Raw genomic sequence first — 67,490 nt, 5'->3', positions numbered from 1 at the left:
CCCTGCATGAAGAGCCAGAAGTAACCCTAGAGCACAGCTAAGTGGCCTCACCCCCAATTATTTTTTTTTTAAATAAGAGTGTATAAAAGAACCATCAAGAATACAAAACTTGGGGCCTGAGCGATAGTACAGCGGGTAGGGCATTTGCCTTGCACATGGGTTCAATTCCAAACCCGGGTTCAATTCCCAGCATTCCACATGGTCCCCCAAGCACCACCAGGAGTAATTCCTGAGCACAGAGCCACAAGTAACCCCTGAGCATCACTGGGTGTGCCCCAAAAAGCAAAAAATAAAAAATAAAAGAAAGAAAAGGATACAGAGCTTTCCTCCTGAACTGTGCCCTATCAACAGAAAAAAAAAAAAACACTGGTGTTTTGAAGGTTTGAAAGAAATTTTGTTTGGAAAAAGAAATGTATTATATTTCTAAGTTTGAAACCGAGAAATGTGAGACAGGTTTGAAAGAGAAATGTCTTCTGTTCTTCTGGACCACCTCCTGGCCCCAACACAAACTAGGAAACCAGGAAGTGTGAGGGAAGTATAAATTACAGTGCCAGCATAGAACTAGACCAGTTTGGCAGGAGGATGGGAAAGGGCGCCAAAGTCCCATATATTCAAGTCTGCTTTTTTTTTTCTTTTTGGGTCACACCCAGCGAAGCACAGGGGTTACTCCTTGGCTCTGCACTCAGGAATTACTCCTGGCAGTGCTCAGGGGACCATATGGGATGCTGGGATTCAAACCCAGGTCGGCCGCGTGCAAGGCAAACGCCCTACCCGCTGTGCTATCGTTCCAGCCCCTCAAGTCTGCTTTTCAAGAAAGCTCCAACCTCTGCCAGAGTTGTCGGCTGGAACTGGTTTTGCTGGTGGCTGTTCTATGACATGACTGACATCTCCCCCAAAGACCAGTGTCTCTTCAGGGCCTTCAACCCCACTTCTCTCTGCCTGTGATAAAGGGAGTCTTTCTCTCCTTGCCTGGGGCCACCAGCAGCTCTCAAGCCTCCAGGTCCTCACACAATGTGTTTTTGTCCTCCCCATGAGAACCCCCAGGTAAGTTTGAGATGTTCAAGACTATTGTCACTGGGCCAGAGCTATAGTACAGCAGGTAGAGCATTTGCCCTGCACTCGGCCAACCCGGGTTCGATTCCCGCCATCCCATATGGTCCTTCAAGCACTGCCATGGGTAATTCCTGGGTGCAGAGCCGGAATAACCCCTAAGCATCGCTTGGTGTGACTCAAAAAGCAGAGAGAGAGAGAAAGAGAGAGAAAGACTATTGTCACAGCAAATAAAATTCCATTTGGGGAAATTTTCAAATGACCCAGACAAGTCTAGTGAAGGCTTTCAGAAACCTGACCCAGGTGTTTGAAAAGACCTGGAAAGACTTTATCTTATTTGGGGAGCAGGGGGCAGCACACCTGGAAGTGCTCAGGGCTTACTCTTTGCTCTGTTCTCAGGGATGACTCCTGGTGGTATCAGGGATCAAATGGCAGGCAAGGCAAGAACCCTGCCCACTGGACTTTCTCTCTGGCCCTCTTTAATATTTTATTTTTTTATTGATTGAACTTCTGTGGTTTACAATACTATTAATAACAGTTTCTCATGCACATAATTCCAACACCGCACCCATCACCAGTCTACCCATCTTCCTCTCTCAAAGGCCCCAACTTTGACCCATCTTTCTCCCAAACTCACCCCCCCACACACACACACACAACTCAGTTATATGGATCAGCTCTCCCATCCTGTTGCCTTTGAGCTTTCGTTGCTCTCTTGCTGTATTTTCTTCAGTCTTTTGTAACTGAGGCAGGAGGAAGAGCCTGGATCTGGGGAAAGATCAAAGAAGGGTTGGCCTGTCTCCGCCTTCAGACTTCCCTGGCCAACTTTTTCTTCCCTATGGCTCCTCAGAAGGCGAACGCCATGAGGCAACACATCAGGAAAATGAATTTGGGAAGAATTTGAGGAAGCAGATTCTCACCCCCCCCCAACCTCAGGGCCCTTCCCACGGAAGGGAAAGAATCACTGGATGTGGGATGGAGAGCTGGTACAGTGGGTAGGGAAGTTGCCTTGCGTGAGACTGACCCGGGTTCAATCCCCAGCTATTGCATAATAATTGTGTAGTCCCTGCTTTTCCCACAGTGAGCTTAGGTTTATTGAGTTACTCCCACAACAGTGCCCCTGAAGTACACTCAATTCCATCAAGCACTAATAATCCTATATTGCTTTTCTCTCTCCTTTATGTCATTTGCATGGTTTAGCAATGTTCTTTTTGTATAGACACAGGAAGACAGTTGATGCTATGCTTTTGTAACATGGGAGTTAACTGACTCCAAATAATATTTACTCCTGGGTATCCATCATATTTACTTGACTTAAGCCTCAGTTGCCTTTACTTCCTAACGCCCCCAAAAGGAGAGTCCCGATGAAGGGACTGGATGGACCTAGGGCAAGCTGTAAGCTATTCTGGCATCGAAAAGGAACAAGCTAAGTGCCATAAGAAGTATAATAAGTTAAGAGCATAGTCATGGAACAAACCGTGTCATGACTCAAAAAGAAGTAACTGAATAAGGACCCTGCTGGGGTTAGGAAAGGCTAACCTCGCCTGAAGACTATAGTCCTCAGGATATATAGCAAGATGTCCCTGTTAAACCGGGGGCCAAGATCTCCCCAGCGGGGGTCTGGAGTGATAGCACAGTGAGTAGGGCATTTGCCTTACATGCAGCCGACCAGGATTCTATTCCCAGCATCCCATATGGTCCCCCAGCACTGCCAGAAGTAATTCCTGAGTGTAGAGCCAGGAGTAACCCCTGTGCATCACTGGGTGTGTGACTCGAAAAGCAAAAAAACAAAAATCTCCCCAGCGGAATCACATGAAGACAAATTGGTCTCATCCAATACAGTGGAGTCTTGACAAGGACCCTGACTCCAAATCACAAGCAGTTTATATAGGGTTCAGAGTTAAGAGTGGTTTATATGCTGGTCTATTTTTAGCATTGGCCTTATTACATCAGTGGTCAGCATTTAGACAACAGGTACCAGTCACAGTTTGGGGTTCTTTCCAAGAAGGGTGCAACCCCTTATGACTGGCCAGATCCAACTGCCCAGTTTCTTATCTAGGTGAATTACTCAATTGGGAGTTACCAGAAACTGCAAGTCCAGCCTCGGGAGAACAGAAACTGAGGCCAAGTTGAGACTTAATGTTAGCTGCAGCCTGTCATGGCATCAGTTTCACCCTCACATCCCCAGGAAGAGCCAACCTTTAAGTTTAATATATCTCTCACTGTGTTTAATATATCTCTTACTGTGTTTATGGCAGAATCTCCTGCCCCCACGCCAGGCTGTCTTCACCCGGGCCCCCACAGAGGGATGCGCGTTGAGTTTCCCTCCCCTCCCCAAGAGGAGCTTCCTCCAGAACCCAGCCACAGCCATGCTCAAGGCCACTCTCCACATACTCGGATGAGCCTCACGCATGAAGGAACCGACAGAGGAACTCAGGTATGCTGGACCCGTGGCTGAGATCTCCAAGCCTGCTCAGATCGGGACTCGGCCTCCTCCACCCAGATCGCCGCTTTTGCAGTAGCTTGGAAGTCACACCTACAAACTGCCCCCGGCGCCATGTAATCTCATCAACAGCCAAGATCCAGAGACTATAAAACAAAACTCCTGGATTAGAGCAATGCAGAATTGCAGAATCTCACACGGAAGAGCCTGCAAGCTACCCATGGTGTATTTGATGTGCCAAAAACAGTAACAATAATGGGCCTCATTCCCCTGACCCTAAACTCGACAGGGACGAATGGAGACGTTACTGGCATCCCTCTTGAGCAAATCAATGAGCAACGGGACAACAGTGATATAGTGATACTGTGTTTACACAAAATCATCATCATCATCATCATCATCATCATCATCATCATCATCATCCCGTTGATCGTCGAATTTCTCGAGCAGTCTCAGTAATGTCTCCATTCGTCCTAGCCCTGAGAATTTAGAAGACTCTCTTTACTCGTCCTTCCCAACGATCCCGCATTGGAGGCTCTTTCAGGGTCAGGGGAATGAGACCCAGCATTGTTACTGGTTTTGGCATATGAATACACCATGGGGAGTTTGCGAGGCTCTCCCATGTGGGCAGGAAACTCACGCATGAAGGTACTTGCAGAGGAACCCAGGTCTACACAAAATGTCTAGAAATATTAGTAAGAAGTAAATTTACTATGATTGGTTAAATGAAGTACTATCTGAGGAAAGGAAAAAGCAATACACCCTAGATGGAATCCCGCCCCTGAGCAGATCTCTGAGTAATCTAGAGTGCTAAACCCTCAGATGAGATTTTGTCCTTGAGTTTATCTCCTAGATCTTCCCCTGAAGGAGTGGCTTTACCTCTGTTTGTTGTTATTACGATGTTCAATCCCACCTATGTGTACCCCCACCTTTCATGATTTCTGTATACCTGTGCTGTAAGGGGAAAGGGGGACTCTAAAGGGGGGACTAGGACTAGGATGTTGGAACTATGATGACTGGGACTACCACCAAAACTATGACCATGATTGTGCTGTAAGGGAGAGATCGGACTACATTGGTTAGGAGAGAGAAATAAACTGACTACCAACAAGCCTGGGGCCCTGTTTCTCCTTCCCCGGTCCTTTGTCCATCCTTCACCATGGGCCAGACAGACGAATGGTTCTCAGCTACCGAACGCTCGCATCCCTCTTGTGTCCACGCTTTTCCTTGAAACTCACACCCAGCATCCCATATGGTCCCCGAACACAGTCAGTAGTGAAAAGTGACCATTCCATAAACCACAACAGTTAGAGGATGATGTTGGAGCATGAGATTGTTGGTGACTCAATGAGTAACTGGGTATCAGGGTCCCAAGGAAGAGATTAAAACTGAATCAGGTCCGAAAGGAAGTTACTAGTTTACCCGGCCACCTGCAGTGTGACCCCAGACAATTTTACCAGGAACCACCAGTAGCCCAGAACTAGCTGATCCCTGCTGACACCACCTGGACTGCTACCCTCCTATCCTTCGGCGACAGTCTCACATTCAGTGATTCTTACCTCATGGCTCTGTACTCAGGGATCACTCCTGGCAGTGCTATGGGGACCATATGGGCTGCTGGGGATCGAACCCAGGTCAACTATTTGCCAGGCAAGCACACACCCACTGTGTAACACCAACCCATGAAGAAGCATTCTTAAACATCTGGAGGCTTGGGTCTTTTCTGGACAACCAGGTACAACCACATTTTTTTGTCTAAGTATAGAACAAGCATCTGGAAGGAGGAGACAATGAGGTCCGGCAGGGAATACTTCAGAGAAAGCACAGAATTCACAGAGTAAGCTCCTCCACCCCACCTTTGGTTTATGAGCCACACCTGACAGTGCTCAGAGCAGTAAGCTCCTGGCTCTGTGCTCAGAAATAAGTCCTGGCAGTGCTTGGGGGACCATCTGTGACACCAGTGATTCAAACCAAGGTCAACTGTTTGCAAAGCAAATGCCTTAATCCCTGGACTAGTCCTCCTGCCCCTGAATAAACATATTTTTAAGTACCTATAGAATATTCACCATACTAGACACTTTCATGTATCCTTCTCATACTAGGCCTTTTCATAGAATTATAAGAAATAAAATCATACATATACAAGATACTTGTAGAACTGTATAAGAAAAAAACCTTCAACCCCATCAAAAATTGGGGAGAAGAAATGAACAGAAGTTTCCTCAAAAAAGAAATACAGGGGCCGGAGCGATAGCACAGCGGGTAGGGCGTTTGCCTTGCACGCGGCCGACCTGGGTTCGATCCCCGGCATCCCATATGGTCCCCTCAGCACCGCCAGGAGTAATTCCTGAGTGCAAAGCCAGGAGTAACCCCTGAGCATCGCTGGGTGTGACACAAAAAGCAAAAAAATAAAAAATAAAAAAAAAAAAAAAAAAAAGAAATACAAATGGCCAAAAGGCACATGAAAAAATGCTCCACATCACTAGTCATCAGGGAGATGCAAATCAAAACAACAATGAGATATCACCTCACACCACAGAGACTGGCACACATTCAAAAGAACAAAAGCAACCAATGCTGGCGTGGATGTGGGGAAAAAGGGACACTCCTTCACTGTTGGTGAGAATGCTGACTGGTCCAGCCTTTCTGGAAAACAATATGGACAGTCCTTCAAAAACTAGAAATTGAGCTTCCATATGACCCTGCAATACCACTTCTGGAAATATATCCCAAATATGCAAAAGAGCACAGTAAAAATGACATCTGTACCTATATATTCATTGCAACACTGTTCACAATAGTCAAAATATGAAAACAACCTGAGTGCCCTAAAACAGATGACTGGTTAAAGAAACTTTTTGGTACATCTACACAATGGAATACTATGTAGCTATTAGGAGAGATGAAGTCATGAAATTTGCTTTTAAATGGATAAACTTGGAGAGTATTATGCTAAGTGAAATGAGTCAGAAAGAGAGGGACAGATATAGAGGGACAGCACTCATTTGTGGAGTGTAGGGTAGCATCACATGAGGCTGACACCCAAGGACAGTAGATACAAGAGCCAGGGGGATTGCCCCATAGCTGGAAGACTGCTTCATGAGTGAAGGGGAGAAGGCAGCTGGAATAGAGAAGGGATCACTAAGGAAATGATGGCTGGAGGAACCAGTTGGGATGGGAGATGTATGCCAAAAGTAGATAATGGACCAAACATGATGACTTCTCAGTGTCTGCGTTGCAAGCTATAATGCCCCAAAGTAGAGCGAGAGTATGGGGAATATTTTCTGTCTTAGAGGCAGGGGGAGGGTGGGAAAGGGGGGGTATACCCGGGATATTGGTGGTGGGGAATGTGCACTGGTGGAGGGATGGGTGTTTGATCATTGTGAGATTGTAACCCAAACATGAAAGCTTGTAACTATTGCACGGTGATCAATAAAATTTTAAAAATAACAAAAAATTTTAAAAAGAAACAAAATCATACAAAGCATGTGCTTTAGAGTCATGGAATTAAACCTAAAATCACTAACAGAAAGTTTCAAAGTTTCAACCAGTTTCAAAGGAAATGGGATATCCTCAAATCATCCATGGGTCAAAGGAGAAATATCAAGAAAAATAAAGAAATATTTTGAAGTAAGAAATCAAAATATCATGTAGAAGTTAAGTTTGCTGATTTTAGACCTTTCTCTTCTAACCTAATAAACACTTAAAACTATACATTTCCATTTAAATACTTTAAGTACATGACAAAAATGTCTATCTTCTTGTTTTTAATCTCAATTCAAAATATTTCCTCATTTCCCTGAAACTTCTTTGAGTATATAAATCTTCAATGTTCTCATAACCAAAACATTGTAATTAATGAGGTGATGGTTTAGTTAACTCATCCTATTTTGACAATATTTCTCAATACATGTATCAACTTATCGTATTAAACATCTTAAAGTTACATAATATTATATGTCAACAAATCTGAGGAGAATAAAGTATAAAAACAGGCTTTTAAAAAAGGGGGTCAAAGATTTGGCTGTGTTGGGCCCTGGGATCATGTCCCAGCACTGCCGAGAGAAAGAGATAGAGAGAGAGACAGACAGAGAGACAGAGACAAAGAGAGAGAGAGAGAGAGAGAGAGAGAGAATAAAATATAAGCCCAATCAAGCACAAGAAAGACAATAAATTTAAAAAATTAATAAAAATGGAAACATAATAGATAAATCAATGAAACCAAAAGCTGGTTCTTCCAGTACAATGAATAAACCTCAAGCAAAACTCTGTGTGTCTTATGTGTGAGAGATGGTAGGGAGATAGAGAAGGAGAGCTAGGGAGAGAGATTAGATGGAAATGACCAAAACGTACGCAGGATAGAGTTATTAAGAGATGTTGCTATAGACACCACAATTATTCAAAAGATAATAAGGAAATAACTCAGATAAAACAAACCAATTCCTCAACAGTCATAAATTGCCAAAACCCAAGACTCAAGTAATAGATACTGTGAATGGTAGCACTGTAGCACTGTAGTCGTCCAGTTGTTCATCGATTTGCTTGAGCGGGCACCAGTAACGTCTCCATTGTGAGACTTGTTGTTACTGTTTTTGGCATATTGAATAAGCCACATGTAGCTTGCCAGTTTCTGCCATGTGGACAGGATACTCTTGGTAGCTTTGCCAGCCTCTCCAAGAGGGACGGAGGAATTAAACCCTGGTCAGCCGCATGCAAGGCAAATGCCCTACCCGCTGTGCTACTGCTCCAGTCCACTGTGAATGGTATACTAAAAAAAATTGGTCTATTAAAGAAATTGCATCTGGAGTTTAAACCACCCAATACATAAATCTCTAGATACTAGTGGTTTACTAAAGAATTTCCACAGAGGCTTTTTTTTTCTTTTTGAGTCACACTCAATGATGCACAGGGATTACTCCTGGCTCTACACTCAGGAATGGCTCCTCTCGGTGCTAGGGGGACCATATGGGATGCTGGGAATCAAACCCGGGTCAGCCACATGCAAGACAAACACCCTATCAGCTGTGCTATCACTCCAGCCCCTCCACAGAGACATAAAGAAGTCCAGAAGCAGTTCTTGTGTCTAAGATCTTCAGCAAGAGTCAAATACCATTAGATAGAGAATAAATAGTATTTTAAAAATTATTTTGAGGTCACACCCAGCAGTGTCCTAGCTCTGCACTTGAGGATCACTCCTAGTGTGTGCGTTCCCCGAAATCTCTCCAGCCTTCGGAGAGACAACCGTGGAAAGCGCTCCTAATTGAGTGGGTTTCGTGAGCGGTCCTGACCTGAGAACAAAACTGGTAAGGTTAGAAAGAAGGAGGCTCGGGGCCGGAGCGATAGCACAGCGGGTAGGGCGTTTGCCTTGCACGCAGCCGACCCGGGTTCGATCCCCGGCATCCCATATGGTCCCCTGAGCACCGCCAGGAGTAATTCCTGAGTGCAAAGCCAGGAGTAACCCCTGTGCATCGCTGGGTGTGACCCAAAAAGCAAAAAAAAAAAAAAAAAGAAAGAAAGAAAGAAAGAAGGAGGCTCAAGATAACATTTGCTGATCAAGAGCATATTTATTATCAGTCATGCTGGTTTTATACCTTTCTTAGCAGGGGGTTGGTACATGAGTTGTCAATCATCAGGGAAGTGTCTTCTCAGACCAAATAAGGAAAAGTTTGGGGTGTTCTTTGGTGGGCTACAATATTCTCTAAGAGTCGGTTGAGAAATAGTGGGGAGGGGGAAGGAGCAGTCACGTAGACAAGGGTTTATCTGGCAGGAACATCTGTCAGGCAGAACGTACAAGGTTTCGTAAGCTAAGGTATGGCTTTCACTGTCAAGGAAGGTATTCTTCTCTACGGGCCCTTAGGGTCTCGGGGTTAACTGCCCTGGGCTACTTTTACTTCTTGAGTTTAGCTATTTCCTTTGTCGCATGGCACCTGTGCCTCAGGTTATACAAATTCTGGTAATAGAATTTTCCGGTTTGTACAGAATAAAGGTTGAGGGGCTCCCTTTTGTTCAGGGTCCTAAACAGTCCCCAATACTAGTGGGCTTGGGGAACCATACGTGGTGCCAGGGAATCGAACCTGAGTCAGCCAAGTGCAAGACAAATGCCTTCCCTGCTATGCTATTGCTCTAGCCCCACAAATTTTCAACAAACAGTGCTGGGATACCCGGACAGACACATGCAGAAGTAGGACCCTTATCTCCTAACATGAGCAAAATGAATGAAAAATGGATCACAGGAACCGGGGCAATAGTACAGTGGGGAGGGTGTTTGCCTTGCACACAGTCAACTGGGTTTGATCCCTGACATCCCATATGGTCCCCCAAGCACTGCCAGGAGTAATTCCTGCATGCAGATCCAGGAGTAATCCCTGAGCATCACCGGGTGTGACCCAAAAAGAAGCCAAAAAAAATGTAAGATCTAAAACTCAAGAGAAAAAGCTTCATGGCCTTGGATGTAACCATTAATTTTGAACTCTGACGGAATGATGCTGTTTCTTCCACTTAACAACACCAGGGACACTTCCACCACCAAAAGTTTGGACTCTCCACATTGAGCAATTCTCTAGGTCTCTGCAGACATAACTGGGAGGTCCTGCAATTTAATTCAGATCTGACACTACTACTTGAAGTTAGTATAATTACTCAGATTAATTTTGCAAGACTGCTTCCCACTGAGGGTGTCAGTTTCAAGTTTGGGGTACCCAGGATACCCAACTTCTATCTGACTTGGCAACAAACTGGAAGTTCTGATAACCCCCACTCTTGAGTTCAGTAATTTGCTAGGGTGGCTGAAAGAACTCAAGAAAACACTTAATGTTCTGGTTATTACTGGTTTGATAAAAAGTATATTATTAATTATTTGTACATGAGCATCCAGATGAAGGGATACCTAGAGTGAGATCTGGGAAGGTCTGAGCATATAAACTTTCCCCAAGGAGATGTTTTCACCAGTCTGGAAGTACTCCAAAGACTGTTGCTGAGGGTTCTTATGGAGACTCCATTAGGTAGGCATAACTAATTAAATCACTGACCATTGGCGATGAATTCAATATCTAGAAGTGGGCTAGGAGGGAAATGAAACTTCACGAGTGGCCCTGTGGGCACCAGCCCCATTCTGAAGCTCTCTGGAATGGGGTCCACCGGAGTCACCTCATTAATATAATCTCATCTCTCATTTAACCCCTCAGGAAAAGCCAAGAGTTTTAGAAATTCTGTGCCAGGAACTGGGATAAAGGCCTAATAGATATTTCCTATTCTATCAAAACACACAGGCACCAAAACACATAACAAAGGAAAAAAACAGATGAATAAGAGGACTTCCTCAGACTGAAACACTTTTGTGATTGTGTCCATCAAGACAGTACAGCCGGTAAGGCACTTGCCTTGCATGCGGCAGACCCAGGTTCTTTCCTCAGCACTCCATATGGTCCCCTGCATCCCATCAGGAGTGATCCCTTAGCACAGAGCCAGGAAAAAGCCCTGAGCATTGCCAGGGATGGCCCAAAGTCAAACAAAAAATAATGACAGATTGGAAGAAAATATTCATACATCATGTGTCTGATAAAGGGTCTTGTATCTAGAATTATCTAGAATATAAGAAGGGGGCTGGAGTGATAGCACAGCGGGTAGGGCGTTTACCTTGCACGCGGCCGACCCGGGTTCAAATCCCAGCATCCCATATGGTCCCCTGAGCACCGCCAGGGGTAATTCCTGAGTGCATGAGCCAGGAATGACCCCTGTGCATTGCCGGGTGTGACCCAAAAAGCAAAAAAAAAAAAAAAAAAAAGAATATAAGAAGGGACCAAAAAAAAGTGAAAAGAAAGGACTCATGTATCAATAATAAAGACAACCTGTATGGGGGTCTTGAATCTAATGGGGAGGGGGGGTTCCCCATTCTAACAGAAGTTCTCAGACACCAGCAGAGAAGATGCAACAATGAGAAACCAGTGGTTGACTGTGGTCTACTAGATGAATTGGCAGATAAGGAACAACGGGTGCGGGCTACCTGATGCTGCTGCTTTAACTGCCACACAGCAAATAAGCCACAGAAAACAGCTCTGGCCATTGACCCTACACAGGCAAAACAGAGGGAGAAACCGTGAAATGGACTTTGACCTCCTCTGTCCAACCCAGTCCAGAGCCACCTCATTGGGTACTTCACGTTCTGTTTAACCTCCCGGAAACAGAGGCTGGAGCGCTCTCCTGAGAAGCAAACACAACTCACCCAAGCAGGCGTTCTCAACACCCCCAAGAAAAGCACCGTCCAGACTCCTAGAGGAAAGCAGATTCCTTCCAGTGACAGTGATTTGGCCTTACTTCTTTCCAGAATGAGAATCTCGTCAGCAACACACTCAAAGCCTGGCTGCATTATCAGGTCCATTCCATTAGCTCTTGGCAAGAAATCTTCGCCCTGATGTAAGGGCAGAGGAGGAGGCTTCACTTAGACACCAGACAACAGAAAGAGACACCCCGCACCAGAAAGGGAAGGCAAAGCTGGTGAACAAATCTTTTGGATGCATTTGGAGGTTCTTTGGGAGAGATTTCTGGGTGCCTTTTCCAAGACTGGGCCCCAGTGTCTCTGTCCCCTGAAAGTCTCAAAAGAAATTCAAGAATTCTTGGGGCTGGAGTGATAGCACAGCGGGTAGGGTGTTTGCCTTGCACGCGGCAGACCCGGGTTCGATCCCCGGCATCCCATATGGTCCCCCAAGCACTGCCAGGAGTAAATCCTGAGTGCAAAGCCAGGAGTAACCCCTGAGCATTGTTGGGTGTGACCCAAAAAGCAAAAAAAAAAAAAAAGAAATTCAAGAATTCTTCAAAAAAAGAAGGAAAGAAAGACAGGAAGGAAGGAAGGGAGGGAGGGAGGGAGGGAGGGAGGGAGGGAGGGAGGGAGGGAGGAAGAGAGGGAGGGAGGAAGGAAGGAAAGAAAGAATTTCTCAATAAGAAACAATTCTTAACTTTTCCTTTCATATTTGAATTAAAAGGGCTTGAGTCAAGTCCTCTTGACTTGGGAGAAGCTCAGGATCCTTTTCATCATACCGGCAAATTCTCTGAGCTAATATTTTTATGATGATATTCAGGATATCACGGCCCACATCTCACAGTTCCTTTCGTAGATAAACGTAGTCCATCAGAACCACATGTCTTTGGGAAAGATTCCCCAAAAGTCTCACCTAAGGGTGAGTTATCCCCCCCTTCCCCGAATGTGGCATAAAGGCAGGGGCTTCTGCAGCCATATTGTAATCTTGAGGATTAGAGTTATGTGCTAAGAATGGCAGAGTAGTAAGTCTGCCAGTGGGAATTTGATCCCTTCTAACACCAAGGAACCCTTTCTCCAGCCTGAGACTGCACAATATTGAGAGAGAGAGATAAAGTACGTGTTGAAACTCCACTGTTGTTTCTGGCTTATGTCTTCTAGAGTTAAATTCTGTTTCTGCCTCCAGAATTCTTGCTACGTGAGATAATAAACATCCTTTGTGCAAACGGCACCGCTGTCCACCAATATCCAGCTCCCTCCTAACAACAGGATCGTTTCCTGTTCTTTGACCTCAAGTGTGATTTGCTTTGGCAATGACATGTGAGCAGAAGTAATGTATATATGCCTGTTGCTAGCCCAGCCACGAAAGCCAGCACGTACTGTGCCTGCTCTCTTCTGCCAGTGATAATCACAAGTGCTTCTGGCCCCATCTTCTCCCTCAGCTCAGATTGTACCATAGTCCCGGCTGACCCACACTGGACATGCCATGTGACCGTCGTTGTAAATCACAGAGTTGAGATTGCTCCTGACTACCAATTTCAAACCAAGAAGAGGACTGTCTTGCTCTGAGGGATTGGAGGCTAAGAAGCTCTTTGGCTTGGCTAAGACATTGCCAATGGAGACTGGGAGATAGTACAACAGGTAGGGCACTTGCCTTGTAGGTGCCTCACCCAGGCTCAATCCCACATACAGTTCCCTGAACTCAGAGGCAGAGGTAAGCTTCTAAGCATCTTTGGTGTGGTTCAAAAACAAAAATAAAAGACTTTGCAATGACTCCTAGCACATGGTTGAAAGGAAGATCACTCCTCCTCCCCCTCTTCCCCCTCCTCCTCCTCCTTTTCCTCTTCCTTTTTCTCCCCCTCCTCCTCCACCTCCTCTTCCTCTTCCTCCCCCTCTTCATCCTCCTCCTTCTCTTCCTCCTCCTCCTCTTCCTCTTCTCTTCTCTTCTTCTTCCTCCACTTTCTCCTCCTCCTCCTCCTCCTCCTCCTCCTCCTCCTCCTCCTCCTCCTCCTCCTCCTCCTCCTCCTCCTCCTCCTCCTTCTCCTCCTGTGTTCCTCCTTTCACAGTTCTGACAGCAGATGTGGGTTCCCCCCCCCAGGATATCGGCAAGGCCTCCTACAATCCAACCCATTGATGGCACTGACCTGACCAGCGTGAGCTGAGACTCTGGTTTCTGCGAGCTCTTTCCCCAAACCTGTCCCCTAATGCAAATGCCCATTGCATGGAGTAGATGCCCAGCTCCATTCCCCTGACTTCCCCTGCTTTGAATTCACTGATTTGCTGAGCGCAGCTCACATCTCTGCCCCTTCCAGAACAGAAGTGACCAAGGATACAGATGAGCAGTCAGGTGCGGGGGCAGGGTTTGGCCAGAGGTTGATCTGCTCTACCTTGGCAGGGGCTGGAAGCTGAGGTGCCTCGTGGTGGTCAGTCGGGCCTTTGTGGCTGATCCCTAATAAGCCCCGACTCCCTGGGTTTCAGAGGCGCCTCCTGATCCCCAGCACTCTGTGTGTGTTGCCTCTCCCTGCTGCCAGAAGTTGACACACAGTCAGGGGCTAGAGTGATCGTACGACGGGTAGGGCACTTGCCTTGCATGCAGCCAATCTGAATTCCATCCCGGCACCCCATATGGTCCCCAAGCCCTGTCAGGAGGGATCCCTGAGCACAGAGTCAGGAGTAAGCTCTGAGCACAGCTGGGTGTGGCAAAAAATATACATAAGGAACATTGTCACTGTCCTTGACTCCATTGGAGAAGACCCCAAACACGGCAGCGTCACGTATTTCTTTCCTTGGTGAATTATCTGGTTCCTTCACTCTAATAAACCATGACCGTGCGTTTAGCAGCTATCAGTGACCTGGGGGCTGTTTAGTGAGTATTGAACCTGGGGGTGAGGAACCCCACTCTTGTAGCGGGGGTGAGATGTGCCCTTGGCTTTCCCTGCCCTGCTGTGTCTCTGGGCAGTCAGGCGAACGTCACACCCTGACGCTATTATGTGTCGGACACTTGGACTCATCTCCCAGAGCGGACTCTGGCCTCTGGCTCCGAGCCCTGGGTCAACAACTCAAATTAGCCTCCAGAACACAATATGCCTTTTCCTCTGTTGTCTTTAGACTTATCTTTATGTCTCTTTCCTATTTATACCAAGCAGCACTGGCTTGCCATATGCTGTTGTGCTTTTCAAAATAAATCTATTTACGGGCTGTAGAGACAGTAACGGGGCTTAAGGCATATGCCTCATCCGAGCAGACCCTGATCCGATCCTCAGTACCCCCAGGGTCTCCAAGCACCGATGAGTGTGGCTCCAGAGGGCCCTGAGCACTGCCTGTGTGGCCTAGGTGACCCCTGGGTTCCACAGGCCCTGAGCCGCTCCGCATCCCTGGGGCCTTCGTGTAAAACTGCTGGCCCACTTGGCCAAAAATAGCCAGGAGGTAACCCCATGCTCTCTGACCACTGCTTAGAGACCCCTTCTGACAAAAAAAAAAAAAAAAAAAAAAAAAAACTATGTACATAGTTACTAAGTAGATATAATTTTAAAAGCTGGATACAAGAACATAAAATTCTAGACTTTACCACTGTGTGGATTGGAACTGAGGCAAAGCCAAAGAGAACAATCTGGAAGGATGGGTCTCGTACAGAGTATAAAGCAAGGGAACAAAAATGGCTGAGGCTAACAAACATTTGCGGAGGGGACAGTGGGTGAGAAGGGACCCTGCACAGTGGCGGAAGGACGCTGACACCCTGCCGGTGGGTGTGGCGCGGGAACACGGGATGCCCGAAATGTTACATTAACAGCATTGTAAAACACTGTACCTAAACAAATAAAGGAGTTGATCTCTTATAAAAGCAAAATAACGGAGTTGGAACAAAAATGTGACCAGGCCTCGGAAGAGCACATGTCTTAGTTAGCAACTGGGTTATTGTGATACTTTCATTTCTGCTTTATTACTTAGGGTTGGAATCATTTATGCCACCCACAGTTCCTTGAACCGCTTTGTAACCTGTGAATGGGCTGAGAGGCTGGGGGTTTGTGAAACTGTCATGCGTTATGCAACCACTTGGGAACAAGACTTTGTCCTTTGTTTAGGCAAAATGACCCTCCACCCTGGACTGAAGCCCTGTCCTGAGCCCTGCTGGTGGGGCCTGCTCAGGCCTGATCTGCCAGTGGGCAGGGGGAGAAGGGGGCCCAGAGCCTACAGGAAGTGTCCCCTGAGGCCCATGGCCCTTCTAGACCATGATCTGGGCACTTGGGTACCTAGAATTCCTGAGTCCACTGAGGGCCCACGTGGTTTTGGTGGGTGCACCTTAAGCCACGGGTATCCCCAAGATGGTTGTTTGTGGCACCTACAGGGTGTGGCTGGTGCTTGGCTATGTAGGTGCTCCTCCCCCCTCATGTATGTGTGGTCCCTGGCAATGCTGGGGAACCTAGAATGGGAAGGAAAGGGGGGAATATGGGTCAGGGAACACTATTTGCACTTGCCCGGTTCCCAAAGCCACCTCCAAGTTAGGCGAGCTGACGGGGCCCCTCTGTCCCCAACAAGGCTGGCTCCTCTACAACTGCCCCAGGGCTAGCCCAGGCCCTCTCAGGGCCCTCCCCAGACCCTCCCACCCAGCCCAGAGGGCCTCGTTCACAGGTATCCCCACCTGGGTTCTATTTTTTAAATTTTTTGGGTCATACCCGGCGATGCTCAGGGGTTACTCCTGGCTCTGCACTCAGGAATCACTCCTGGCGGTGCTCAGGGGACCATAGGGGATGCTGGGGATCGAACCCAGGTTGGCTGCATGCAAGACAAACACCCTCTCCAATGTGCTATTGCACCAGCACCCCCCCCCACACACACACACACACCTGGGTTCTTGAGTGTGTGACTTCCTCCCTTTATTCCTTGGGGTCCCTCTCTCCAGATCCTGCCACTTCCTTCTGTCAGAAAGGATCAGAGTCCACAGAGCTTTATTTTTTGTCTCTACAGAGTAACTTGGGGGAGGGGGCCTGGCCCAGGGTGCAGAGCAGACTTGGCCGATGGGGTTCCTTGGGTCTCTGGCCCTGCCTCAGGATCCATCCACGTCTTCCCACGCGGGCGGGGCTTCACTGACCACGGGGGTCTCAGGCAGGCAGGGGGAGCTGGGCACGGTGAACTGGCAGGGCCCAGTTGCTCTGGGAGTGTCCATTGGCTGGTCGGTCCTCACTGCCGGTGGATGGACTCACCTGCGGTTCTTCCGGCACAACTGGGGCAGACGCCTGCACTTGCCACCTGTGGGCAAGGGGGGGCATCAGTGTGAAGTTGGATGGCACAGAGGGTGGGGCGCTGTGGGAGACCCCTGGATCCCACCTTCCAGAAACTCCACTCTTGGCCAGTGACCAGAGGCAGAAAGTGGGGAGCCAGGGTGGGGTAAACTCCCCCCAGGACCTCCCCCATTCTCCCACCCCAGGAGCCCTTGCCAACCCCTTAGCCTAGTCTGCATGGTTCAGTGTTCAGCTGGCACACACTTATTATGCACCTACTGTGTGCCCTGGGCCCAGGGTTATAAGAAAGGAGTCAAGTCAGACCAGCATGCAGGGGGAGGGCTCAGACAGAGGCAGAGGCTGCATGCAAAAGAGAAGCAAGGAGGGGCCTCACGAAGGGCCCATTGGAACAAAGAGGTGAAGGGGGCCAGGGCACCTCGTGGGCATCTGGAACTCCCATAGCAGGCAGAGGGAACAGTCAGTGCAAAGGCCCTGAGGCAGAGGCAGAAGGGTCAGCTCTCAGGCCAGCAGAGAAGCTGAATTGGAGAATGAGGAGGGGGGGAACTTCTGAGTACAGCACCCACTGATTCCTGGGGTACCCCTGTGCTGCTCCCCCTCAACTTCTCCGGTCTCATCCCCTCTGTTCTCCACCAGCCACGCCACCCTCACCCCACAGTTGCCACCACAAGCTTCCCTCTTTCCTGACTGGGGGATGCACCTCGACGCTCCCCCCAGCTGCTCTCTACTCCCCCCACCACCAGGCATCACCCTAATTTACCTCTTTTGAGGGAGCATGTCTCCTCAACCCTCCCAGTTTCGCTTTTCCCCTTGGTCTCCCGCCCAGCGCACCCGGCTCTCTGCGCTCTGCACCTTGGTCTGCACCCCAAGGATCTGCCAAGGGACCCACTAAAGAGCCCCACAGTTGATCCTTAGGCTGTGCCCTCACCAGACCTGGGGCCGGGCCTTCCCTGGACCTTAGGTGCTGTGTGAGCCCGGGGAGTCTCTCGGGTCTCTGAGCCTCACTATCCCCACCAGGAACGGGCCCACGTGAAGCCAGGAGCCCCCAGGAGAGTGCAGCCGCCGTGCTGGGCCCCCCTCAAGCCTGCTCAAGTTAGCAACAGCTCAGGCGGAAAAGAAGGGGCCACGCCCACTGGCCTGAGGAAGGCGCAGGATGAGAGCAATGAAACTGTCAGTGACCCAGCCCAGCTGAGCTTGAAACTGGGCAAGAAACCTGCGTTTGACTTAATCACAGCATTAAAAAAAAAAAAGTGGGGCTGGAGCAATAGCACAGTGGGTAGGACGTTTGCCTTGCACGCAGCCGACCCGGGTTCGATTCCCAGCATCCCATATGGTCCCCTGAGCACCGCTAGGGGTCATTCCTGAGTGCAGAGCCAGGAGTAACCCCTGTGCATCGCCAGGTGTGACCCAAAAAGCAAAAAAAAAAAAAGTATCTTTTCCTGTGCAGTCCACACCCGGCAGAGTGAGGCATGCAGAGGCCATGCAGGGCCTGTGTTACCCCTTGGGCCTTGCTTCTCAGCCTGCATTTTATTTTATTTTATTTATTACTTTTTGGGTCACACCTGGCGATGCACAGGGGTCACTCCTGGCTCTGCACTCAGGAATTACTCCTGGCGGTGCTCAGGGGACCATATGGGATGCTGGGAATCGAACTCGGGTCGGCCGTGTGCAAGGCAAACACCCTACCTGCTGTGCTATTGCTCCAGCCCCTCAGCCTGCATTTTAAAAGCTGCTCCAGGGCCTGGAGAGATAGGACAGTGGGGAGGGAAATTGCCTTGCATGTGCCTGATCCAGGTTCAACCCCTGGCACCCCCTATGATGATCCCCCGCCACCAGCCAAACCGAAGCAATTCCTGAGCACAAAGTCAGGAGTAAGCCCTGAGTGTCACTGAGTGTGCCACCCCCCCACCCAAACAAACAAACAAGCCGTTATAAATCAGGCGCTCTGCTTCTTACCCCCACTCAGGGCTGCCTCCTTAGCATGCCATGTCCCCCAGAGGCTGCCCTGAGAGGCCACGCCCCGGGCCCCTGGCAGGGAGGAAAGGGCAGAGGAGAGGCCCTGCTGGTGGGGTCACAGGGAAGCAGCAGCAACAACTTCCCTGGGGCCACAGCTCCCACCCAGGGGCACCCCTACTCCGCCCTGCCCGTCTCCTCTCACCAGGCCCCTTCAGGGCCCCCTTATTGCTAGCCCTGGGTGCTGCATCACCCCATCACCGGAAAGTTCCTCAGAAAATCTCGGATGACAAGGACAGTAGAGACCAGGGCCAGGAAGAAAGTACTCCACGGTGGGAAGCCTGTCTCATGAGCTGGGGGAGCAGGCAGCTGGGAGAGAGAAGGGATCACGAAGTCAGTGATGGTTGGAGGGATCGCTCGGGATGGGAGATGCGTGCTGGAAGTCGGTAAAGGAGCAAACGTGATAGCCTCTCAGTATCTGTATCGCAAACCCTAATGCCCCAAAGTAGAGAGGGTGTAAGAGGGAAACTGTCTGCCATAGAGGCAGGGGGAGGAATGGGGGGGGGGGGGGGCGGGAGGGATACTGGGGACACCGGTGATGGAAAATGTACATTGATGGATGGACGGATGGGTGTTGAGTTGTTGTATGACTGAAACTCAAACATGTAAATTTTGTAAATGTAGCTCACAGGGATTCAATTAAAAAGAGAAGAAATCTTGGATGAGCCTTTGAGGGCCCCTCTGCCGCCTGCCGCAGCTCTAATCCAGCCGCCCACCTCCCAGGCCCAGAGAGCGCTGGAGAGAGAGGGAGGCCGCTGCTACCCCTGGCTTGCACAGCTGAGGTGCATGTGTCTGGGGGAGATTTCTCTCTGGGTGAGCTCGCTCGTCCTCCCTTCCCCCACCGCGACCCGGCCTCAGACACTTCTCACGTCCCCATCGTGGTGTGACATTAACTCAGAAATGCCCCCCCTTCTTTTTCTACCCCGGCCCTTTGAACCTGACAGTATGACTTGGGCCTCTCGACAGGGTGATTTTTCTCTCTCCGTCTACTTCCTACTCCAACTAACTAAGCCAGGTCTCATGACTTGCTTGGCCAACAGAACAAGACAGAAATGCCAATGGCCAAAATAATGGTGGTGGGAAGATGTCATGGTGGTGGGAAGATGTCACGGTGGTGGGGTTGGTGTTAGAATATGGAATGGAAGAAATCATCATAAACTACTTTATAAAAATATTTTTTTAAAAATAGTGCCACCAGCCAGTTTCAAGACCTTCTTCTATCACTGTCTCACAGACATCCCACCTGCACCGGAACAAGCTCAGAGGAGCTGACTGCAGGATGAGACCATCAGGTGAAGACCCCACGTGTCCCTAGAAGCAGCAACACCCGCCCATCCCAGCAATGACCAAAAGCTGACCTTGAATGCAAGAATAAGCCCAACAGTGAGGCTGGAGCAATAGCACAGCGAGTTGGCCATTTGCCTTGCACGCTGCCAACCCGGGTTCGACTCCCAGCATCCCATATGGTGCCCAGAGCACCGCCAGGAGTAATTCCTGAGTGCATGAGCCACGAGTAACCCCTGTGCATTGCCGGGTGTGACCCAAAAAGAAAAAAAAGAAAAGAAAAAGAATAAGCCCAACAGTGAACAGAACAACCGCCCTGCTGAGGCTGGCGGAATCTTTCTGAATCCTGCCCTGCTTCGCTGAAGCAGCCTTGCCCAGAGGCCTTGAGAAGCCACTCCTGGGTGAGAGAGCAAGCTGAGGTGAGTCCCCGCCACCCTCTGTCTGGGTGCCCCTCCTGCCCAGCGCCCCTTCTCACTGGTGAGAATGACGATGCCCGTGATGAAGAGCACAGCTGCGATCAACAAGCCCCGCTTCCGGAGAGTATACTCATCTGCAGAGAGGAAACCAGAGGAAGTTGATGAGAGGGACCAGCACCCTCCCGCTCCCCCTTTCCTCTGCCCTCCCACCCGCCACATCCTGCCCCAGGTGACTTACCGTAGTAGAAGGGAGTCTTCTCCCTGGGAGTCGGAGGGCCTAGATGTGGGGTGAGGTGGAGTGAAGCAAAGGTTTTCAGGGAGGGGAAATCACAGAACAGCAGAGTCGGGGGAGAAGGAAAACCTGCGTCTCAGCCCCAGTGCAGATGGAATAAAACCCAAAGTCCTCCCCTGGCACGCAAGCCGGCTCCCCTCACCTCCTCACTCTCACTCGCCCGCCCACGGTGCTTCTGGCCCACGAGCTGTCCTGCTGGTGACGTATCAGACCAGTCACATGGCATGGCCTTGGCCCTGGCTGCTCCCAAGGGCTGCGGCATCCCTTCTCAGACTGCCACTCAATGGCCCCCTCCTCTCCTTTTCAATAAGCTCTCCTTCCTGGGCAGAAACACTCCCGGCTACTCTCGAACCCTAAGTCAAGATTACTCTTTCTCCATAGCAATTTATGACCAGCTGAGGGACAGTGACCATGATTCTTATTTGCCATCTTTCTCCCTCGCTCTGTTCCACGAGGGAAGAGCTTTCTCTCTAGTTGGCTGCTCTATTTATTCCTGGTACCATGTGCCTGGCACACAGCAGGTACTCCATAACTATTCTGAATGAATGAGTAATTGAATTCATTGAGTTAATGAGTCACTGAATTCTCTAGGTGGCCCTCGGGGATGTCATTGCTATCTGTTTACTGATGGCTGGCTGGACAGGGGGTGGAATATAAGCACGTGATGGGGAGATCCAGGGACTCCTACATGCGAAGGTCTCTGCTGACCCCAAACTAATCTGAGACGCCAGGGCAGGTGACGCTGAGAACGGGAGAACCACCCAGCTGAGCCCAGATTAACGGCCGACTTCCAAACTACAGAGCCGAGAGCTAAATAAACGGTTGTCATTCAAAGCCACTGCTCGGTACGAGCAGTCACACTTAGGCATCAATTCATCAACTCTGTCATTGATTTCGGAGTTGACCCAGCGCCCAGCCTCTCCCACGCATTAAGTCATGCATCCGCTAGCACGCATTCACTGAGGACGGTGCGGGGCTGGGCAGTATTCCAGGTGCTGGACATACACGGGAGGAGGGGGGGGCGTAGATGATTGTCTGCTTCAAGTCTGGGAAGGGACTTACTGACCGGTTGGCCTGTCATCAAGGGCCTTCAGCATGGTCCTGAATGGGGCTCGTGTCGGGGAGGGTGTGGGGCCTTCGGTGGAGCAGCCGATGATGAAGGGCCGGGAAGAGCAGTGGGAATAGAACAAAGAGCATCGTTGAGCACTGGGTACCTGGGAGAAGCCTCTCGCACCCCCATCCATTTCACGTGTAGGCAGAGGTAGCCCCTCAATCCCCCCAAAGGCAGCATGAATGGCAGGTGCGGCTATATTGAAAGAAGCCTGCTCTCTCGAGTTAAAACCCACTACCCAACCCCTGAGGAGCCCCTGGCCCCTCTCCTAGCACCTCCTGGACCACCCCTGAATCTAGGAAGTGAAAGGTCATATCTGCCAGAGGGCCTACAGGGTGGAGAGAGTTGTTATCAGATGTGGAATGTCACCTCTCCCCCAGACCAAAAATACCAGCGTATTTCCCGTTCTTGCCCCTCTCAAAGTCCATGTCCAGTCCAAAGAAAATGCAGGCAGGGGCTGGAGCGATAGCACAGCAGGTAGGGCGTTTGCCTTGCACGCGGCCGACCCGAGTTCAATTCCCAGCATCCCATATGGTCCCCTGAGCACTGCCAGGAGTTAATTCCTGAGTGCAGAGCCAGGAGTAACCCCTGTGCATCGCCAGGTGTGATCAAAAAAAAGACAAAACGAAACAAAAAAACACAGGCAAGATGTGTCCCCAGCAAATTTCCCCTTACAGTCACCGCCATGAGAAGCCAACGAGTGGAACCCCAACTCCCAGGCACCTCACAACTGATGGAACTGACAGCCAGCGATTAGGAGAGGCCCAGGAAAGCCTTATCCCGACGGAGCTGCACTCAGCACGATCAACAGAGTGGGGGCAAAGAGGGGCCAGTGTTGAGTGGCTCACATTCCAGCTCTCCTACATTAGGCTGTGTGGCGCAGGACTAGCTGAGTGACCTCTCTGAGTCTCAGTTTCCTTCTCTAAAACATGGGGGTACAGAAGCCAGAGTGATACAACAGCAGGTAAGTCACTTGCCTTGCACACAGCCGACCCAGTTCTATTCCCGGCATCCCTTATAGTCCCCCAAGCACCACCAGGACTCCTGCATGCCGAGCCGGGAGTAAGCCTTGAGCACTACCAGGCAGGGTTTGAGCCCTGGCATCTCATATGGTCCCCTGAATTACTCCCGCAGAGCCAGGAGTAACCCCTGAACATCACTGGGTGTGACCCCAAAACAAAAAATAAAATGGAGAAACTGCTGTTCCCCAATCTCAGGAGTGCTTGTGAGCACTGCATGCTTTGAGCCCATGCAAACGCAGACCAGCATCCTGCACAGGATGAAACACGGTAGTCGCTGTTGTTGTTCGCTGTTATGACTGACTGGCACCCTCCCTTCTGACAGCATCCCCCACTTCCTGCTCCAGCTTCACTGGGCTCTCAGTCTCCCAATAACCCAGCCACCAGGGGGCGCACATGCTCAGTTTCACCCTACCCTGGGGCTTTGAGCAGGAGGGTGACGAGGTGCAGGGGGGAGGTGTGGGTGGGGTACAGCTCCAGGAGGGGAGAAGCAAGCCTGGAGGCAGGAGAGAGGCTGTGGGGCCTGGAAGCTGTGACTCCCAGTGACCCCAAGGCTCCATGGTCCCCTCCACCCCTCTGCCACGTGCCACAGGGAATATTACTAAGTAACACCAAGTGACTTGGGTACGGGGCGGGGTAAGTGAATTCAGAGGAGTTCAGAGTGAACACAGGGTAAGTGAATTCAGAAGGCTTTTCAGTTGGGAAGCACAGACCCTCCCTCCCGTTCCCTTGTCCTCATGACACTATTCCTATTTGCTGTAAAATGGGTTTCATCGATTCCAGCAGAATGAGAAAGCAGTGATGATGTCAGTGTTCTTGTACAGCACCCGGGCTGCACAACCGTGCCTGCATGTGAGAAACAAAGTCACAGGACCCAAAAGTGGGGACTGCTCCCCAGAAACGGATCCTCTCAGGGCTGGGGTGAGAGTACAGCGGGGAAGGTGCTTGCCTTTCATGCAGTTAACCTGAGTTTGATCCCTGCCACCCCATAGGGTCCCCCAAGCCCGCCAGGAGTGATCCCTGAGCACCAAGCTGGGAGTAAGCCCTGCGCACCGCTGGGTGTGGCCACCAGACAAAAGCAAAACAAACAAGGAGATGGATGGTCTCACAGCCATTAGCTGGGCTCCTTTCACGCCCGCCCCTTTCCTACGTCTCTCTCCACCTCCCCCGGGAGTCTTCATCTGTGTGGTCCAGGCAGGGTTGGTCCCTGCTCTCCAACCCTGGGTGGAGTGGGACACGGTGAGGTAGGGCACGACTAGACTCGGGTCTGACCAGTCAGCGGTCAATTTCCCAGCTTCCCAGGGGCCAGACATGGGTGCGTGACTCTAGCTGGACCCATGTGAGTTAGGATGAGGCCTCAGGGCTGTAGATAAAGAGATATTATCTCACTGCGCACATCCCGGGCTGAACTTGAAACTAGAAGGACCATCACTAACACCAGGAGGGCGAGAGTGTTTGGGAATGGGGCCAATGGGGCCAAGACAGGGAGCAAGTCAAGGATGGTAGCTGGGCTTGTGCTCCCTGACCCAGCCATGCCTGAAAGCAGTCCTCTGGCCTCTGCAGAACAGATAGTGTCTGTTGCTGTTCTTGTTTAAATTGATTTTTCTGCATTCTGCAAGAGCAGAGCTCCTGGGGCCGGAGCGATAGTAGAGTGGGTAGGGCATTTGCCTTGCACCTGGCTGACCTGGGTTCAATCTCTGGCATCCCCTATGGTCCCCCAAGCACCGCCAGGAATAATTCCCGAGTGTAGAGCCAGGAGTAACCCCTGGACATTGCTGTGTGTGATCCCCCAAAAAAAAACAGAGAAAAAAAAGAGGAGAGCTCCTGGTCTCAGGAGAACATACCCACTAGCACTGCCCTGTGAAGGGCTCTAAACTAGACATTGTTCTTCTTCTTTTTTTTTTTTTTTTTTTTTTTTGCTTTTTTTGGATTACACCTGGCAATGCACAGTAATACTCCTGGCTCATGCACTCAGGAATTACTCCTGGCAGTGCTCAGAGGATCATATGGGATGCTGGGAATCGAACCCGGGTTGGCCCCATGCAAGACAAACACCCTACCCACTGTGCTTAAGGACACCCGCCACAAAAAAACGGTTATTAAGCTGGCAGCCGCGTTTCACTGTTTCCCAAGCACCATCGACCACAAAACAAAAAAACGTTTCTGAAAATCTGCTAACAGTTCCCCTGTCGGGTACCCTGAGAAACACACTGGGGGGAAATGCAGCCCCAGATGGAGAGTTCAACGATTCTCCCAGGAGGCTGTTCCCAGTGGCAAACGCTACCTTCCATACCTTCCATGTGTCTCTGGTCTGAGCCTGCAGGTGTTGCTCGAGGGACATCGTCTCCAGCTGGACTCTGCTTCTGGGTGGTTTCTGCACAGGTCGTAAGAACCAGGAGAGAGAATAGTGCATGGGCAACAGGCAGCCCCACACAACAGCGAACACCCCCGCCCTGCCTCCCCCATAGGTCAGACCTGAGTCCTGACCCCAAGTGTCACTGAGGCTGGGAAAGGAGGCAGAGCTGTCTCTTAACTGGGCACCCCTATGCCCAAGTGGTTTAGAAGACAAACGTCAGAGCCCTGGGGCATGGCTCAGTGTCTAAATACATCTGCCTTGGGGCTGGAACGATAGCACAGTGGGTAGGGCATTTGCCTTGCACATGGCCGACCCGGGTTCGATTCCCAGCATCCCATATGGTCCCCCAAGCACTGCCAGGAGTAATTCCTGAGTGCATGAGCCAGGAGTAACCCCTGTCCATTGCCGGATGTGACCCAAAAAGCAAAAAAAAAAAAAAATGCATCTGCCTTGCAAGCGTAAGAATGAGTGTGATCCCAGCACTGCCCACTTGCACAAAGCTGTCCCCTCGGCTCTATGTCCGGGACCCCCAGAGACTCACCTGAATCTGTGGTCTCCTGGACATGGCCAGGCGTGTGCCTACCCCCACCCTGCAGACATTGCAACAACAGCCACAGAGAAAAAGGAAGGGAAACTTCTTTTTTCTTTTTAATTAAAAAAAAAAAAATCAATGTCGGTGTCCCCTATGCCACAGTGCTGATCTGGCTTTTTAGTTTTTGATTTGGGTAGTGTTTGGGGGTCACAACCAGCAGTGCTCAGAGCTAATTCCTGGCTCTGAGTTCATGGATCATTCCTGGTGAGCAACGGGATGCTGGGAATTGAACCCAGGTTGGCTGCGTGCAAGGCGAATGCTCTCCCTGCTGTACTTTCGCTCAAGTCCCTGTGTCACAGGGCTGAGAACTGGGTGCTGGAGCCAGCCTCTGGGACCCTGAGCAACCATGTCTCTCCCTCGAAGGAACAGCCCCCAGGAGATCCTCTGAGCCCCCGTCTCCTTCTCTGTAGAGTAGGGGTAGTGGTGTGTGTGTGCGTGCGGACCGAATGGGTGAACGCATGTTAGAGATCTGAGTTTGACAGACATTTAAGAGCTGTTTGCCCAGGGAGGTGGGGGAAAGGCACTTGGTGGCACTGTGTGTAGCAGGAAGAACTGCAAGCTCCCTCTGCACGGCTTCAGGAATCCCGTCCCAGGCCCTCCACAGAAAACCACGGGCTATCAGAGAGAGCAAGTCAAGTTCCTGCTTTCAAATATTTGCGCTATAAAAAAGTTAAGCAGGGCCTGAAGAGACAGTATTGCGGGGAGGGCACTTGCCTTGAACATGGCCAAACCTGGCTCGATTCCCCAGCACCCCACATGGTCCTCCGAGCTCTGCCAGGAGTGATTCCTGGGCCCAGAGCCAGGAGTGAACCCTGTGCATCACCAGGTGTGGTCAGAAAAATAAGGCAGAGCAAAAAGAAAAACTACAAATAAAACAAAACAAAGCACATCATTGCAATCATACAAATGCACGTCCAGCCAGTGCATATTCTTCAGTAATTTCCATGAGTTATAGCGTCACGGAAGAACTACCCCACGCCCCACTCCCTTGGGGCCTCAGAGACTGGGCAGAGAATAGGACGAGAATAAAAGGACTTAGTCTCACCTGCAATATCTGTATTATTTTCACGGGGAATGTACACACTGCTCTAGCACAATAAAGGAAAACTGAAGAGCACTTTTAAACAAAATTTATTTTGGGGTCACACCTGGCTCTTATCAGGGGCTACGCCCAGTTCTGTGCTCATAGGTTGCTGCTGGCAGTGCTCAGGGGACCATGCCATGTCAGGAATCAAGCTTGACCCACTGTACTATCACTATATTCAACAGTCTTAAAGGCATAGACACATGTGGATTTTAAATTGTGCATAACTGAAGCTTATGTGTTATAATGTTGCATTACTGCAATGGGAGGGGGGAATCACTGTATCACTGTCATCCCATTGTTCATCAATTTACTTGAGCAGGCACCAGTAACATCTCTATACCTCCCAGCCCTGAGATTTTAGCAGCCTCTCCTTACTCGTCTTTCCCAACAACTAGAGGCTCTTTCAGGGTCAGGGGAATGAGACCTATCGTTTACTGTTTTTGGCATATTGAATACGCCACAGGTAGCTTGCCAGGCTCTACCCATTGCAGGCATGATACTCTCAGTAGCTTGCCGGGCTCTCTGAGAGGTGTATATATATATATATATATATATATACACACACATATATATATATACACACACACACATATATATATATACACACACACATATATATATACACATATATATACACACATATATACACATCATATATACATCATATATAAATCATATATATATATATGATTTGTTGCCTACTGCCTGAACTCCATCAAATATGGTGTGGTAATTATGGAAAATGGGTAGAAAGTGTCTTATAATGTGTCCGGAAAGTGGCCCGGAGCGTGGCGGAGGTTGGGTAGTGGAGGTCGGCTGTAGGGGCTGGGCCCCTTGGGGTGGGGAGGGTTCTCACCCGCTCCCCCCTCTGGGGCACCTCGAGTGAAAACAGCCTGGCATGGAGTCGAGGGGCGGGGGATATTAAAATGGTATTAAGGAAAGAAACCGGGGCCTGGACTGATAGTATAATGGGTAAGGTGCTTCTCAATGTGGTTGATCTAGATTTAATCCCCGGTACCACATATGACCTGAGTACTGTCCAAGTGACTGAGCACAGAACCAAGAGTAAGTCCTGAGCATAGCCACTTGTGGCCCTAAAACCAAAAAGAAAATAGACAAAACTAAAAAATATAAATGGCCAAGAGGGGGTAAAGGAAGGAAGGAACAAAGGAACGAAGGAATGAAGGAATGAAGGAAGGAGGCAGAGAGGGAAGGTGAAGACTAGAAAACCCAGTTTTGTCATAGCAAAACTGTCAAGGAAAAAATATTAATAAGTAGCTATAGTGGGGGTGGAGAAGGTGTAAGAAGTAAGGATACCTTTTTTCCTTCAAAAGAGGAAAGCAAGGGCTGGAGCGATAGCACAGCGGGTAGGGAGTTTGCCTTGCACGTGGCCGACCTGGGTTCAATTCCCAGAATTCCATATGGTCCCCTGAGCACTGCCAGGGGTAATTCCTGATTGCAGAGCCAGGAGTGACCCCTGTGCATCGCCGGGTATGACCCAAAAAAAAAAAAAAAGAGGAAAGCAGCTGAATTCTTTTAACACATTTAAATCTTTGGTAAAAGAAGCAAAGTTCAGATGGTCAACTTTGGTGTTCCTTAGGATAATGATGCATTAGTGTTGCTCACACAGTTCTGGCAATTCAATGCCCGGGGTAGTTAAAAAAAAAATTCAAGAACAGAAAAAGATGAAGAGATGAAAGGAAGCCACAGGAAGGGCAGCCGGTGATGGGGGTGGTTAGCCGGGGTTCAGTGTAGAGCAGTTTGCTAAATCATCCATTTCTGACGGTTGGTATTTTTCCATATGCACGTTACATTTCACAATTTCAGAGATGTTCTGTTTGTTTTAATAAGTGAATGGAGTTCTCTGATTGCCTCACCATAAAGTAAACCAGGCGGGTCAGAGTGGAGGGTGGCGGTGTGTCTGAGGGAGACAGGGAGCACGTCAGCCCCGGGCCCACCTCCCTGAGCCCACCCCTGCCCACTCACCACCAGGCTGCGGGGCGGGGGTTGGAGGTCTAGACTGCAGTTCTGGGGCGTCGGTGTCTGGAGTCCGCGACAGGACATTGGAGAGAAAAGAGAGAAGGTGTGGAGGTCACATTTGGGGGTCCTCAGCATAGCCACAGAGAGCTCAGTTTTGATGCAATGAAAATGATGTAAATAACCTGGCCTTGTGTCAATTGCCCAAATGCGTTGCCAGTATCTCTCCTGTCTCGGTACTTCCACCCTAGTGATGCCCACTCCCCTACCCAAGCGTGGAGTCTGGCCAATCAGCGTTCGGCGCCACAAGGACCAATCACAGGCAGACACGTGACTGAGCCTAGCCAATGACAATCAGCCCTGGGACAGTCGCTGGATGTCAGGACGGAAAGGGAATATTTTTTCTTAGCAGATAAAACAGAATGCCCAAGCGTCGATGGACCCATCCTGCGCCCGTTAGAGAGAACGTGCCTGAGAATGAAGCCTTCCCAGAAAAAGCAACAAGTTCTCCGCAGCGACATTTCAGCACCTACATCAAGCCAGGCGTAATGCTCTTTCATTATTCTTCAGCTACACAGCTCCCAAAAAAATCACCCTTTGGTGCAAACTTGAGACTTTTGTTGCTGTTGCTACTTGCGACAACAGGCACACGACAGACCTTACCTTGAACTTGAGTTTGGGCGTGAATGCTCACAGGGGCTGAGCCTCCAGCAGAAATGGTTGCGTCCTTCAGTGTCTGTCCTGGGAAGTCGAGGATGTGATGAAGCCAGGGGAGAATGTCCTCTCACCCACACCCCCTCATCCCCCTCCCTTCTGTGATCTCCGGGTTAACTTAGGAGGTGTTGTTGAGGCTGTCTGGCCCATGTGCTTTGGCCGCATCCATCTGAGAGATTCGGCAACTACTTTCAAAAATGCGGACACCCCTGCACCCCGGCTATGCCCTCTCTGGGATGAGGGAGTCAGTTCCCCCTCGAGAGCCGTCCAGGACCCTGGTCTTGGACACTTCTCCCCACCTCTCCCTCACTATGGAAATGGAGCGAGTGAAATCCACTCTCTGAGCCCCCATCTGCGGAGCGGGGGTAAATAATCAACTCACACCTCCGGGTTGTAGAGAGGGAAAGGAGATGGAAGGAGGGGAAAGGGTCCCCCCTCACTGCTTAACATGGAATCAGTTGGTGCTGGAGAGACCCACTGCCCAGCCTGGCCCAGATATCCCCTGCCCCTGGTCCCAGCCCCATGGCCGGCCACAGCCGGAGGGAAACCGTGAACCCGAGGCAGGCCAGCACCCTGCCCTCTCCCACGCTGTGTCTCCATCTTCATCCCAGTAAAAGCAAAGTCCTCGCCTCACTCCTCAGTCCCCCGCCCTCGGAGCCCTGCGCACCGCTCCGGCGTCCCCACACCTACCCCCTCCTCAGCCCTTGGCCCTGCCTGTGGTTCTCCCCCGCTCACCCCTGACATACACGACCTGCCTGCCTGATCCTCTTGGCCCTTCCAGGGGCAGCTGTGGAAGCTTGCTTCCGACGAGTGCTTCCGGGATCCCCCGCTTGTTCCCCTTCCTTCCCTTTGTGGCCCGATGTTTCTGTACCGATGGGAGGTGCTTGCGGGGCTGAGCCACTAGTAATAGCACCCTGGGTGTGTGGGATCAAACTCAAGGCCTCAGGGGCCTCACGCTGGCAAGGCAGGTGATGTCTGAGCTCTGCTGGGGCCTCTGACCTTCCCATGGGAGCTACCCTGGGGTCCCACTCCTGTCTTTCTCCACGACGCTCACCACCTCCCAGCTCTCCAGGTCAGGGACTCACGGGTGGCATGGGGTGTCTTTCCCAGCTAGAACGCGAGATCCATTCTAATCATTGGTTTTTGGTTGTGTGTGTGTGTGTGGTTTTTTTTTTTTTTTTTCAGACCCAGCCAGATCCAGCACAAAATAGCTGCCTGACAAACACTTTGGAATGACTCATGAGAAGCATCTTATCAAGAGAAACGGGGGGAGTGCGGATTTCAATGGCATGTACACTCAGGCAGGATGAATGGAATCCCAGCCACACTGCTGACTAGTTTCTGGCACAGGCTATTTCTTTTCACAGAGCCTCAGTTTCCTCATCCATACAACTGGCCGAACCATAGAGAGCAGCTGGGCTGAGCTGGGCTGGGCTTATCCCGTTGCTTATCAACTTGTTCGAGCGGGCACCAGTAACGTCTCTCATTGAGAGACTTGTTACTGTTTTTGGCATATCCAATACGCCACAGGTAGCTTGCCAGGCTCTGCCATGCGGGCTGCTCGATACTCTCGGTAGCTTGCCGGGCTCTCCAAGAGGGGCAGAGGAATCAAACACGGGTCAGCCGCGTGAAAGGCAAACACCTTTACCGCTGTGCTATTGCTCCAGCCCCAGAGAGCAGCACTGACGCCCAAATGAGCAAAGGCGGCACCTGGCAAGGTAACAAGCGTGCCCCCAACCACAGCTCTTGCTTTCAGGAAGAAAGTTCTGTCAGGGTGGGCAGTGGGGGGCTGGGGGGTGGCCTCTCTGAGGGGGCTGACTGACCCCAGCTGGGCCTCCTCCCTGCCTATCCCCCCCCACCTCCCCCCTACCCCTACCCCGGGGATCCAGAGGGCCCAGGTTCCTGGCGGCAGAGCAGGAAGCCAACAGCCACGGCCCTGCCAAGCCAAACGCCGTGAGCTCTTCCCAGGGGTGAGGCGGAGGCTGCCCAGCAGGACAGGCGCTGGCCAGACTCTGTGGAAGCGGCTGCCCTGCTCTGAGAGGCCCAGAGAGGGTGGAACGGCAGCTGCCTCCTGGGGCTGCTGGGCGGAAGCTGGGGACGCCCTGGGGGCTGCCAGTCACCTGTGTCCGCCCAGGTGGCCTGGAGGAGGGGCTGGGGCCAGGGTCGGGCAGGGCTGGGCCTTACCTTCAGCGGGGATGATCAGGCCCACGAGGGTCAGCAGACACAGCCGGCCGGAGGGAGACATCTGTGGGGACAGCAGGAACTGGGGTCGGCTGAAGCAGCCCCCTGCCCAAGCCACCCCCCAGCTCCAAGGTCACCGCCCCCCACCCCCCAGCAAGGCTGACAGCTGGCTAAAGGTCGGGAGAGGGTCCCAGAAACGGGGAGGTCCAGGCGCTCCTCACTTCTCTCTCCAGGTCTCCCCCAAAAGGACAAGCTTCGGTTGAAATTAGGGTCCCGGCAGCAGCCACTGGACATCCAGAGAGGCAAAATAAATAAAAGCGGCCCCTGCTCCCCCCCCCCACCCAGGCAGGCACTTTTCCCACCACCATCACCCACCCCAGGGCCCCTGCGGAGCCCCGAATTAGGGGGGTTCTTCCGCGGCCGTCCCGAGGAGCTGGGGAGGCAGCAGAGGAGGGGCGGAGAGGAAGAGTGAGTAATAGGCTCCTGATGCAGAGGAAAAAGTGACTGGGGTGCTCGGCGGAGCCCCGGCCAGCCCAGGGGACCGGGGAGATCCGGGCCGCGCTGCCCCCCGAGCCGGACCGGGGCGAGCGGGGACAGTGAGGCAGGTGGGAGCGCGCGGCGGCGGGGACCCCCGCGGAGCGGCCGGGAGGAGCGCGCGCGCACGGGGAGCCCCCTGGAGGCGCGCGGCCCCCCGAGGTGCGGACCCACCTGAGCAGGGGCGGCGCCGGGCGGGCGCGGCGGGCAGGGGCGGCGGGCGAGGGGCGCGGGGCGTCCGAGCCTCGTGCAGCGCCGCGGCCTGGCCGAGGGTGTGGCCAGGGGCGCGCGGGCGGGCCGGCCCGGCGCAGTCATTTCCTCTCGGGTTTCCTTTCCTGGCCGGTGGGAGCAGGGGGGGGACACCCGGGGCGGCGGGCCGGGGCGGGGCGAAGGCGGACCCCCTCCGCCCGCCCGCAGGTCTGCCTGGGTGGGGCCCGCCGGAGGAGGTGGTCGTGGAGGGATGGGGAGGGAGAGGGAGGGTCGCCCGCAGGGGCTGGGGGGTTTGGTGTGGCCCCCCACCCCATTTTGCCCCCACAGATGAGAACACACAGACAGAACAGGGGGGAAAAAAACCAAATGCACATTTATTAAGCTCATGACATAGACACCGGGTGCAGGGGCAGGGAACCTGGGGGCGCCCCCAGAACCCAGGAGCTGGAGGCCTGGATCCGGGATGCAGATGAGGGAGGGGCCGCGAAGGGGAGGGGTGGGGGGGGCTTGAGGGGGATCATCGTTGCCAAGGCCTAGGGAGGGCGGGGGTGCAGTGGCTCCAGCCTTGGGGAGGGGTGGCTCATTTGGGGGAGCGCTGCCAGGGTGGGGGTCCCCAATGCCTCCGCCCGTTCATCAGGCTCCCAAACTCAGGCAGGGACTGCAGTGGAGCTGGTGCCCAGGACGGTCTTAGACGCCGCCGCCTCCGGGAGCTGTGGGGAGACAGAGGCAGAGAAGCCTGGTGGGCAGCTCCCTGGAGGGTCACAGCTAGTGCCTGAGAAGCCCAGTAACTTAGAACAAGGGATGTGTGTGTCCTGTGTGTGTATGTGTGTCAGTTTGTGTGTTTGTGAGTGTGCCTGTGAGTGTGTGTGTGTGTGTGTGTTTATCTCTGTGTGTGTGCGTGTGTGCATCTGTCTGTCTGTCTGTCTGTGTGTTGGGGGGCCCAGGGCTAGAGTACACACCCTGATTAGACTGGAGACCCATTCGGGGAGACATCCTCCTTCAGAAATGACATCCTCCTACAGCCTCCTGCCCTCCTGTCCCCTTGTGATGTCCCCAGCCCCCTCCTGACGCCCAAGCCCCCTCCTGACACCCTCAGCCCCCTCCTGATGCCTCCAGCCCCCTCGTGACACCCCCAGCTCTCTCCTGACACCCCAGCCCCCTCGTGACACCCCCAGCACCCTCCTGACAACCCCAGCTCTCTCCTGATACCTCCAGCCCTCTTCTCGTACCCCCAGCCCCCTACTGGCACCCCCAGCCCCCTCCTGATGCCCCCAACCCCCTCCTGGCACCCCCAGCCCCCTCCTGATGCCCCCAGCCCCTTCTGGTCCCCCCCAGCCCCCTCCTGGCACCCCAGGCCCCTCCTGATGCCCCCAGCCCCCTCCTGATCTTCCCCACTCTCCAATTCGGAATTGCAGCTTCTGTGGGACCTGGCCTGGCGGGTGTTAGGGCCTGGCCACTAACCACAATGGTACACGTCACTAAGAGAAATGACATAGGACCTGAAATCCCACCCTAACACCCCCTGCTGAGAAACCCTGGCCCGCTGCTCTTGTAAGGGACCTTCCCAGCCCTGGGCTTTAGAGAACTAAAGCCCAGAAAGGGCACAGTTCCACCCCAAACAGGCGGAGATAAATTTACATCGTGAAGAGGACACCCCAAGAGTCAGCTTACCCCCCAAATCTCCATCTCTCTTCTAATTCCCCTCCACCTTTCCTCCTCCAGCCCCAACTATTCACTCTAGCCCTGCCTCCTCTTACACCCCATCACACCCTCCTCACCTACATCCTTCTTGCCCCACACCCTCCCCATCCCACACCCCTCCTTACCCACATCCCTCCTCACCACAGCCCTCCTCACCCACAATCCTCCTCACCCCTCACCCCTCCTCACCCCAACCCTCCTCACCCATAATCCTCCTCACCCCTCACCCCTCCTCACCACAGCTCTCCTCACCCAAAATCCTCCTTACCCCTCACCCCTCCTCACCCTAACCCTCCTCACCCATAATCCTCCTCACCCCTCACCCCTTCTCACCCACAATCCTCCTCACCCCTCACCCCTCCTCACCATAGCTCTCCTCACCCAAAATCCTCCTTACCCCTCACCCCTCCTCACCCTAACCCTCCTCACCCATAATCCTCCTCACCCACAATCCTCCTCACCCCTCACCCCTCCTCACCATAGCTCTCCTCACCCAAAATCCTCCTTACCCCTCACCCCTCCTCACCCTAACCCTCCTCACCCATAATCCTCCTCACCCCTCACCCCTCCTCACCCACAATCCTCCTCACCCCTCACCCCTCACCCCTCCTCACTCACAACCCTCCTTACCCACAATCCTCCTCACCCCTCACCCCTCTTCATGCCCAACCCTCCTCACTCACAATCCTCCTCACCCCTCACCCCTCCTCACCCCCAGCCCTCCTCACCCACAATCCTCCTCACCCCTCACCCCTCCTCACCCCCAGCCCTCCTCACCCACAATCCTTCTCACCCCTCACCCCTTCTTACCCCCAGCCCTCCTCACCCACAATCCTCCTCACCTCACACCCTCCTCACCCCACATCCCTCCTCACTCACATCCACATCCCTCCTTATCCACATCCTTCTTCCCCACACCACCTCCTCACTCCACACCCTCCTCCCGCCACACCCTCCTCACCTCACACCCTCTTCACCCACACCCCTCCTCACCCTACACCCCTTCTCATCCCACACCCCTCCTCACCCACATCCCTTCTCACCCCATACCCCTTCTCACCCACACCCCTGCTCACCCACACTCCTTCCCCCGCACACCCCTCCCCCGCACACCCCTCCTCACAGACACCCAGCTCACCCCTTCCTGACTCAGTGGTCACACCTATTTTCTGTGCATCTTTTCTTTGGTTCCCTTGGGACCCCTGGAAGTGTGACCACTGGCTACCTTCTCTCCCAGGCTGAGGGACAGGCAGCCCTCTGGGGCCCGATCAGGGGCTGTGACTGTCTCCTCTGTGATATCCTCCTTCTGCCTCTCTTCTGCCTTTCCTCAGCCGTGTCCCAGCTTCCAGAAGCTTCCAGTGCTCTCACAAGCCACAGGCTCTCTGAAGTCTCTGTGGCACAGCAGCTGTCCCGGCACCTCCCGTGTCCACCATCACAGTGGTCCTGCTCTCAGGGGACCTGGTGGTCTCCCCTCTAAGGACTCCCTCTCTGTCCCCACTGTCTCCCCAGAAAAGTTCTTGTTTGCTCTCACCTGAGGAGGGAAGCTCTGACTTACAGGATTTGCACGTTGGGCTGTGGAACAAAGACAGAGATAGCACAGGAGTTCCCCGGGCTTTATAGGAGCCTGGTGGAACGGACACCCTTCCATTAAGACCCCCCACATCCCGGCACCCACACCCCCACCCCACTCCCCACTTCTGCCACCGCACCTCTCAGACCTGGAGTCAGCCTTCCTGCACTTCACCTTCTTGCCTGTCAGCAGAGAGAGACACAAGGACACAGGACTTGAGGGTCCGGACACCAGGCCCCGGGGGATCTGTGGGTGACCGGGGACCCTGGGCCACCTTCTTTTCCCCAACGGGTGACACTTACTGAGGATGATGATGATGCCCAGCACGAACATTATGGTAGCCAAGGTCAGGCCCACAGTCTGCACGGTGTCATAGTCTGGGGAGAGGAAAGGGGGGCACCACGGTGGGGTACACCTCTGCCCCTCTGCCCATCTCCCAGCCTCTGCCTGACTTCCAGACTGGGGAGTCTGGAATTCGGGGAGGCTGCAGGGCTGAAGTCCCACCCTTCCCCCGTGGGTGAGTATTCACAAGCCCCCATGGGCTTCTCTCACTTCCATCATCTCCACCCTGGAGTAGATCCAGGACCCCCCTTTCCATGTCCCTGCTCCCGCCCCCATTATGGGTCATCTGGACGCTCCCATGTCAGCCAGTCACCGGAAGCCTATGATCCCTCAGAGACACCCCAGCATCCCGTTATAATCAGAGTAAAAGCCAAGGTCGCCAGCATAAGCCCACAAAGCCACAAAGTCCCTACACACACATGTCCCTCCCCTTTCCCAGCTCAGCACCCGCCTTTCAGCCATGTTCTCTCCTGCTGCTCCTAGAGCCTGTGGGGGGCTAGTTCTGCCACAGGGCCTTTGCACTGGCTCTTCTCTCTGCCTGACAGCCCTTCCTCTGAACATCTCCGTCCCTCCCTCCAGGCTGTACACCTTCTCTGGATGTCCTATTTGGATTTTTCCTCTCTTCTCAACATTTTCTAATCTCATTCTTCTCTTCATTTTCCTTCCTCAGAATCTCGTTTAGTGTCCTTTGGGGAATACTTGCTGACATGCAAATTTTGGAGTATTTACTCTGTACCAACAGAGATCCAGGCCTCTGCCCTGGTAGAGCTGAATTTGCCTTGTGCATGACCAAACTGGGTTTGATCTCTGGCACCCCATATGGTCCCCCATACCCCGACCCCACACCCCAAAGAAGCATTAAGCAAAATAAAACCCCAAACCAGTCAAAAGTCATGTGACCATGTCCGTGGGTGTAACTCCTCCCGCTGGGAATCACGAAAGAGGGCTCAATCTCTCTCTCTCTCTCTCTCTCTCTCTCTCTCTCTCTCTCTCTCTCTCTCTCTCTCTCTCTCCCCTCTCTCTCTCCCCCTCCCTCACCCTTCTCTCTCCCTTTCTCACCCCCCTTCTCTCTCCCTCCTTCCTCCCCCTCCCCCTCCCTCCTTCTGTGTGTGTGTGTGTGTGTGTGTGTGTGTGTGTGTGTGTGTGTTTTGTTTGGGGGCCACACCTTGTGCTCAGGGCTTCCTGCTTCCTGCCTGTGTGATCCTTGAGCTGGGGGAGTTGGGGGATCATACGGGATGGTGGGGACTGAACCTGTGTCAGCTGCCTGACCTGCTGTACATCCCTCAGACCCCATGGGAAGGCCTCTCCTAACAGAACAGAGTGGTTGGTATTTGATTTTATTTGTTTCCCTTTTCTTTCTTCTTTCTTTCTTTCTTTCTTTCTTTCTTTCTTTCTTTCTTTCTTTCTTTCTTTCTTTTTTTTTTTTTTTTTTGCTTTTTGGGTCACACCCGGCAGTGCACAGGGATCATTCCTGGCTCATGCACTCAGGAATTACCCCTGGCGGTGCTCATGGGACCATATGGGATGCTGGGATTCGAACCCGGGTCAGCCGCGTGCAAGGCAAACGCCCTACCCACTGTGCTATCACTCCAGCCCTCTTTCTTTCTCTCTCTCTTTCTTTCTCTCTCTTTCTTTCTTTCTTTCTTTCTTTCTTTCTTTCTTTCTTTCTTTCTTTCTTTCTTTCTTTCTTTCTCTCTCTCTTTCTCTCTTTCTTTATTTCTTTTCTTTTTTTGGTTTGGGGGCCCTGCTCAGTGATGCTCAGGAGTTAGTCCTGGCTCTGCACTCAGGAATCACTCCTGGCAGGATATGGGGACCATATGGGGTACTGGAGATCAAACCCAGGTTGGCTATGCACAAAGAAAATAAATGCTCTACCTGCTTCACCCTATGGCTTTGGCTGCTGGTATTTGATTTGAGCCAGGAGAAAAGGAGCCTGGATTGGCTGTGTGGGGAACTAGAGAAGGGTCCTCTTGGCAGAAGGAGCGGCAGACACAAAGGCCCTGGGGTAGGACAGGACTCAGTCCATTGAACCACAGTGTGATTGAGTCAGGGAGGTTAACAGGGTAAATTGGGGAGGGTTGCGGGGGACAGAACACTGGACAAGGGCCAGTTTCTTGGAGCATCAGAGCTGTGGAGCCAATTGAATGGCATTATCTAGGTAAGCTGGCCCCACAGTTCTCTAGGTGGAAGCTGTTAGCTCTCTTATTTCCAGGATCCCGAGAAGCAGTTGCTTACCCAAGCCAGCTAGGCAGGATTCAAATCCAGACTGCCCAGCCTCAGAGTTGTCTGATTCTTTGATCACCCCCACATACCAGCCCAGAGTCCTGGCCTCCTGAAGTGTAACCCTGCCACCCCCAAATCTAACGCTGCCCTCCTCAGGCCCTGCTGGCAGGAACTGTATCTGCAAGGTCTCCTCTGCCCATAGCCTTAGGCCCCTTCAGCGGGGACCCAGGGATCTGCAGCCGGCCGCCACTAAACCTCAATCCCTCATCACGGAACCCACCACTTACCATAGTGAAATGGGTCGGTCTCCTGAGGAACTGTAGGAAGGCAGGCAGGGAGAGAGAGAGTGAAATATTTCAGTACTGTTTTCTTAACAAGGGTCCCAGCTGGGGCCGCCGGGCCAATCAATGGTTTCTGAGGAGAAGTTAGATAAAGAAGCCCTTTGCTCTGGCATCTAGGATCTAGATGGCCCTGCCTCATGGCAGGGCACAGGCACGAAGAGTTACCCAGAGTCTAGAGTCCAACCCCACCTCCCGCTCTCCATGGCTTGGTACCTTACTTTGTGCAGTGCACAACCAATCCATCTGTGCATGACAGTTTGGGTCTGAGGCGACCCAAGGACTCAGTTCCTGCAAAAATATGTACATGTGCAAATGTCGCCGGGGGTTAAGAGACTCCAATTTCACTAGTAGACTGCTAAGTGTATCATCTTCCCCCTAAAACTTCTCAGTCATCTGAATGTTCTAAAAGGCACATTTTGCCGTTTTTCCCCCAAAAGCTGTAGACGTGTCTGTTCCTCTCACCTACTCACTCCTACCTACCACAATTCCAACACAGAGGCACCCTCCTTTAACTTTATTATATATGATAAACACCATCCTAAGGTAGCATAGAACCATTACTTGTTTCTAATCCATTTTTTAAAAGATATTTCCAAATTTAAGATGGCGAAATTGCTGTTGAGCTTTCCAGTACGCGGGTCTGCGTGTACCCAGCTCTTCCACGTGAAGCGCACCCCTCCGGTAGAAAGCTCACCCCAATGTCACACGTTACCACGTGTATGGATTCACTCGTCCTCGTGCCCCAAATTCTGCTCCTTAGGAGAGCTTTATACACTAGCCTTCCGAAACCCATCCTGATGACTCCCTGAAGCGTTCAATAGCTCTAGAACATTCTGCCTCGTCCAGAGCAGAATTTTGCAAAGCCAGAGCCACAAGGTGAGGACACCAGGAGAACCAGAAGGCTGGCAGGGATGATCATCAGGTGACACTCCTCTGGGCTCACGGATGGAGAGTTGCTTTGGGTAGGCCCAGGTGACCAACTCTGGCCAATGAACTGTGAAGAGATGTGTCACTGCGCTTTTTTGATTAGAGAAGTTAAGTACACATGCCAAACTCTCCTTCACTTTAGGCTTGGGACAGGCACACGTGAGCTGGTGACCACGCCACTTTTCCTTGGTAAGAAGAGTCCCCTGGGTGATGGGTGATGGACAGAGGGCAAGAGGCCCCCATTTGATGTCTGGTAACGCTGAGGCTGATCCTGGGGACTGCGCTGGTGACCACCAGCAGAGTCTTGCCTAGACTGATTGCCATGAGACAAGGTCCTGAATAACAGGACCCTCACACTGTCTTCAAAGAGGAAGTGTGGGCGGTGCCAGCCCCCACATGTGTTTCACGCCTCTCCACCCTTGCTAAGCTCCACCTTTCCCCGAGGGAAAACAGGCCCTGGGCTCCCAGCCTTCTGGATAATTGGGTTGAATTCCTTCCGAGACATGGTTTGGTTTGCTTCCTTATTTGTTTATCACACCAGCTGACAGCACTGGCCCTGGGCCCACACTCTCTTCTAAGTGGCTGTGTGGCTATGCCCGCGTCTCAGACCCGTGGCAGCTCCCTGATAGAGGCGCTATCTTCACTTCCGTTCACGAAAAAGGAGCACGCGCTCACGGAGAGCCAGAAGAGTGAAGTCACTTGTTAAGATTATTACAGAGGAGGGTGCGGATAGTTGAGTGGTTAGAGCGTTTGCCTTGCAGGCAGCCCTTTGGTTCAATCCTTAGCACCACATATGGTCCCCAAATCTTGCCAGGAGTGATTCCCCCTGAGCACAGAACCAGGAGTAAGTCCTGAGTACAACTGGGTGTGTCCCCCGCCAAAAAGAAATGATTATTATTTGGGGGCCCTCTGCCATCGGGGTGCTGCCCAGCTGAACAGAGAGGTTCAAACCTGGGGCCTCGTGCCTGCCAGGCACGTGCTCCAACCGCGTGGGCTATTTCCCTGTTTTTCTACTTGTCTCCAATTTGAAGCCAACACCTCTGCTTTTCCTATTTGTGGTGGTGATTGAATGGAAATTTTTTTTTTGTCTTTGTTTTGGTCACAACTGGTAGTGCTCAGGGGTATCTCCTGGTTTCGCATCCAGAAATTACTCCTGGCAGTGCGCAGGGGACCATATGGAATGCCGGGGATTGAACCCGGGTCGGCCGCGTGCAAGGCAAACGCCCTCTCCACCCTACGATCACTCTGGCCCAGGAAATTTTTTTTAAAAAGTTTGGGGCTGCAGTGATAGCACAGTGGGTAGGGCGTTTGCCTTGCATTCGGCTGACCCGGGTTCGATTTCCAGCATCCCATATGGTCCCCCAAGCATTGCCGGGGTAATTCCTGAGTGCAGAGCCAGGAGTGACCCCTGTGCATCGCTGGGTGTGACCCACCGAAAAAGAAAAAAATAATCAATTCCTTAAAGTAGAAACATTCAAGAAATAGCAGTGTAGGGAACATTTGGATGGGGCAAAAATGACCAAGGTGGTTTTCAACTCAAAAGCCTCAAGATGGGGAAACATTATTTTAGTCATCTGCGCTCAGTCTAAGCTCCCCTAGCAGATGGGGCGCACATTTGTTTGACTCATTGCAACTGTTCATGCTGGCATTTACCAAAGTCTCTCAAAGAAGTTTTCTGGAATGAATGGAAGGTGGCTGTGGTCCCCTGCGAGGTTGCTGGGGCGGCCCCAGTGGCGCAGCCCTGGGGCTCACCTGCTCACATACACCTCCCGCGGTGGCGGCCCTCTGCGCCCCGGCTCCTTACACATGCGCCTCTTCTGAACCTGCTGCCCTGGCAGTTTTGGTCTTGAGGTGAGGCCAGGCTAAGAGTGGTGCCTCCGGGCAGGGAAAGGAATGTGCCCAGGCTCTGGCCAGTCGCCAGGGGGACCTCAGCAAGGTGGTGGTTGCTATGGTAATTAGGGCATCTTGAGAGGCTTTTAAAAAAAAATTAAAAGTGGCGGGCGCCCCCCTTGGGGCTGGGTGGTGTCTTGGGACCAGGAAGGCCAAGAAGTGGGGAGGCTCCTCTGGGACAGGGACCCAGGTCTATGTTGTATGGGCCCTGGCCCCTTGCAGTTGGCCCTTTGCTCTCCCTCCTGCTCTCTGGCCGCCTGGAGGGAGCCTGCACCTCCTTCTCCTTCTCTGCCCAACAATTTCTTAATTCATTGCCTTAAATCCTGCCGCAAAGCACAAGTTGCTTTTCCCTCTGGGGGATTCCCCCAGACCCGAGGTCTCCTCTCCAGCCCAAATGGCGGTGGGGGAGGGTGGGGGAGGGGCGGAGGCATCTGTCCTCCCGCCTCTTCCCGTCTGCTGCCATCGATCCTGCTAACCATCATCTCTGCAAAAAGAAGCACTGGGCTCCCGCCAGGCCTGCTGCCTCAGCCCTGCCCCCCTCCCTAGGGTGGCTTCCAGCCTCTGCAGCCCCCCCCCCCCCCGCCCTGCTTTGAATTCTGCAGATATGGCTCGGTGCTGCGCCCCGGCTGCCTGCCGGGAAAGGGGGCAGGGAAGGAGCGCTCTGGTGGAAGTGGGGTCTTCTTCACCACCAGCGGTTCCTCTCTCTCCCCAGCCCTGCCCTCTCTCAGTGCTGGGAGCCCTCCGCCTGCCCTCTCCCCCATCCGCCTTACCCATTAGACACCCCCCTCTTTGCTCCTCTGCTGGGACCGTTTTAGGAAAGGGGGCTAGGGAGGGGGGGTGTGAGCGTGTAAGTGGGTGCATAACTAGGTTAATAGGTATGAAATGTAAATCGATGTGAGGCTTCAGGGGAAGGGGGGTGGGTGCACCCAAGACAGCCTCCTGAACCAGCCCAGCCCCAGGAGGTGGCTGGGAAGGTGGGTCCAGCCATTGCACGGCTGCCAGCCAAGGGGCTCACTGCAGTGGCTGCCCCACCCCGTGCCACCTCCTCTCCAGCGCTCTTCCCTCGCACCGTGGGGCCATGTCTCCCCCTGGTGTCTCTCTCGCTGCTCTCCTCCAGGGCTGGGTTGGTGGCTCTGATTTTCTCTCGGTGTTTGCATCTCCGATTGGTGCTTCCCCGCCTCGGATCCTCGCTCTCTACATCTCTGGTTCTCTCCCTGCCTGTCTCCATTCCTCTGGGTCTCAAGATCGCTGTCTGTCCGTCTCTGTCCCTCTCTCCACCTCTCCAGCATTTCCCTGCTGGGTTTCCCTGTTTCATCCCCTTCCTGCTGAACCTGTCAGTGATTTCAGGAAATACCCACCCTGGGAGCCGGAGCAGGAGAAAAAATGGGGGAGGTGCTATACCCCCTCCCCATGCCCACCCCAGGGGCTGGAGACCCTCTTTTGCGCAGTCCCACCTCCCACCCTGCAAGCCCCTCTCCTGCTGATGCCACCGTGGCGATGGACCAGTCACCCGGTTGCCATAGCTACTGTCAGCGCATCCTTCCTCCCGGGACTGCTGCTCTCCAACCCCGGGCTAACAAACCGCACCACCGGGAGGGGGTGTCCAAGAGTCCCCGAGGGCCACCAAGGGGTGCCCTGCCTAGCCTCTGCCCATGGGTGAAATAGCCCCCCCCCACCTCCCCGCACCTCTCCCTTTCCAATGCTGGAATCTGCCCAGATGCTCGCACCTAAGACCTAAATCCCAGAGCACCCCCACCCCCGGGCCCTCTCCCCAGGCGACGCTCACCCATTGTGGGGACCTGGGTCGGGGTCGCCATGCTGGGCTGGAGCAGGGGGGCGGCTAGATGCCGAGATGGTGCAGGCGCGGCCGCAGCAGCTGGAAGCGGACGGACTGGTGTCGGGGGGAGATGGGGGAGAGCCCTGGTGTTGGGGGGGCCCCGTAGCCAATGGGGGCCCGGAGAGCCCGCCCCCGTGCAGGCCACCCCCACCCCGCCCCCGCCCACTGCCGACGTCCCGCCCCTTCCCCAAGGGTGGGGGCGCCTCCTGCCGGCCGAGGGGGCGCCGGGCGCACGCCGAGAGACTGGCTGAGCCACCAAGCACGGTCAAGAGAGAAGAGCTCATTTTATTGGGAGTCCGGGGGCAGGAGACGGGCAGGAGGCGGCGGGGGTGCGGGTGGGCGCGGGGCGTGGGTGGGCAGCGTCAGGTGCTGGCGAATCCTCCGCGCAGGAGACGGGGGCCGAGGAGCGGGAGAGCCCCCCAGCCCGGCACCTGCGCCCCCAGCCAGTGCGGCCGCAGCCCCCGGCCGGCTCCAGCGCTCCCAGGTGCTTCTATCGCCGGCGACTCGACAGGCCTGGGGGTGGACACACAGAGTCGGGGGTCAGGACCGCGTCTAGCTCGGGCAGAGAGGGTGTAGGGGGTGGCGGTAGGAGAGCTCCTCGCCCGGGAGGCGGGGTTGTCTAAATCAAGCCCCTTCTTCCAGGAAAGGGGTTCTTGGAACCAGCGCCCCAAACACTCCCCGAACTCACGACGGATGGAGCTGCGGAAAGTTCCCTCTTCCTCATCAGGCTCCCCGGTCCTGGGAAAGGAAAGGCAGGAGGAACGTGGGGCGGGAGGGCATGCAGGGAGAGAACGCTCCCAGGAACGCCCGCAGCCCCTCATTTCATGGCGGGGTGTAGGACCCCGGAGGCAAGACGGGCGCCCCCAGGAGCAGTTTGTCTGGAGGCGCTGCAAAGCGGGGGGCCAGTGACACTCCCGGAGTGCCAGTGCCCGAGGACTGGCTCAAGGAACCCGGGGCGCAGCGCAAACCTCCATCTCCAGGAGGGGCGGTGTGGGCAAGGGGACGTACCTCCCCTGCCTCCGTTTCCTCTGCAAAAGGAGGAACAGCGGCAACCCCCACCCCAGAGGTGAGGGACAAATACCTAAGGAAACGCGGCACATGGGACACGCCCAGTGAACACGAGCTATTATTTATAATAAGAGCTGACGAGACGAGCTCTCCTGAAAGCAGGAGAAGGTGCTGCCTGCGCCGTAGTCTTTATGTAAAGATGAAGCCAAGACCCAGGAACCGGGACCCGCTGCTAAAGTGGGCCGCCCAGAGGTGATCTCATTTCGCAGCATCTCTCTCTCTCTCTCTCTCTCTCTCTCTCTCTCTCTCTCTCTCTCTCTCTCTCTCTCTCTCTCTCTCTCTCTCTCTCACTCACACACACACACACACACACACACACACACACACACACACACACACACACTCCACGCTTTGCGATTTTACATCTACGGGGCTCTGGGAACACACTGCCGCCTCCCGCACCGGACTGGGAGCTCGGCCAGGCAGGGAGGACCGTTACTTCACCGCTTGGTCCCCAGGGCCGGACTTGGGGCTTGGCCGGAGTAAGTGCTTAACACGGGCTGCGGCTTGGGTGGACTTCCAGCCTCGCTCCCCGCGCACCTCTAGAACGGGAGTGGGTGAGTGAGGCCTCTTACCTCTGCTGCTGGTTGAATTTGCACCGGCACCTCCGGCCTGCGGGTGGGGGAGGGATGGGGAAGAGCGAGGGTGGGCTGAGATGCCGCTGGAGGCGGGCGCGGGGCGGGGCGGGGCGGGGAGTGGGGGGCGTGGCAGAGCCGGCGGGGGCGTGGATGGGCGTGGCAGGGCTGATGGGGGCGTGGCATGACTTAAGAGGGCGTGGTCTGGGCGAATCAGGGGCGGGGTCAATCCGGCCAGGGGCGGGGCATGGCCGAGGAAGGCGGGGCATGGACGGGGCGAGAACAGGGGCGGGGCCGAGGGTGGACCGGAGGCAGATCCAGAACTCTGGAGCCTGGAGCGCAAAATTCGCAGTTGCGCGACTGGAGGTGGGGTGGGGTACTCACTCAGGATGATGAAGATGCCCAAGGTAAAGAGGATCCCGGCGATAGTGAGGCCCCCGATTCTCAGCGATTGGTAGTCTGCGGGCCGCGGCGAAGGCAGGGAGGGGAAATGGACGGATAGGAGAGAGACAGAATTGGGAGGAGGGGGTGGGAGGTAGGAAAGGAAAGGAGAAAGATCAATGAGATGGGGAGGAAGGAGCAGAGAGGGAAGGAGGGTGATCCGGAAGAGATGAGTGTCTAAAGGAGGGGTGGGGGCAGGGCTGAGAGCAGGGAGGAAGGAGGATGAGGGGGACCTAGAGGGGAGAAAGGGCTCCAGGCAGCAGAGGGTGGGCTGAGATGCTGACAGGTAGGGTGGAGAGATGGTTCAAAGGGCTAGAGTACATGTTTTGCATGCAAGGCCCAGGTCAGATCCAGCCACCACCCAGTCCCCATCATTGCCCGGAGTATCACTGGGTGTGCAGACCACACCCCTGTCCCCCAACAAACAAGCAAAAGAAGTGACTGAGAGAGTTAATGGAGAGAGAGAGAAGCAGCCAGGGAAATGAAGACTGAGCCTGTGAGACTGACAGAGACAAGTCAATGCGGAAGTCAGAGAGCTAAAGAGACAGGGAGATGTGAGGACAGGCAAACCCGGACCCCCTTCCCAAGGCAGGTGCCTCTCTCTGCCTCACCATATGTGAATGGGTCGTGTTCCGGGGGAGCTTCTGGAAAGAGAGAGAGAATTCAGCTGTATGGTGCTTCCCCAGGTCCTGGACCCTTTGGGGCCTTTGTCTTCCTGCTCTGAGCCTGGGGTCAGCTGGACCCTGAGCCAGCTGCCTGCTCTCTGGACTCCAGCCCCTCCTGGTACTGTGCTGGGTGGGGCCCGTTGTCCACCCGAAGCACCCCTAAACACCCTTGGTCTGACCTGGGGCATCTTCTCCCCTGCCAGAATGCCAGCCTGTGCTTGACTCATGTAAGACCCATTTTCCTGGCGCCCCAACTAGTTCAGTTCTGTCTTGCTCCTGCAGCTGGGTCCTCATGAACAACCTCCCCAGTCCCTCCCTGGGGCGAGGTGAGCTAGGACGGGCTATCCCCCAAGACTCACCTGCACTGACCACAGTGAGACCCACACAGAGAACCAAGATGTGGCCAAGCGATGCCATTATCCTGGGGGGTGGGGGGGGCAAGAGTCAGGGAACATGAACCTTCGTGCCCCCGACCTGGTGAACCTGAACCCAAGTGGTTAAATCCAGAGACTTAATTCCCCAAGCGCCAGTGTGGCCACCCTGGGGAAACCAGGGGCACCCCCTGCTTCCTGGGGTCACAGTGGCAACAAAACAACCCACACGGTGCGTATGGGGGACGGGGGGCGGGGGGGGGGGAAACTGGTAGGTCCCAGAGCAAAGCAGCACAGAGAAGGCAGGAGGAGACGCAGGCCGCAGCTCCCCAAAGGCGGCCCCGGGTTCCCCACCCCTACCTTGCTGGCAAGCAGGATGCCTGGGCCCACCCCGACAGAGCAGACAGGCGGCCACCCACCCAAGACATCGGCAGGACACGCCCCAGGGCCCACCTGCCCACACGCCACAGCCTCGGCCTCCCTGCGTCCGAGCAGCCCCGCGCGCTTGCCCTCGGCAGCCGGCCCGCTCTCGCCTGACCCTGGGTATAAATATCTCCCACTTCACCCTGGAGGAATTTGCCTCCACAGGCCGCCATGGAAACAGCCTTCCTCCCCCCCCTCGGGGGTCAAGCACAACCCAGTGAGGGCCAGCTGCTGGAGCCCCACACGGCGCCCTCTCCCCCAAAGGCCACCCCCTCTCTGCCCTCCGTGCCAGGAGAGAAGGGAGAAGCATATCCCCTCTGCCCTTTGCTGGGGGACATGTTTGCCTGGGCCAGGCCGGTGGGGCAGGCGCAAGTGCAAACACACACATGCACACACAAATACACACAGACACACAGATTCACACACACAAATACACATAGACACACACACAAATTCACACATACAAGTATACCACACAAACACACAGACTCACAGACCCACACACAGAGACACACACAAACACACACACAGATTCACACACACGAATACACACAAGCACACAGACTCACAGACACACACACAGACCCACACAAACACAGACACACACACAAACACACACAGATTCACACACTCACACAAACACACTTATTCACACAGATACACACAGACTCACAGACCCACACACAGACACACACACACAAACACACACACACTGTCACAGACACGCACGCATGCAAAATGTGGGTCTGGGCTGGAGACAACACCCAAACTTCTGCTTTTGGTTTGGAATCAGCCAGGGCTCAGCCACTTCACCCCTCCTCTGGGTTTCCGGTACCCGCAAACAGTGACGAAACTGGGCCTACACTTGTGCGTGTCTCACACCCACACCCAGCCCGGGTACACACGCAGCCACGGGGGTGAAGGAGTGGCACCCACATTCCCACCCCAGAGTGAACCAGGCTGTCCCCACCCCATAGCGTCTCTTCCCCTCCGCTCTGGGGCCAGCCACTCCTGCTCCCAAAATAGGCAGCCCAGCCAGGCCAGGGCTAAGGCCTGGGAAGGACGGGCGGGGGACGCTCACCCCGATCAAGTAGTCCCCTGCTGAAAGAAAGCGGGCCCCCAAAACGTCTGCTGTGCCCCTGGCCAGGCACTTTGGACCCCCTGGCCCAGAGCTGGATGCCCCGCCCCCCGCGGTCTCCCCTTCCAGCCCCACCCCAGCCTTGCCCTCCCCAACCAGCAGCTGTAACTGGAGCCGGGGCTGGAGGGGGGCCAGGGGGCGGCCCCCAGCCCAGACCGCCCTGGCCCGCTAGGTTAACTCTCTCAGCTCAGAGGGCAGCTGGCTTGGTGGAAAGGAGAGAGGGATTGTAGACATACGTAGGCTGGTATAGGCCTGTGCCCCTTGGGTCTGCTTCCGAGAGCCCCCCCCCAGCAGAAGTGGGGGCACAGAGGGGTGTCAGTGTGATCTGCCTCTGCTCCCTGGGAATCAGGCACTGGGTTCTGTGTTTACTCAGTGCCTAGGGGCTCACTGACCTCTGACCCCAGTATCCCATGGAGCTCTAGCACCCCAGTGGTTGGGAGGGCATGTGCAGGGCCTGCTGCAAGTGAGGGGGCCCAGGGGTACACATGAAAACCCAGGTAGAGACAGGCCCAAACTCACCTTTGATGCGCATATAAGCACAGAGTAACACAGCCTCAGGAGATGCAAAGATAGATGTATCCAGCATTCTTTGTTGTTATTGTTGTTTGGGGCCACACCCGGTGGTGCTCAAGGCTAATTTCTGGCTCTGCACTCAGAGATCGGTCATGAGAGCTCAGGGGAACTTATGTAGTGCCAGGGATCAAACCCAAGCTGGCTGCGTTGCAAGGCAAATGTCCTACCTGCTGTACTATCACTCCGGCCCTGTAACCAACACTCTTAGCCCATCGCAAAACAGAGACAAACCTCTCCTTCAGATGACTGATGGGGATGCCAAGACTTTCCACCGTTCTAGGTGGCCACAAAGAGGCGTGCTCCCACACTCACAAACGTGCACATTAAAGCCCCGAATCTCCCAGAAATCCACTCAGAGGCACAGACACACAGGCCCACACACGAAGGCCTCATGGCGCCCTCAGACCCTGCTAGAGTTTACGGGCGCACACTGAGGTCGAACGTTGATAAGGACACAGCCCCATTCAGCCACGGCAGAGCGCCCCTGTGTCTGGGCACCCGGTCATGACACACAGGCCCGATCCCTCACCAACCTCTCCTCCCCGGCCTCCCACAGCCTCTATACCCCCCTCTCCCCGGAGGCCATCACACCCTGCTGTCCTCATGGTCAGGCCTGGTTCACTGCCACAGAAGCTTGGCACCAGCTGTGGGCTTTGCCGGTTGATCTGGGGCAGCCTCTCAGTGCCTGATTCACGTCCTGTAAAATGGAGAAATCACTAGGTCACCGGGCTACTGGGCTGGGCCTCTGCCCCTGCTCGTCTTATCATCAACTCCATTTTATTTTTATTTATTTATTTATTTATTTATTTTGCTTTTTAGGTCACACCTGGTGTTGCACAGGGGCTACTCCTGGCTCATGCACTCATAAATTACTCCTGGCAGTGCTCGGGGGACCATATGGGATGCTGGGAATGGAACTCGAGTCGGCCGCATGCAAGGCAAATGCCCTACCCGCTGTGCTATCACTCTAGCCCCACATCAACTCCATTTTAGAGACAGGAAAACAGAGGACTGGGGAAGTGGAGTGGCCGTTGTCCCAGGTCCCCTGATGGTCAGGGGCAGATAATGCCCACCATCAGAGGCAGAAGCCCAGGACCAGCTCTGAGGGACCAGCGAGGAATGCAGCAGACACCCTCAGGGAAAAACACCCTCATGTGCACATACCCCACCCATGTATGGACACAGGCAGGTGTGCCCATGGGCACACATGTGAGTGTATGCACGCACAAGCATGCCCGTAGGATGCAGACAACTACAAAAGGCTTCCGAAGGCCTGTTTGCGCTACAGTCTCTGCGCCCCAGGGTCACCAGCAGGCCCAAGTTAATGATAACCCCTGTGTTTATGCAGGGCCCGGGAAAGGGGGCAAAGGGAGGCAGAGGGAGCTGAGGGAGAGGCCCCCAGGCCTGTTCTAGTCTCCCGCCCCCCCCTTCCTCCCTCACAGGACAGCTCCGGGCACCTGAGAGCGAGTGGCTCAGTCACCTTCCTGTGAATGAGGTTGGTCAGTCTGACACTGGCCAGTCCCCCAGGCTGGGGCTCCCTTCATGACAGAGGCAGGACAAGAGCCTTCACCTCAGGGGAGGCTGCCCCCATCGGCTCACTGAGCAGCCTGCAGCCCTGGCAAGTGGTGCTGCCATCGCCCCACTTGGCTTATGGGAAACGGAGGGTCGGGGTAGCGGAAGGGTGGAGCTCAGCTCGGCAGGACCCCGTCTGCCCATGTGGGGCTGGGAAGCTTCTTGTTCTCCATTCCACTCGTCTGGCTGGCCTCTGCCCCCCGTAGCACAGACCAGTGACTGTGTTCTGATCTGCCTGGAACCAGGAAACCAATCCCTGCACCTCCCCATCCTCAGTTTCCCCACTGTGAAGATCAGTGATTCTATTCCCCTTAGGGGATTGTTGTGAGGACTGAGCAGGGCTACGTAAAGGCTGGCCCACAGGGAGTGCTCAGTGTGCCTGATGCTACTATTTCAGGCAGGGGAACATGCGCTCCGTGTGTGTGTGTGTGTGTGTGTGTGTGTGTGTGTGTGTGTGTGTGTGTTTTATCTTATTTCATGGTCAGACTCCATCCAAATTGCCAACCCCTTAGTCCAAATGAAAACGATCAATATCTGTGGCTTTAGCTCCCCAGTGAGAAAAATGCAAAATCAGAGAGAGGCTCTGGAGTCAGAGTCCTGCCTTCGCCCAGCTGCATAACCTAGACCTCAAATTACTTGACCTTTCCCCTCAGTGCCCCTTCATCTGTAAAACAGCCGCATCAGAGCACAGGCCGCAGGGGCTGGGGTGAGGTCAGGATGAGCTCATCAGCGGCACCGATTCTAGGACACTCTGGGGCAGAGCCAGCATGGAAGGAGGGGGTGGCACCCCACGGTCACTATTTCTTGGGTTAACTCCCTAGCCCCAGTGGGTGGGAGGCACGCAAAGGGTTAACTTCCGGGGTGGCTAGGAAGGGTGTGGGTTTGGGGCAGGGCTGGCGTGCAGAGTCCCGCCACCAGAGGGAGCAGCTGCCTCTGAGCTGGCCCCCTCCAAGTCTGAGCTGGCGCCCACCACACCCTCCTGGAGGCAGAGGAGGGGGACGGCTGGGGAGTGGCCAGATGGGCCCCAGCCTCCAGTGGTCTGTCCTCCCCTCCCCCCTCCTGCCCGCAGAGTCATCCGGTCCCCACCCTAGTGACAGCCTCCTCGGAAGCAGTGAATGGGGTGGAGTGGAGAATGGAGGGAGGGGGCACACTGGGACAGGACGGGTGGGCGGCCCCTCCCCTCCCATGTGGACCTCCATTGCTCTGCCCAGGACACTCTTCCTATGGCCTCTGACCCCGGTGTCGCTGGGCCCCGCCGGTGCCCAGCGAGCCCCTTTCCCAAACCTCCAGGGAAAAGGGGCGTGGGAGGAGGGGGAGAAACTGACAAGGAGCTGGGGAGGGGGTAGGGAGGCAAGAAATAAAGACACCAGACAGAGGGAGACGCAGGCACAGGGGCACACTCGGAAAGCGAGGCTGGCAGCCCGGGAACCGAGAAACGGGCTGAGACAGACAAAGAGACGGGGAGAGAGACGGGAGAGAGACGGGTCACGGTGTCCGAGAGACCAGAGGCAGCAAGACAGGGAGCGAGACACAAGCCGAGAGCCCCGAGAGCGGAAGGACCAGCTGAAAGGGAGCCCGAGAGGAGGCGAGAGCCGGGGGGCGCGTGCCAGCTGGCGGGATGGAGGGCCGCCTGGCATGGGCCATGTAGCGGCAGCAGGTTGCCGAGCTGGGTGGGCAGAGCAAAGCCGGTGCCTCCGCGGGGGTGAGGGGGCATGGGAGGGGCAGGCATGCTGCTGCTGCTGCTGCTGCTGGCCGGGGCGACCGCCTGGAGACCCCCGAAGGGGAAGTGTCCTCCGAGCTGCTCCTGCTCCAAGGACAGTGCCCTGTGCGAGGGGTCCCCAGACCTGCCAGAGAGCTTCTCCCCAACTCTGCTGTCACTGTGAGTGTCAGGCCCTCCCTGGGCCTGGGGAAGGGGGCGGGGAAGTCGGAGGCCCCCCGGGGACTGGGGGCAGGGACCGGCCACAGCTGGAGAGGTGGGCAGCAAAGGATGCTGGGAGCCCTGGGATTCAAAAAGGGAGTGAAGGGCCAGGCCCCCCGGGGATGGGTGGAGGGCTGCCAGCATCCTTACCACCAGGAGGGCAAGGGCCTGACCCCCCTGGGGTGTGGGGAAATGCACCCAGGGTGGGGGTGACAAGCCAAGGCCTCCCAGACAGGAGTGGCTCTGGCATGGGTTCTGGTGGCTTGCTCCCAGCCACCCCTGCGTGTGTCCCCAGCTCGCTGGTCAGGACTGGAGTCACCCAGCTGAAGGCCGGTGGCTTCCTGAAGCTGCACTCGCTGCACCTGCTGTGAGTGGGGCCGTGGGAACAGAGGGAGGGAGAAAGGGAGGGAGGGAAGGGTGCGCACGCGACCCTCCTGTGCACGTGCACGCAACTCTCCGTTCACATGCACGCAACCCTCCTGTGCACACGCACGCACCCTCCTTTCACGCACACGTGACCCTCCGCTCACATGCACGCGACCCTCCGTTCATGCGCACGCGCACACGCACGCTCCTCTCCCGGGGCACATACTCCTGGGAACGTGGCCCTGAGCACCCACCGGCCGCGGGGTGGGGTGCGTCCCTCTCCGACAGGGGCAGGGACTCTGCAGGCATCTCATTCTCACTCCCTCGCCAGCCTCTTCACATCCAACTCCTTCTCCGTGATCGAGGACGATGCATTTGCCGGCTTGTCCCACCTGCAGTACCTGTGAGTGAGGCCTGGAGCTGGGGGGACCCGGGGCAGGAAGTGGGGGTCCGGGAGGAGAAAGAGGGCACCCTCTTTCACTGAGTACACAGGAAGGGATTTGGTTGCACCCGACAAGACTCTCTCCTGGTGAAGCAAGAACCTTTTTGCGGGGTCGGGGTTCCTGATGGCAGCCTGCTCACTTCACCCCGCCTTGCTTTGACCCCCACCCACCCAAAAAATGGGGTCTGGCAGGCCCAGAGTGCTCTGACCTTCCCTGCCCTGCAGAGCTCAGGGCGGGAAGCAAGGAGACAAGAAATGTTAGTTTTGGTTTGGGAGCCCCACCCGTTGGTGCTCAGGGTTTAGTACCCTGGCTCTGTACTCGGAGATCACATGGGGGAACCATACGAAGGGCCAGGTATCGAACCCAGGTCAGCGGCATGCAAGGCAAGTGTCCTACCCGCTGTGCTATCGCTGGCGCCCCAGAGGCAGAAAGATTTTGAGCAACTCTGAGTTAGGTGATGAGCCTCCGGCAGGCGTATGGACATAGGTGCTGAGGACCGTGGAGGCGGAGGCCCCACTGCCGAAGCTCACGGGGAGGGAGGTGGCAATTTTGTGAACAACGAACTGGGATGACGTTCCTGAATTCAGAGGGGACCCAACGGTGATGGCGCTGTTGGCATTGCAGATTACAAAGCCCGAGTTGGTGGGAAAGGCGGTCTCTGTCCTTGGTAATGCCGGAGCTGTGGGTGTGGCGAGTGGCAGGGTTCGAGTGAGTGGGAGTGGTGGATGCTGGTAGAATGTGGATGTGGGGGTCGTGGCGGGGTCGTGAGGACGGGGCTTGGCAGGGACAGCACAGGTGGTGCCGTGGGCGGAGACGGGGGCCGGATAAGGAGGGGAGTGTGGTCCGTGCTGGGGCTGGTGCTGCTGCCCGTGTCACCAGCGGTGGTGGCTGGAGGGGGGTGTCCACCAGGAGGGCCGTGTCGTTGGCGACGAGTGTCGGTGCTGCGGGGTGGGCCATGACAGCAGGAATCCTGTGGGTGGTGTTTGGGGTTTTGATGTCGTTGGTGATGGTGCAGGTCCAGCGTGGACACTGCTCAGAGGGACGGTGCGTGGGGGGTGGGGGTTGGTGCTGCAGGTGGCGCTCAAGGTGCTTAGGGTGAGGGTGACGGTTGGCCTTTGGGCCACCTTCTCGGCTCCTGTGACTCTAGACGAGGACCTTGGCCAGGAGAGGATTCTGGGGAATCTTCAGTGGGGTTAGACAGATGTTGGTGGGGGTGGGGGGAATATGTAGCAGGCCCCTGGCATCAGTGGTGGGAGGTCCCTCATGTCGAGGGGACCCCCGTGGGGAAGCCAGGGTGCCCTCACTCCCGCTTTCCCTCTGCAGCTTCATCGAGGACAATAAGATTGGCTCCATCTCTAAGAACGCCCTCCGAGGACTGCGCTCTCTCACACACCTGTGCGTGACCATGACCGCGAGGGCCAGGCCCCGCCCCAGCCCTCCCCACAGGCACCCCCACCCCACCCCACCTCGGAGCCTGATGCCCCCTCTCCCTCCACCAGGAGCCTGGCCAATAACCATCTCGAGACCCTCCCCAGGTTCCTGTTCCGAGGCCTGGAGACCCTGACTCACGTGTGAGGCTCTGTGGGGGGGCTCGCGGGGGGGGGGGGGAGGGGGGCTGGGACCAGGATATATTTGCAAGGGGCGGGGACAGCTGTGCCCACGTGGCTCCGCCCAGCCAGTGCAGCTGCAAAGGTTCGCACACATTTTCCTCCCACCTTGGGGCGCGGTGCTGGCCCGGGGGGAGGTGGCGGGGGAGAGCGTGGCCTCCGGGGGCGGGGAAGCCGGTCACAGCCGCTCCGGCCTCTCGCCCCAGGGACCTCCGAGGGAACCCGTTCCAGTGTGACTGCCGTGTCCTCTGGCTGCTGCAGTGGCTGCCCACCGTGAATGCCAGCGTGGGCACAGGGGCCTGTGCCGGCCCAGCTGCCCTGGCCCACATGCAGCTTCACCACCTGGACCCCAAGATATTCAAGTGCAGAGCCATAGGTGGGGGCTTTCCTGGTGGGAGGGGAGGGATGTGGGGATTCTCAGAAGAAGGTGGGGGATCGGGGTGGGGGAGAATGGAGAGCAGGGCTGAGAGGCTCCTCCCTGCCGGCAGCACCTGCCCCGAGCCTCTGTTTTCTCCTCTGTAAAATGGGCACAATAAACAGTCACAGAGGCTTGTGTGAGAATTCTGTGATGTGGCCAGGCCTCGTTGTGGCCCCGGCGGCTGAGGCTTCCACCAGCATCTTCCTTCTTCGTCCATCAATCTTGTCAGTGCCGTGGGCACAGAGCAGTGCAGGCAGACAGTGCTTGGGGTGGCGGGCACCTCGCCCTCACAGACCCCGCGGTCCGGCAGACAGCAGGGAATGATGGCTCAGACAGTGACGCCCAGAAAGGAGGACAGGGGCGGGGAGCCAGAGTCAGAGAGAGACTGGACAGGCTCCCCCCCGGACGGGAGAACGTTGGAGCATAGCCGCCACCACCCTCGCCCCCGTCATCGCCGGCTCCTGGAACGGGGCATTTAACTGAGGACACCCCCTTTGTCCATCATTCCCGGGGGTCCACTCTGCCCCAGGGGAGAGACTAAGGTGCAGCAGCTATGCCAGGGAGATAGGGAAGGACAGGGGAGGCCAGGTGGGGTCCTGCCCACCCGGGGAGGCGTCTCTGAAGAGGCTCCCCAATTCTGAAGTGAATGGAACCAGCTGAAGGGGCAGGGGGCATCCTGCAGCCCCAAGGACGTGCCCCCCAGTGGCCACTCAGAGGAGACCAGTGAAGAAAAGCAGGTGGAGGGTGTAAGAAAGGACTCAGGCGAGGTAGGGGTGGCCCTGAGAGCTCTGGATGGGAGCTGGGGCGAGGTCTGAGCAGGAGAGAGACGAGACTGGATGGCATTTCTCAAAGCTCACCTTTTTGGGGTGGGAGGGCGGGGGGCAAGGGGCAATCTTGGTGGTTTGGCTCCTGCTTCATCTCTGTAACTTTGCAAAGGTGGTCAAACAAATGTCCTGGGGCTCAGCAGCCTCGGAGCAGCTTTCCCAGAGAGCAAAGCGGCTGTGCCCAAGGGGTGCATGCAGCTCCTAGGCAGGAGAGAAGGGGGATGGGCTGGATCTGCAAGGGGTGGGAGAGCGAGAGATTCTGGGGGGGTGCCGGGGTCAGGTGGCTGCCCGGGCTTCGTGGCTGGAAGGAACGTGCAGGGCAGCCAGGCGCAGGTTGGTGGGAAGGAGGGGAGCGAGAGGAAGTCAGGAACCCACCTGGGCCCAGCCAGCAGAGCATGGGGGACCCCTGTTTGGAATGCGGTCTGCACATGGCCACCCCTGACTCCGGGAAGGGTCCTGACTCCCACTTAGCCTTAGTCCCCTGCAGGGAGAGTCCCCCGCCCGGGGTGCACTAAAGCCGCCCACGTCAGGGGCGCTGGGCAGGAGAGAAGAGAGGCTTCCATGGTGAAGCCGGGGTTCGGCGCGTTTGAGCGGCTGTCCTTTCAGAGACTGGCAGACCGAGGCTTGGGGTGTGGGGGGTGGAGAGCCCGGGGTCCCCTGGGCCTGCCTGAGTCTCCCCTATGCCCCCCCCCCACCAGAGCTGTCCTGGTTCCAGACTGTTGGGGAGTCTGCGCTGGATGCGGAGTCTTTCTCCTACCAGGGGGAGCCCTACATGGTCGTGGCCCAGCCCTTCGCGGGCCGCTGCCTGATCCTCGCCTGGGACTACAGCCTGCAGCGCTTCCGGCCTGAGGAGGAGCTGCCCGGTGAGCACCTGCCCGCTCCCCTCCCCACTGCTGGCCCCTGCGGCCTGCCCCGTGCGTGCATGCGTGCGGGCCTGACCTGCCCTCTGGTCCCGCCTCTCCTCAGCGCCCTCGGTGGTGTCCTGCCAGCCCCTGGTGCTGGGCCCCAGCCTCTTCGTGCTGGCCGCCCGGCTGTGGGGAGGCTCACAGCTGTGGGCGCGGCCCCGCCCCGGCCTGCGCCTGGCCGCCACGCAGACGCTGGCCCCCAGGCAGCTGCTGCGGCCCAACGACGCCGAGCTGCTGTGGCTGGACGGGCAGCCCTGCTTCGTGGTGGCCGACGCGTCCAAGGCGGGCAGCACCACACTGCTGTGCCGCGAGGGCCCCGGCTTCTACCCGCGCCAGAGCCTGCACGCCTGGCACCGAGACACGGACGCCGAGCCCCTGGAGCTGGACGGCCGGCCCCACCTGCTGCTGGCCTCGGCCTCGCAGCGCCCCGTGCTCTTCCAGTGGGTGGGGGGCCGCTTCGAGAGGCGCACCGACATCCCCGAGGCCGAGGACGTCTATGCCACCCACCACTTCCAGGCGGCCGGGGACGTGTTCCTGTGCCTGACGCGCTACATCGGGGACTCCATGGTGAGGCTGGGCCAGGGCCGGGGACAGGCACGCGGGGCAGTCGTGGCCTCCCCTGGGGTCCCCTTTCCACACAGACCCTGCCGGCACGCTGGCCTCCAAACACCGCCTCATGTGTCCTTCTCAGCTCTTTGACCTCACTGTGGCAGGGGGACCCTCCCCAACTCCCCGTCTCCCAATACTGGTTCCCAGATTCCGGCTCTAACCCCAGCTCTGGTCCTGCTCGCCCCAGATGTTTGTGTTTGGGGGGGCAAGGGGTGTTAGGCGTTGTGAACCAAGAATGACTGACTTGGGTTCACAGCGTGTGTGTGTGTGTGTGTGTGTGTGTGTGTGTGTGTGTGTGTGTGAGAGAGAGAGAGAGAGAGAGAGAGAGAGAGAGAGAGAGAGAGAGAGAGGCAGGGGCTGATGGAGGGCAGGGCAAGAGCAGAGAAGCTGGGGAAGGAGGACACTGGGCCGGAGTGAGGCCAGAGAGGGGCTGACGGTTTACTTCCCGAGGCCAACGCTGATCAGGTGGGGTATAAGAGAGAAAAGAGAGTAAAAATAACTCCTGGCCGGAGTAATAGTCCAGCAGGAGGGCCTTGGTCTTACATGCAACTGACCCGGGTTTAGTTCCCGACATCCCACATGGTTCCCCGAGCACCTCCAGGATGGATTTCTGCATGCAGAACGGGGAGTAACCCCTGAGCACTGCCGGATGTGGCTCAAAAGCACAAACCAAACAAACAAAAATAACAAGAATAACTTCCAAGTGTCTGTGCTGGTGGGAGGTGACTCATGGAGGTACAAATCTTCGGTGGTTCGGGGACCTCGGGGCTGCAGTTACCAAGCCACTCCAGTGGCCTTGCCCCGGCTGACCAGAGGCCACTTTGCAGGTCATGCGCTGGGACGGCTCCATGTTCCGCCCCCTGCAGCAACTCCGGTCCCGTGGCACCCACGTCTTCCAGCCGCTGCTCATCGCCCGGGACCAGCTGGCTATTCTGGGCAGTGACTTCGCCTTCAGCCGGGTCTACCGCCTGGAGCCCGACAAGGGCCTCCTAGAACCGCTGCAGGAGCTGGGGCCTCCGGCCCTGGTGGCCCCCCGAGCATTCGCCCACATTGCAGTGGCGGGCAGACGCTTCCTCTTTGCTGCTTGCTTCAAGGGCCCCACACAGATCTACCAGCACCACGAGTTAGATCTCAGCGCCTGAGACCAGCGGGGACCCTGGGCGTAGCGGGCACGGGGCTGGCAGGGAGGCCTGGGTCTCTGCTTGCCTCCTTAACTGCCGCCTGACCCAGAGCCATGGTGACAGGTGGTTGGGCGAGATACTGGCCACTGGACAAGCCCCAGACAAGAACGTCCCTTCCGCTCTTAAGCAACATCTTGGCTGGAGCAGATGTCCCCACCAAGGGTGACTCAGGCTGGGACACCGTCCAGTGCCCAGATGCACAAGTCACGGGGGTGTGTGATGCACAGAGGTCTGGAAGCTCCCGTCTCCCCTCTCTACACTCCCTCCGCCCCTCCTGTCCCTCCTCCCTGCCCCCCACCCCCACCCCATCACCCCACCTCGGTCCCACCACCCACTGGGTCAGCTCCTTCCCCTCTGGCTTGCAATGAAAATACTGAGCAGAGACAATTCCTTGCTCCAGCCGGGCCAATCGCTTTCGGTGCCGCCCCATGACGTCACCAGTGGCTGGGCCGGTTTCCCAGTGCGGGGAGGATGCTTTGTGCGCATGCGTGCCTGGTGCACAGGCTCTGGGGACCCTTCCTTTCCTCCCGCGAGGCGATTGTGCAAGGGACGAGGCAAGAAAAGCGCATGTGTTGTGAGGAGCCCACGGATGGCTGGGCCGCGGCTGAGAGTGTCTTGAGTTCAATAAAGGAGCCAGCCGCCCGCTGCTTCTGTGGGATCACTGGGAGGGGGTGGGGCGGGGCAGCGTGGGGGCCGATCCCGGGGTGCGGGGTCTCAGGGGGATGGGGTGCCGAACGGGATGTTTCAGACATGCACAGGCATCACTCAGGGACAGGACATCGATTTCTGGCGGGTCTCCTGGGGGGAGGGGTGTCTTGTCCCTGCACGTCGAGATATTCTGAAGAATTCGGGGCGTTTTATGGAGTGACTCATGGGGATACTTGGGAGGCTTTATGGAATATTGGGAGAATTTCAAGGAAGTCTGAGTGTTTACTTAAAGGTCCCACAAGGACATTTGGAATTTTGTTTTGTTTTATTTGGGGGCCCACACCCAGTCATGCTCAGGGCTTATTCCTGGCTCAGCACTCAGGGGGCCACTCCTGGCAGGGCTGGTGTCACCCATGATGCCGGGAATCCCACCCAGGTAAACTGTATGCAAGGCAAGCGCCCTACCTGCTGAACCACCTCTCTGGCCCGACACGGGGACATTTGGGTTTTAGAAGGGACCTTCTATAATAAAACGGAGTCATGGGGTGAGCGGGAGGGTGTCTGTTACATTCAAACTACCTGGGCATTCATAGCAGAGTGAAATAATTACACCTCCGGCTTTTCCTGGGCCCCAGGGTCCCAGCAGCCCACATGCTCACGGTGCTTACTCAGAGACGTTTTCCTTGTGGCTGTGGCTGTTAGCGTTTTTGTTTGTTTGCTTGTTTGGTTTTTGGGTCACACCCAGCAATGTTCAGGGAACACCCAGCAATGCTCAGGGGTTACTCCTGGCTCTGCACTCAGAAATTACTCCTGGCAGTGCTCCGGGGACCCTATGGGATGCCAGGAATTGAACCCGGGCCTGCCGCATGCATGGCAAACGCCCTCCCCGCTGTACTATGACTCTGGTCCCTGTTACACTGTTTTAAATTTATTCATTGGTGTTTCCTGTGGCCATGGAGGCAGAGGGAAGATCTCACGATACATACCATGCAACGAGAGAAGAGGCTTGGGGGGTGGGGGGCGGGGAGCCCCAACGGAGATCCAGCCGCCAGCTTCTGTGGCAGCCCCAGAGCAGAGCCCCCTCCCCCCCAGTGCCTGCCCGGCACACACAGAGGAAGTCTGGAGACTCTTCAGGAAGGAGGCCAGGCCATTTTAGGGTCAAAGTCAAACAAAGAGACTCCCAGAGACCACAGGTGTGTGAGGGCCCAGCAGGGCGGTCGGAGGCTCCAGCAGAGGCTGTGCGGGGCCCGGGCTCCTGGCGGGCTCGGGGCTGGGGGAGAGGGAGGAGCTGTGCACTCTGCCCTTTGTCCAGTTCTCAGCAGTTATGAGCAGAGCCTGGAAGCGATGAGATCGGACGGTTAGACCAGATCAAGCTCCATCTGTCCAGGGCACGGGTTTGCACACACAGGCACTTCCCACATCACCACATACACACCTCATACGTGCCACATGCAAACCACACACACAGCTCACACACACACCACACACATGCCATGTGTGCCGTACACCACACATAGGCCACAAACAGCACAGAGCACATATACACCATATACACACAGCATGAACATGCCACACTCCACACGTATGCCACACACAGCACATATACATGACATACACACCACACACATGCAACACAACATATATACACCACATATACTCCATGTACACACCATGACCACCATGTATAGGCCATACACTTCACATACATACCACACACATACCACACACATGCCACATATACATCAGACCCATATTCCACACATACATACCACACATGCACACACCACACACACATCACACATGCACCACACACCACACATATTCTTTGTACACACCACACACGAACCATATATACATTATACACACCACATTCACACTACACTCATAGACCACACTGCCACAGCATAAACTCACCACATACACACCGTACACCACACTCATACACACCACGTGCCACATATACCACACACACACACACACACACACACACACACACATACACACACACCATCGCACTGCACATCTGCGTCCCCCTGCATCGCCCTCAGGCCCACTCTGCCCCCTCTTACCTGGAGTGATGAGTGGCGGGGCTTCCCCTGGACGGTGGCTGGGGAAACAGAGGCGGTGAGCCCGGCTGCCCCATCTCCCTCTCCCCGGCTAGAGTATTCTCAGGCCGCCTGGCAAGGCTGCCTGGCCAGTTCTCCCTCCTAGAAAGGACCGAAGCTTCCCGGGGACCAGAGCACTCCAGGATTAGGGGCTCTGAGGACGATCAGCTCTGGAGTGAACCTGGGACTCTCAGTGGCAGGACCCCCCCGCCCCCACCTTCCCCCCTGTGTAGCTGGGGCCCCCCTGCCCGTCCAGTCCCCTCGCACCTGTGCTTCTGGTTGAACCTGCATTTGCATTTCCCACCTGGGGGAGGAGAGGGGAAAGGTCAGAGGCGGGACCTCCCTCCAGCCCCACCCCACTGCTCCCCACCTGCCCCTCCACTCACTCAGGAGGACGATAATGCCCACGGCGCACAGGACCCCTGCGCAGATGAGCCCGCCGACCCGGAGGCTGTGCCAGTCTAGGAGAAAGCCAGAGGCCCCCAGTGCCAACCTGTGCCCTCCAGTGGCAGCGGGGGGATAGGAGCACCCCGCCCCCGTGTCTCTGAGCTTTCTAGTCTATGCAAGACTTAACAGGGCTGGTGGAGAGCAAGGGTCCCGGGCCGGAGAGTCGGGGGGGATTCGGGAAGGGCCTTAGGTGGGAGGGGAACGGAGAGAAGGAGTGAGGATGGCGGAGGGGTCAGAAGGCTTGAGGACCCTCAGGTCCTGAGGCAGGGTGGCCAGGAGGGATAGGAGGGCAGAGGCAGAGGTGTGGCAGGAGAATTTGGGCCCAAATAGCTCCCGTCCCCAGGGAGCTCTCTCCAGTGGACGCCAGTGTAAACCCTGTCGACGGCTCCTGCCAACCTGCCCTTCCTGGCTTCCTGTGTGCCTGACGGGCAGGCCTCAACGCCTTGACTCACTGCCTGGCCTGGCGAGAGCCCCATCTAGCCCCTTCCTGTCTCATCCTGCCCTGCTTGCTTGGACCCCGGGCACAAAATGGCACCTGGGGGCATAAGGCCACGCAAAGGATGGGGGTGCAGCTCTCACCGTAGTAGAAAGGACTGTTTTTGTCTGCAAACAGAGGAAAGAAAGAAGGATGTGAGTCAGATGGGACAACAGCTGGGAGGCAGGACTAGGAACGGGAGGGGTGCAGGGGCACCCGGCTAAACTCACCTTCAGGATCATTGGCACTCAAGGTGGGCAGACCTGGTGGGGAGGGTGGGGGAGAGAGGATTGGAGCGCCTGAGCCAGATGGCAGGCAGGGGCCTGTAATCCCGGGACTCCCGAGGGCCCCCTAATAATGCTCCTCACTCCTTATGACTGGGGTGCCCAGCCTGGCGGCCTCTCCACACACCCGCTCAGCCACGCCTTGGAGCCACGCCAGCATTTGTGACACCCGGAGCTGGTTTCAGTTTGGTTGAACTGAGTCCCATTGTGTCTAGGGACCTGGCGGATCCAGACCGGCGGAGAGGCAGTTGGCACTTCCCCTGGCACAGGGCTGCCCAGGAAGACGGATGTTCCCGCCGGTGGCTTGCTGCAGCCACACCCCACCCTACCCCACCCCACCTCACCTGCACGCTACCCCCGTGCTTTGCGTCTGTGCCTCGTGGAAGGAATCCCGGCCGCATGGATGAGAGGTTTAATCCACAAGAGATGAGGATTACGGCCCGGCAGGAAGCCGGGGCTGTCTCAGCGGAGGCCGCTTAAGCTCTGCTCTTTCCCGGTTTGAGGGAGATTAATAATTTTTAATTAAATGTCAAGCCCACGCATACCCCGCTGACTCGGCACCGGGCTCTGTTCTAAAAGCTTCGCAGATCCAGACCCATTCGTTTAACCCTCATAACCGCTCTACCGGGCCAGAGATTGACAGGTGGGGAAACTGAGGCACAGGAGTTGCATAACTTGCTTCCTGATCACCCTCATCTCCCTGGGGGGGAGAGAGGGGGAACTCAGGACCCGACTTTCTCCTTGATGTCATTGAGGACATCAAGATGTGTGACCGCCGTGTGACCACGGCTGTGTGTGTGTCCCGGAACAGCCAGGGTGACACTGCCTACATTCAGGTATTCAGCACTCCCCGGGGAGGCGGCAAACAGGGATGGGGGAGAACTCCACCCGGCCTGGGTGCCACCACTCAGGGGGCTGCAGGCACAGGGTGGTCTCGGGGGACACTCACCTGCCAGGAGCACCAGCAGGGGCAATGCGACCTCTTGCATGTTGGAACAGGGCCTGGAGGAAGGGGAGCCTCAGTAGTCCCCAGGTCCCTCCCACCCCCACCCGCCCAGGGCAGGACATGAAAGGGGCAGATGGGAAAAGTGGGGGGGAGGGATGCTGGGAGAGTGACTGGCCACACCAGTGGATCCAGTGGATCTCCCTGGCAGCCCAAGGAGAGCACCCCTCTTAGAGACGGGGACACTGAGGCTCTGAGAGGCCAACACAGGGGCCTGGGGTCACCTTGCCAACAAGCCTGGTTGGCGCCAGGCTTTGCCGTGTCTGCTCCTAACTCGGGCCTCTCAGAGCCTCGGGGTGTTTTGAAAGGGGGTGTTGGGAGCCAGGTGGCAGGAGGCCTGGGAGTCGGGGAGTGCCTCCCCTCAGCAGCTCATGGCCTGCCCGCTCTGCCAAGACCTGCCCATACATAGCTGACCCGGGCCCAGCCCCGAGCCTCCACCCTCCCCCAGGACCGGCCGGGTGGTCAGACCTGGGGGAGGAGGAACGGGGGGTCTGGCGCCAGCTGTTGGGGTATCTCCTACCCATGCCCCGAACCCTGTCACACTCCATCCGCGGTTGCTGGCTCCGTGGAGAGCCTCCGTCCTCCGCCTGCTCCAGCCTCCGTCCGTGCCACCGCGTCCTCTCCCAGCCTTGATAGTGAGTGTGGGCACACCCGCCCCCACCGTGCTGGACACGGCTTCCTTGAGCCACCCCCACCTGGGCCGGAGGCCGTCTGCTGCACCCCAGTTTATCTCACGGATAACAGAATCCATGCCCCCGTCCTCCCCGGGTCCCTCCTGCCCGCAGCTGGGAGAGTGCCCGGTCTGTCTCTCTTGTCCTCCATGGAGTCTGCACCCCAGCTTTGTTCCCCACACATTCTCGCAAACCCCCCCCACCTCCCTGGAACCCCCAGATCCTCCCTTCGGAGGCTGCACGCTGGCCTCGTGTGGTGGGGCGAGCACCCAGTCCCCACAGCCAGAGCGGGCTGCCACTGGGCGGTGCAGGGCCCGGGGCCGAGGGACCCCACAGTCCGAATGAGGTCGTGCAGGCAGGATGGGGGAGGCACAGGCACCCCACCCAGAGGAGGCGCTCTCGCCTGTCCACAGCTCGCAGCCCGGCCGCTGAGAATCGTGGATCCTGGTGGAGTTGGCCGAGGATGAGCCCCCATGCCCTGTTCTGTGCCTCTGCTCTGGCCCTGGCCCCCCGGAGCTGCAGCTCCCCCATCTCTCTCTCCTTTAGGCCTCTGTCCAGGCAGGACTCAGCCAGGTCTCCGCCTGCACCCCTACCTGCTCCCCCGGGCGTGCAGGCTGGAGGGGACGGCCCAGATAGGGGATCTGCCACCTCACCCTGCTCCTTCCTGGCCCTGAGTCCCAGCACAGCCCTGGCCTGTCCACACTGCCCGCCTCTGCCTCCCCTGTGGCCTCCCCACTCCCCATTTCACAGCTTCACCCCTCCCCCAAAACTTCAGTCCTCTCTTTCCTTAAGGAAGGACCCACATATGGCCAATCCTTTGACACCCCACGTTTTGCGCACTGTGACCCCCCAGATCTAGGTGGAACGCTACACCGATCTGCCCTCCCCAACAGCCCTGGTCCCCCTGTAGGCAGCCTCTGCAGACACCCGGTTCCCTGGGCCTGCCCTCACCAGGCACCGGGTGACTCACCCAGCGGGGGGGAAGGGGCACCGTTTTACAGTGGATGGTTCTAGAGCCTTTCACATCCATGGAAGAGGGGCAGGGACAGTTCAGGGGCCCGATGGGAGGGTCCCCAGCCACTCACCTGTGTGGCTCACGAGCTGGCGGGAGGTTCCGGAGCAGCGAGTGGGCTGCTGGGCCCGGGCCTGTCTTTATCCGGCAGGGCCACGCCCTGAGCAAACCTGGGCAGGTAGAGCAAATCTCCCTCCCAAGCTGGGGGCTCCCTCAGCCGCCTGCTCTTAAAGAGACAGTCCTCACCCCAGACCCTCATGGCAGGAGCTTGCTGGGGACTTCCGAGCTGGGGGAAGGGGGCTGAGTTGGGGGGGCACTCAGGTGAGGTGAATAGTGGCGGGAAGCAGGACCAGTGGGAACTCGGCTTCTCTTGCGAGGGAAAGAGGGGCAGGCCTGTGCCTCCAATCCCAGCTGACTCTGAGCTGGAGACAGGACGTGGATGGCACTGACTCGGCCCCCTTGGGACCAGGGGCCTGTGGAGTACATACTCAGCAGGATCTGCGGGAAGTCCTCCCAGGCCAGGAAGTGGGACCCCAGGGCTGGTGCTGGGCCTTCGCCCGACACCATGGCCCCATGGGGAGTCTGAGCTCCTGGGCCTGCCCTGGACATGTGGGGGGCGGCCCCCACCCCAGAAAGGATAAGGCCCCGTGCAAACCTCCATCCTCCCCTCCTCCTGCCCCTCCTCCTCATGACATTCCTTCCGGCCGGGGTCTGTGCAGGCCCCCACACGGTTCCCCTTGGGGTGCCCCCTCCCCCCAATTCCGCCGTTTCAGACAGAGGGACTTTTGTCTGGGGGCTGGATGCAGAACAAGGCGCCTTTGAGCGGCTGGCGGAGGATTGGGGTCACGGGGAGGGGCAGGGCCAGAAAGAGGTGGCTGTGCGCTGGCCACCAGCTGCTCTCCAGGCGACCCCCAACACCGTAGGGGGGTGCAGGATGCAGGCGAGGGCCAGGGCTTCGTTTGGACAGGGCGAGAAGGTTGGGGGGTCCAGGCTCTGCTGGACAGCAACAGGGAGCATGGAGAAAAGACCCTCATTTCACAGCAGGGCTGAACAGGGAACCCCGATGTTGGCCCAGAGACGTGCTCTTTATGCGGCCCCGGGGGTCATTCCCCTTGTAGGCCCCAGGCTGAGACAACACCCCATCACTCTTTGCAGTAGCACAGCAGTCAGGATGCTGAGGGGACACAGGAACAGCGCAAGGAGAGGCCTGGGGAGTTGAGGACGGTGCCCGTCCAGCCCCGGGGGTCTTGGGGCCGCCTGTTCTAGGCAGGTAGCATATCCAGCCCAGACTCCCAGAGAGTCAAGCCCTTGGGAAGCCCCTTTGGTGGTCTTGGGAACGGAGTGGTGTCGCCCCCTGGCGCGTGGTCCAGGAATAACACGCGTCAGAGAGGAAGCCCTGTGTCCAGGAAGAGGACACGCTCTGACCTTCACGGACGACGGACTGAGTCTGCCACTAGGGGTCAAAAGGGCGAGTGGAGGGCACGTAGTGGGGGTTCCCCCCACGCTTCTCTGGGGTCTCTGATGGGTGGAGCAAGCTACAGTAAGAAACAGTCTGAATGGAGCAAAAGACCAATTGGACCATACATGTGTGGAGGGATTCCATGGTTAGAAGTTCTAGAGGCTGAGGGGCTGGCTTTGTTTCTTCTTCTTCTTCTTCTTTTTTTTTTTTTTTTGGCTTTTTGGGTCACACCCAGCGAGGCACAGGGATTACTCCTGGCTTTGCACTCAGGAATTAACTCCTGGCGGTGCTCAGGGGACCATATGTGATGCTGGGGATCGAACCCAGGTTGGCCGCGTGCAAGGCAAATGCCCTACCTGCTGTGCTATCGCTCCAGCCCCAGAGGGGCTGGCTTTGGCTATTGGTGGTGGTGGTGGTTTGGGGGTCACACCCGGCAGTGCTCAAGGGTCACTCCTGTCTGCACTCAGGAATTACTCCACCTCCTGGTGGTGCTTGGAGGACTACATGGGATGCTGGGGACCAAAGCTGGGGTGGCTGTGTGCAAGGCAAGCACCCTACCCGCTGACTCGCCAGCCCCAAGCCTGTGCTCTTGGGCCAGTGGATGGACTGGGAGACACCGGTGTCCAGGAGAGAAGACAGGGTCTCACGTGATGAGACGGTGACTTGGGACAAAACCGGAAATGCTGGACTC

At 55.8% G+C, this 67,490-nt stretch overlaps 5 protein-coding genes across 10 annotated transcripts; 1 reads left to right on the top strand and 4 right to left on the bottom strand.

The window, feature by feature from the left end:
- Nucleotides 1-16,673: 16,673 nt before the first annotated feature.
- FXYD5 (FXYD domain containing ion transport regulator 5) lies at nt 16,674-33,154 on the bottom strand. 2 transcript variants are annotated; one of them, XM_055146099.1, is made up of 9 exons: nt 32,732-33,154; nt 32,027-32,087; nt 29,792-29,869; nt 29,138-29,194; nt 25,410-25,490; nt 22,053-22,121; nt 20,933-20,971; nt 20,754-20,828; nt 16,674-16,991 (listed from the first exon to the last, which is right to left on the bottom strand). In XM_055146099.1, exons 1-9 carry the CDS (start codon nt 33,152-33,154, stop codon nt 16,942-16,944), a joined length of 933 nt encoding a protein of 310 aa, XP_055002074.1. In that variant the 3' UTR covers nt 16,674-16,941. The 2 variants fall into 2 exon arrangements, with proteins under 2 accessions (XP_055002074.1, XP_055002075.1); XM_055146100.1 differs by lacking the exon at nt 32,732-33,154 and adding an exon at nt 32,245-32,328.
- On the bottom strand, nt 33,124-43,736 carry FXYD7 (FXYD domain containing ion transport regulator 7). 2 transcript variants are annotated; one of them, XM_055146102.1, is made up of 6 exons: nt 43,548-43,736; nt 38,891-38,920; nt 36,341-36,415; nt 36,187-36,220; nt 36,000-36,040; nt 33,124-33,477 (listed from the first exon to the last, which is right to left on the bottom strand). In XM_055146102.1, the coding sequence occupies exons 1-6, from the start codon at nt 43,576-43,578 to the stop codon at nt 33,455-33,457; spliced, it is 234 nt and encodes a 77-aa protein (XP_055002077.1). In that variant the 5' UTR covers nt 43,579-43,736; the 3' UTR covers nt 33,124-33,454. The 2 variants fall into 2 exon arrangements, with proteins under 2 accessions (XP_055002077.1, XP_004600803.1); XM_004600746.2 differs by having other exon boundaries at nt 36,178-36,220; nt 43,548-43,729.
- Nucleotides 43,737-43,863: 127 nt separating this feature from the next.
- On the bottom strand, nt 43,864-48,324 carry FXYD1 (FXYD domain containing ion transport regulator 1). 2 transcript variants are annotated; one of them, XM_012932459.2, is made up of 7 exons: nt 48,223-48,324; nt 46,707-46,768; nt 46,294-46,326; nt 45,626-45,700; nt 45,242-45,278; nt 44,287-44,336; nt 43,864-44,111 (listed from the first exon to the last, which is right to left on the bottom strand). In XM_012932459.2, the coding sequence occupies exons 2-7, from the start codon at nt 46,762-46,764 to the stop codon at nt 44,089-44,091; spliced, it is 276 nt and encodes a 91-aa protein (XP_012787913.1). In that variant the 5' UTR covers nt 46,765-46,768; nt 48,223-48,324; the 3' UTR covers nt 43,864-44,088. The 2 variants fall into 2 exon arrangements, with proteins under 2 accessions (XP_012787913.1, XP_055002076.1); XM_055146101.1 differs by lacking the exon at nt 48,223-48,324 and adding an exon at nt 47,172-47,329.
- A 3,450-nt stretch (nt 48,325-51,774) lies between these two features.
- Nucleotides 51,775-59,341, top strand: LGI4 (leucine rich repeat LGI family member 4). 3 transcript variants are annotated; one of them, XM_055146237.1, is made up of 9 exons: nt 51,775-52,303; nt 52,578-52,709; nt 53,040-53,111; nt 54,475-54,546; nt 54,651-54,722; nt 54,965-55,134; nt 56,699-56,863; nt 56,967-57,472; nt 58,342-59,341. In XM_055146237.1, the coding sequence occupies exons 1-9, from the start codon at nt 52,137-52,139 to the stop codon at nt 58,654-58,656; spliced, it is 1,671 nt and encodes a 556-aa protein (XP_055002212.1). In that variant the 5' UTR covers nt 51,775-52,136; the 3' UTR covers nt 58,657-59,341. The 3 variants fall into 3 exon arrangements, with proteins under 3 accessions (XP_055002212.1, XP_004600804.2, XP_055002213.1); XM_004600747.2 differs by having other exon boundaries at nt 51,778-52,303; nt 52,638-52,709; XM_055146238.1 differs by having other exon boundaries at nt 52,170-52,303; nt 52,574-52,709.
- A 952-nt stretch (nt 59,342-60,293) lies between these two features.
- Nucleotides 60,294-64,253, bottom strand: FXYD3 (FXYD domain containing ion transport regulator 3). The gene is made up of 8 exons (XM_004600748.2): nt 64,178-64,253; nt 63,604-63,656; nt 62,601-62,633; nt 62,475-62,498; nt 61,835-61,909; nt 61,716-61,752; nt 61,413-61,450; nt 60,294-60,678 (listed from the first exon to the last, which is right to left on the bottom strand). Exons 2-8 carry the CDS (start codon nt 63,641-63,643, stop codon nt 60,659-60,661), a joined length of 267 nt encoding a protein of 88 aa, XP_004600805.2. The 5' UTR covers nt 63,644-63,656; nt 64,178-64,253; the 3' UTR covers nt 60,294-60,658.
- Between the last annotated feature and the right edge of the window lie 3,237 nt (nt 64,254-67,490).

This window comes from Sorex araneus, chromosome 8 (genome assembly GCF_027595985.1).
Source record: "Sorex araneus isolate mSorAra2 chromosome 8, mSorAra2.pri, whole genome shotgun sequence".
Taxonomy (NCBI): Eukaryota; Metazoa; Chordata; class Mammalia; order Eulipotyphla; family Soricidae; genus Sorex; species Sorex araneus.
Note: the sequence above shows the minus strand (reverse complement) of the source record. Positions and strands in the feature narration are given on the sequence as shown.

Coding starts and splice junctions, on each gene's coding strand:
- LGI4 (XM_055146237.1), top strand. CDS start 52,137: ATGGGAGGGGCAGGCATGCTGCTGCTGCTGCTGCTGCTGGCCGGGGCG. Junction 52,710..53,039: donor CTGCACTCGCTGCACCTGCT/GTGAGTGGGGCC, acceptor CTCCCTCGCCAG/CCTCTTCACATCCAACTCCT. Junction 53,112..54,474: donor TTGTCCCACCTGCAGTACCT/GTGAGTGAGGCC, acceptor TTCCCTCTGCAG/CTTCATCGAGGACAATAAGA.
- FXYD7 (XM_004600746.2), bottom strand. CDS start 43,578: ATGGCGACCCCGACCCAGGTCCCCACAATGG. Junction 36,416..38,890: donor GACCGACCCATTTCACTATG/GTAAGTGGTGGG, acceptor TCCTCTCCCCAG/ACTATGACACCGTGCAGACT. Junction 36,221..36,340: donor GGGCATCATCATCATCCTCA/GTAAGTGTCACC, acceptor CTCTGCTGACAG/GCAAGAAGGTGAAGTGCAGG.
- FXYD3 (XM_004600748.2), bottom strand. CDS start 63,643: ATGCAAGAGGTCGCATTGCCCCTGCTGGTGCTCCTGGCAG. Junction 61,910..62,474: donor AAACAGTCCTTTCTACTACG/GTGAGAGCTGCA, acceptor GCTTTCTCCTAG/ACTGGCACAGCCTCCGGGTC. Junction 61,451..61,715: donor AGGTTCAACCAGAAGCACAG/GTGCGAGGGGAC, acceptor CTGTTTCCCCAG/CCACCGTCCAGGGGAAGCCC.
- FXYD5 (XM_055146099.1), bottom strand. CDS start 33,154: ATGAGCTTAATAAATGTGCATTTGGTTTTTTTCCCCCCTGTTCTGTCT. Junction 32,088..32,731: donor CCGGCGCCGCCCCTGCTCAG/GTGGGTCCGCAC, acceptor CTGTCCCCACAG/ATGTCTCCCTCCGGCCGGCT. Junction 22,122..25,409: donor AGACCAGAGACACATGGAAG/GTATGGAAGGTA, acceptor GCTCCACCGAAG/GCCCCACACCCTCCCCGACA.
- FXYD1 (XM_055146101.1), bottom strand. CDS start 47,314: ATGGCGGCCTGTGGAGGCAAATTCCTCCAGGGTGAAGTGGGAGATATT. Junction 46,769..47,171: donor AGGCTGTGGCGTGTGGGCAG/GTGGGCCCTGGG, acceptor CCCACCCCCCAG/GATAATGGCATCGCTTGGCC. Junction 45,279..45,625: donor GGGCATCTTCATCATCCTGA/GTGAGTACCCCA, acceptor CCCCACCCGCAG/GCCGGAGGTGCCGGTGCAAA.